Here is a 64,911-nt window from a genome sequence, read left to right as displayed (position 1 = left end):
AAATATTGAAATATGTATTTGATATTTAGGCTTGTGAGAATTGGGTTAATTTATTTAGCTTAGAATGCTTTTACGACACTGTTAAAATAAAAAGATACATTTTCAGTTATCAAAAATTTACTCTGCTTTGGGAGCCGGTTAAATTTTTATGTTCAGAGAATAAATATTTGACAGAACGAAAAATAAAAAAGAAAATTGAGAAAGTAATACAACTTACCGAGTATGTTTTAACTGAAAATTAGAAAATTTAATAAATTTCGTTTTTGATGGTAAAAAAAATTGATAGTAAACGGTACCCAAAAATAAAATTCAAAGCTCCGATAAGTTTAATCAATATCTGACAGGTTTGCTCAAATATCCACGAATCAGGTTATGGATATGCGCCTTATTTTTGCAAACATAAGTGAAAATTTGTGATGTGCTTGAAATTAGCTTATGTTTGCTTATGCTTATTATATTTTGGCCTTAACATCAATGAAAACTGGGGTGGAATCATATAATTTAATAGTTAAAAAACCTTCATTTGTTTTCATAGTTAAATTTAAAAACGCTTTTTTTCGAAATTTAAAGTGACACCCAATTAGTTGTCATTTTTTTATTACTTCGGGTTCGGGTTGGAAAAGCGATCAACTATCAATTAGTGCGTTAAAGGTTTGACTTTTAATACATCGTAATGTGAAGTCAATTTTACTTATGCTTATATGGCAAATAATTTTGTCAATTTTGTATGAGTGTCCTTGATAAATAAAAATATGAAGAAAAATAGTAGGTAACTCACATAATATCATCTAAATTTGTGCGGCAAACAAATTTAGCAATGAAATATGTTATGCAATACAGGAATAATTGCATTTTGAGACGAGTCCAGCAAACTCTTTTATTAATTTTATAAAACCTAAAAAACATACCAGTAAAAAAGTTACATATAACATCCCTGAACCAACAATTTCTTTACCCTTGTTATAAAATATCCATCCAATAACGGGACATGAATATGCATGTCTATGTCTGCTTCTATACGAAAACGTAGACGCGATAAGAGGAAAGGAGAAATCGATCTTTCTCTCTCATTTGTTCTCATGTGTATCTTTTGCATCTACGTTTTCGTGTAGAAGCAGAGGTAGACATGCATATTCATGTTCCGTTATTGGATGGATATTTTATAGTATGTATAATGGCGGGAATGATGAATACTACCAGCAAACCAGCCAGACCTGGTTTTTTGTTTGTGTCTACGAATCTCCTTATTTTTTTTACGATGACGACTGACACTTTGTGTAGTCATTAGGGTGTGCTTATCTCTATATTGTTTGCTTTGGAATTAATTAAAATCTAGTTATCGCATGTGCATTTTAGAAGATCCGTAAGGTTTAAATTGCCACAGCGACGGTATTTATAAGTTTACCATTTTTTTTAAGTTAAAAGAACACAATTAATTAAAATTTCTAAATTTTATTTTTCTATTACAACTACAACAGACAAATTTTACAACATTGTATTTTTCTATTGCAGTAGGGTTAGGGTATAGCAGAAGTGCAAAAGTGTAAAGAATTTTTAGTCTGTTTATTTGGTTGTTTTATTGTATAAGAAAATGTTATACTTTTGAAACGATACAAGACCATTTGCATCAATTAGAGAATACCCATATTGAAACATCACATTCGATGGCTGAGAATTATAAGGTTGTATATTATATAGAAACTGCTGCAAACATACAACCCTATATAATTCTCAGCCAGCGATTTGTGAAAGTTCGATTTTAATGCGCACCCTAATCAACTTCTTTATTTCAAGATGCTCAGCGAATATGTACACTGTCTGCGAAATTTTCGTTGTATTATAAAAGAAAAAAAGCATTTAAACAGGGTTGTTAGTTGAGGAACTGATTTCTAAAACCAGCTACCGATCCATTTAAAAAAATATTTTAGGTGCAATTTTGGGAATAGATTTATTTTTGATTTAGTTAAATGTTGAAAAACTTATGTTTACATAAAAGAGTAGAATTAAAATATTGTATTTTAACCCTTCTATGCACTAGTTTTTCTTTCACCCCGACAAACAAATTACTTAAAGGCTCAAATATACTAGGCATATTAGTATTAATAAAAGTTTTTCGGTCGCTGAAACTGAATCCGAAGTTCTTTTAACCCATCGAGTCAGGTTTTTGAGATAACCTCAAAAAATGTCATTTTAACAAAAAATTTTTTGATCTAGGGGTGTAATAGTATTAAATATATGTTTTTCGGGTCGCTGAAACTGAATCCGAAGTTCATTTTAACCCATCGAGTCAGGTTTTTGAGATAACCTCAAAAAATGTCATTTTAACAAAAAATTTTTTGATCTAGGGGTGTAATAGTATTAAATATATGTTTTTCGGGTCGCTGAAACTGAATCCGAAGTTCATTTTAACCCATCGAGTCAGGTTTTTGAGATAACCTCAAAAAATGTCATTTTAACAAAAAATTTTTTGATCTAGGGGTGTGATAGTATTAAATATATGTTTTTCGGGTCGCTAAAACTGAATCCGAAGTTCATTTTAACCCATCGAGTCAGGTTTTTGAGATAACCTCAAAAAATGTCATTGTGACAAAAAATTTTCTGATCTAGGGGTGTGATAGTATAAAATATATGTTTTTCGGGTCGCTAAAACTGAATCCGAAGTTCATTTTAACCCATCGAGTCAGGTTTTTGAGATAACCTCAAAAAATGTCATTTTGACAAAAAATTTTTTGATCTAGGGGTTTGATAGTATTAAATATATGTTTTTCGGGTCGCTGAAACTGAATCCGAAGTTCATTTTAACCCATCGAGTCAGGTTTTTGAGATAACCTCAAAAAATGTCATTTTGACAAAAAATTTTTTGATCTAGGGGTGTGATAGTATTAAATATATGTTTTTCGGGTCGCTGAAACTGAATCCGAAGTTCATTTTAACCCATCGAGTCAGGTTTTTGAGATAACCTCAAAAAATGTCATTTTGACAAAAAATTTTTTGATCTAGGGGTGTGATAGTATTAAATATATGTTTTTCGGGTCGCTGAAACTGAATCCGAAGTTCATTTTAACCCATCGAGTCAGGTTTTTGAGATAACCTCAAAAAATGTCATTATGACAAAAAATTTTTTGATCTAGGGGTGTGATAGTATTAAATATATATTTTCCGGTTCGCTGAAACTGAATCCGAAGTTCATTTGAGCCCATCGAGTCAGGTTTTTGAGATAGCCTCAAAAAAGTTTTTCGTTTCAGGTTGTCTGAACAATTTGAGGTTTTTTTGATGAGGCTTTTGCTTATTATAATATTTGGGCCTTATCATGTAATGATAATCATGTAATGTTAGTCAAGATATCTGTTTTTGTGTTTTATGCAAGAAAGTTAAATTTAAAAACGCTTTTTTGCAATGATTTGAATGACACCTAATTAGTTTTCGTTTTCATACAAAAATATGCAATTTTCATGAAAGTTTGCATGGTTAATTCGAGTTGGAAATTCGATCAACTTAGACTATTCGAAAAAAAAAACAAAATCGAAAAAAAAAACCAAAACAAGATTTGCCTTTTTTTTATATATCTGAATTTTGTAAGGGTTTCATTGATAAATAAAAACACAAAGAAAAATAGTAACTCGCATAATATCAACGAAATTTGTGTGGCAAACAAATTTAGCAATGAAATACCTTAAGCTATACAGAAATAATTACCTTTGGAGATGAATAAGCAAACTTTTTCATTTATTTTATAAAACCTGAAAAAAACTACCAATAAAAATGTTACATTTTACATCTCTGTTTCAACAATTTCATTACTCGTGCTTGCATAGAGCACATTCAACATCTCTGGATCCACAATTTCATTACTCGTGCATGTATAGACATGCATATGCATGTGCCGTTATTGGATGGATATTTTGTTGTAGGTACCTATTTACGGCGGGAATGATGAATACTACCAACAAACAAACGAAAGGTGTTTTTTTTTTTGTGTCTATCAATCTCTTTATGTACGATGACTGTATTATTTATTTATTATGCTGCGCCTTAGGAATTCGTAAAATTTGATTTCTTAATCATAATATTAAGATGGTGTTGACTCTTAATAGTTTTGGCGGGTAAAATAATTTTTTTTTCTATTAGTAAGCAGATAAACTTGCGTATGGAACTATGTACCAGATTTTCTGGTACTATATACCAGAATATACCAGGTTTTTTTTCCTGGTAAAAATGTACCAGAATTCTGGTAGAATACACCGGGAAATTTTTTGTACCCAAAATGTAGCTGAATTCTGGTAGAATATTAAGCTCTTCCCGCCAAATTACATATGGTTAGCGCCTCATGAAATAATGAAAAAAAAATAAGGATTTTTCTCAAAAACGAAATTATCGGAAGCGCCATGTAGTTTACGATAATTTGACAGGAAGGGCTTGATAGGTGTACCAGGCATATTTTTTTTTCTTTACTAAAATTTGCTCGTGAAATGTTTCAGAAGTCTGGATTTTATCTAAGAGCAAAATATATACTAGCCCATAAAATTCCTGGTTTTATTTACCAAAAAATAATTATTTTTTTACTCTCAGAATTTCTGGTACTAAGTACCAGAAGACTGGTTTTATCTACCAGGAAAAAATATACCAGACAAAAAAATTCCTGGTTTTATTTACCAGAAAAAAATAATTTTTTTACTCCCAGAATTTCTGGTACTAAGTACCAGAAGACTGGTTTTATCTACCAGGAAAAAATATACCAGACAAAAAAATTCCTGGTTTTATTTACCTACCAGAAAAAAAAATTTTTTTTACTCCCAGAATTTCTGGTACTAAGTACCAGAAGACTGGTTTTATCTACCAGGAAAAAATATACCAGACAAAAAAATTCCTGGTTTTATTTACCAGAAAATAATAATTTTTTTACTCCCAGAATTTCTGCTACTAAGTACCAGAAGACTGGTTTTATCTACCAGGAAAAAATATACCAGACAAAAAAATTCCTGGTTTTATTTACCAGAAAAAAATAATTTTTTTACTCCCAGAATTTCTGGTACTAAGTACCAGAAGACTGGTTTTATCTACCAGGAAAAAATATACCAGACAAAAAAATTCCTGGTTTTATTTACCTACCAGAAAAAAAAATTTTTTTACTCCCAGAATTTCTGGTACTAAGTACCAGAAGACTGGTTTTATCTACCAGAAGTCTGGTTTTATATATCAGGAAAAAATATACCAGAAAAAAAAATTTCCTGGTTTTATTTACCAGAAAAAAGATAATTTTTGATCTCCCAGTATTTCTGGTAATATGTTCCAGAAGACTGGTTTTATCTACCAGGAAAAAAATAGACCAGAAAAAAAAATCCTGGTTTTATTTACCAGAAAAAAGATAATTTTTGATCTCCCAGTATTTCTGGTAATATGTTCCAGAAGACTGGTTTTATCTACCAGGAAAAAAATAGACCAGAAAAAAAAAATCCTGGTTTTATTTACCAGAAAAAAGATAATTTTTGATCTCCCAGTATTTCTGGTAATATGTACCAGAAGACTGGTTTTATCTACCGGGAAAAAATATACCAGAAAATAAATTTCCTGGTTCTATTTACCAGATTCCAGATAATCTTCAGTTTACCAGGAAAAAAAATACATTCTACCAGGACGCTGGTAGCATTTACCAGGAAATTATCTGTCAAAAAAGGTACCAGGAAACCAGATTTCTGGTAAATAAAACCAGATTTCATTTTACCAGGAAATCTGGAGTTATTTACCACGAAATCTGGAGTATTTTACCATGTTTTTTCCTGGTTTTTTTCTACCAGGAAATCTGGTTAAAAAAAATTTCTCCTGGTTCTTGGTAGATTCTACCAGATTTCTGGTTTTTTGATTTTTACCAGGAAATCTGGAGCTATTTACCACGAAATCTGGACTATTGTACCAGTTTTTTGCCTGGTATTTTCTACCAGATTTTGCCTACCAGGAAAATTTTTTGAGTGTACTGATATCCTCTACATGTTCTTCTTCAGTTTCAGAAAAAACTATTACGTCATCGACGTAAACATAGCAAATTTTCCCAATATGTTCACGTAGAACATCATCTATGGCCCTTTGGAACATGCTGGGGCCATTTTTTAACCCGAACGGGAGGCGACAAAATTCATATTTCCCTCCATTAACGGAAAAGGCTGTCTTTTCCCGATCTCGCTCGGCTAATTCGATTTGATGAAACCCTGATTTTAAGTCCAAGGTTGTAAAAAATCGTGCCTTGCCTAAATTTGACAGAATTGTTGTGACATTTGGGATGGGATACTTATCATCTATGGTTCTCTGATTTAGCTTTCGAAAGTCTATTACTAGACGTTTCTTTTTATTTCCTATTTCGTCAGTGCCCTTTTTATCAACAACCCAAATAGGATTGTTGTAAGGTGACCTTGATGGTCTAATTATGCCATTCCGTAGAAGATCTTTTATTTCATTGTTAACAAAATCTGTTACACCCATAGGATAGGGGTAAAATTTGGAGTAAATAGGATCTTCACATTCAGTACGAATTGTGGCAACTATATTTGTGTTGTAAGGCAATGCCTCATTTGGATCTGCAAATGTTTTAATTCTATTATTAATCATTTTTTTAAAGTCGTTTTCTATAGATTTTGGCACATCTATATCCTCTACTCTTGTAAAGTTAACATTCTGACAACTATGAAAACTAATTTTTTCAGAACCAGAATCGAAAATGATTAAGCTTTCCTTTAAAGAAATTGTGGCATTGATTTGCGTTAGCAGATCGAAGCCAATTATCCCATCAAATTTTTCGAGGTGTGGTAGTATAAAGAAAGTACTTGTTACCCCGAAAATTTCAAAAAAACATTTGGATTCAACACTATTGAATCCATGTATGGACTTAACTAGGAACGGAGTATCTACTGGAACAACATTTTTTATTTGGCGTAGCGGCTTAATATAGTTTTTCGAAGCTCCAGTGTCAATTAAAAACTTCATTAATATCCCTCCTACTTTTCGCTGGATGAATGGAAGGAGGGATCTTCCCCTAAAAAATGGACGTAGTCAGAATTTGGTATTTCACTTTCAAATTCATTTGATTGTGATTCTGCCAAGGACTGATAGTCAAACTCTTCCCTCTGAGAAGGATTATCCTGCCAGATGTGATTTAACCTCTGACGTCTTTGTCCAGATTGTCTCTGAACACTATTTGGTCTTTTGAACACTTGGCTTTTGTTGTATGAATTGATACCACTTTTGTTTTGTTCAAAGCTTGTAGGCTGTCTAAATCGCGAAGATGTTGGGTCAACATCCATTTCCTCAACAGGCTCATTACTAATTTTATATTGATGATTATTATTATTATTATTTGAAAGAAATTGACTGTTCTTCGATCTATCTTGACTGAAATAAGGATTCTTTTTAGAGTTATTAGCCTGATTGTCAAAGTTATTACCGTAGTAATTTTTATTTTGATATTTATTCTGTGAGCGTTTTTCTTCAAAATTACGTGCAAAATTTGTTGCAAATAAGTACCTTTCGTTGTTCGACTCTATTTCTTGAGCCAATGCTAGTGCTTTGGGCAAGTCAGTTGGACGAGCCGAAAATAAAACGTCACTCAATGGTTTCCTCAAACCTGATATAAACACTCGCAGAGCGTCAGATCTATATTTTTCGTTGAAAGCAGTGGCTAATGCACTGTCATATGACATATTAGTTTTGTTTGTAAGGAGGGTAAGCTTTTTTTCAATCTCGTCATAATATTCTAGAACGGTAAAGTTCCCTTGCCGCAATGTACTGAGTTCTTGCTCAATTAAATAAATCGGACGAACATCGGCGTACGTAAAATCTAGCCTAGCTATAATAGCTTTAAAATTTAAAACTGTATTGAATGAAGCTAGAGCGGCATCGGCCGGACCTCTTATTTTGTTTCTAATTATCCCAACCGCTTGATAGTGCCTGGAACTACCATCGTATTTCTCAAATACTTTATAGGCGGCGTGTACGGCTTGACGCCAAGAAACATAAGTGCCCTGTTTTCCCTCGAATTCGGGCAACGATTTGACTATGTCTAGGGTTTCCTCACATTTAACACCCTCTCTAATTTCAATATCCTTAAAAACTTCTATTTTATTTTCACTATTATTACTAACACTTAAAAACTCAATAGTTTCATTAAGTTTTTTTTCGAACTCCTCCTTTTGTGTAGTTAAAGCACCACGAACGGCAGCCTCAATCACAATTTTTAATTCTGCCGCGTTCATTGCTTCTTTCTGTTCTTTAGTTACTATATGACCACTAATTCTTAAATATCCTAGTCTTTCTAAAGCTTCATCTAAGCTTTTACTAGAATCTCCCATGAAATTTCATAAGCACAAAATAACACTTGCTTACACTGTTATGTTAAGATAATAAATTAATTTGATGATGTAATACTTAATTTGATAAAATAATAATTTTTTCTTACATTTCCGAATTTATTTAATAAAATATGATGCAGCTTCAATAAAATATTTAATTATTTCCAAATAATCTTGGTTCAGCTTCTTGGTGGGTTCAGCTTCTTTATAAGTTGGGCGCCAGTTATAATAATACGTTTGTATTTGGTATATGATATTTTATTCGAATCTCTTTAAAGACTAAAGACTTACATTCTAACTTAATGCTATTCTACCCTGCTATTGCAATGATAATATTTTGCAGCGTGTGCAAGATATTTCATTGCCTACCTGTTGCTTGTAGCTGACGACGGTGTGAACGACTTCGTTTATAGAAGTCGTCGTGTCAGCATATCATGCTATGTGTCGACGATGATATTTACGACGTGATGACGACGACCGACGACATGTGCGATCGTCGCGTCCGGTGACGACCTAGGAGATCGTGTTCACTTGTATACGTACTTTTTTTTTTGGTGTGGTGAATAAAATCTAATTCTTCTATAATTTTTAAACTAAGCTTACGATAGCAAAAATAAAAGTTGGGCTATCCTGGGCTAACCTTGGGCAAACAAACCACAGTTTTAAACTAAGGATTTTTTCACAGGAAAAAAAATTTAAATTTTTTCGGTTTCTGATATGAAAAAAAGTTTTTTGTTGTATCTTTTGAAAAAACAGTGCAATCAAGAAAAAAAAAGTTGGGCTATCCTGGGCTAACGTTGGGCAATCGAACCACAGTGCAAAACAAACAATTTTTTCACAGAATAAAAAAAAGTTTTTTTTTGTGATTTTTGAGGTGAAAAAAATAATTCCGTTATAATTTTAAAACTAAGGGTGGGCTAACGAAAAAAAATCTTGGGCTATCCTGGGCTAACCTTGGGCAATCGAACCATATAGGTTTGAAAAAAAAATTTGCATTTGGGGGTGCCAACTTCACATAGCCCTTGACGTATAAGTTAAAAGATACATGCGTCCGCGATTTGTACTTATGTATGCATCAAAGAGATTTAACTGAAGCTTGTTATGAGCCATGTTCTCATTTACCCCTGTTTACATTTACCCACATTGACCCTAATTAATTTGTACTTTTTCTTCGTGAAAATTGAAATTCAACCAAATAGTGGAGTAACTAAAGCAAATTATTAGGGAACCCGGCCGAACACCTCTGATTTTAATGATCTTTTTTTTCAAACGTCGGTAATTAAAAATACTTTAAAGTCTGTAGTTTAAACATTGCTGATAATGCCGTATTGTTTTTAAAGTTGAAATTAATTTTTTTTTAACAAAACCATTTTTTTTGCTTAAATTTCATAAAATAAATAATACCAAAAGATTCTCTAGGTAATTTAAGGAAAAAATATATAAGTAACAGACAATTCTATCGTTTAATTGATAATTTTTTGAACACAACGGCAACACTTACAATATTAAAAAACACATTTTAAAAAAGCCAGATGCTCATTCCTATCTATAAATTTTAAATCCACAAAATTTAATGAATATTTTTTGAAAAAATGGTCCTTAAACTCTGAATTTTGAAAAAAAAATGTTACTAAAAAAATTTATATGACTTTTTTCAAACTTTTTCGTAATAAAATATGAATTTATTTTTAAAAATATTTTGGCCATAGATATGATTAGTTAAATTCTGAAGAAGAAAAGGTAATATATATGATAGTTTTGTAAAACAAAATTAAAAATTAATCCAATTTCACTGGATTTCCCTCTAAAAACTGAATGTATGCATTGAAGATTGAAATAATTGATTTTCTCAAAGACTTTGGCAAATAAGAACTTTAAACTTTTGCTATTTAACTTTCGACAGTAAGGGCTTTTGAATGAAGAAAAAATAACTTTATATTTAAGTGTTGAACTTAAAAAAAAATTTGTTAACTTTTTTTTCAAAACTTCTATAAAAAAAAGTTCTTCGAAAATGAAATACTTTTTAATTTTTTTCATAAATTGTAATACATATTGATATTTCTTTTATAATTTCAAATCATAATAAATGTGGCCTAAAAATTTGAAAAATAAATGCATTTTATGTTGCGAAAAAGTTTTAAAAAGGACATGTTAATTTTTTTTCAATAATTCTTGTTTTCAAAAATCTGTGTTTAATTACCATTTTTTCAAAAACCCTTCACTCATTTTACTTAATTTTAATTTTACAAATATTTATAAGCTTCTAGCTTTTAAAAAATGTGGTGTTGCCGTTGTGTTCAAATATTTTTTTTTTTTTTGTGTTTGAAGTCATTTTGTATGAAAATTGTATGAAACGATGGAAGATTGTCCTTCACTCCTATATAAATGTTTTCCTTCAATTGCCTTGACCCTAGACAATCTTTTGGCATTAGTAAATTTATGAAATTTTTTTTGTTCACAAAAATCTTCAATTGAATTTAAAAAATCAAAACGGCAACAGCGGCAGACTTTAAAGTATTTTTAATTACCGACTTTAAAAAAAAAAGATCATCAAAATCATAGCTGTTCGGCCGGGTTCCCTAATATAGACATTTTTTTAGCTTTAGTTACTCTACTAAAAGGGAGAAATTTTAGCTATCAAAATGTATTTTGGCCCATCTGCAAAATTATTTTATCAAGGCTTACACTATAAACGTCAAAATGGCATAGGTTGTAGTTTCAGTCCATCGATAGATAAAACAGTTAAAATAAGTTGGTATAAGCTCTGGAAAACATTTCCAATTAAATCCCGGTATACGTGTCCTTCAACAAACTCTATAATAAAAAAACTGACAAAAAATGGCAAAAGAAATAATTGAAGCCAACGAAATGTTATTTCTACATAAATTGCGGTCACTACGCATTAAACTCGAAATCGCGTACATTTTCACCAGCGAACGTTATAACTCCATTTTGTTCTTTTTTGCTTTCGTTTTTTGGTACAAAATGTGTGGACTCGTACACCATTGAAACACAAACATGTTCCAATATTGTCAAAACTAATTTCAACTACCCTCTTTTTGGACTTGGACCACTCACACCTAACGTCCACCCGCCACGGGGCTAAGCAACCCAACATGACCCGATAAGCCCAAACGTGTTACCCGTGTCGTGTTGTAATTTCTGTGTTGTGTGTTTTTATTTTTAATTTATTTCGGGACACTCCACGAAAACTAGGATCACAAAATGTCAGTTAATTCCGCAAAAGCTTACCTCTACTATCATGTCTATTGGGGTAGATTACCATTTTGGCTTGAGGGTGGCTTTTGTAAGTTTGTTTTTTTTTTTTTTATGTTGCACGTTACACTTTTTATGTCGTTTTTTGAGGACGCACACAAACAGATGATACGTATAAGCGAGAGAGGGTTGCATTCGTAATTGAATCACGTTTTGTATTAAATAAACTTTTCAAATTATCAAAAGTCTATTTAGTCGGACGGACATACATTCTCGTATACTATGGTCCTATATGGATGGATATCACAAACACTATGGGTTGTGTAGTGTTAGAGTAGTTACATTTTACAGTACAGTGGAATTTCACGCGTGAATTAACACTGAGAGTGGATAGTTTTATCCTTTTACAAGAATTTCGTTTGTCAGTTTTAGAATTTGCAATAAATGGTTGAAACAAAATTGCCAGGGTTGTTGGTTTTCAATACAAAATGCTGGAACTTTTGTTTTTTTTTTTTAAATTATATTTTTTTATTAGAGTTCTGAAGGTATGGTTTGATATATCTTTTTCTTCAGTATCAAAACCAGAGTAAGATTATGAAAAAGATGCAGAAATTAATATTTATTAAAGTATCAAAACATATAAACATTTACAATAGAATTAAATGGAAATATATTTTCCTTGCAGTGGTAACCATATTTAGCTAAATCATGTCGATTTCCGTTAGATATATCTGTTGATTATGGCACAAAACACAATTACGATTTATTCAAACGTTAGATTGGTGATCGAATTAAACCAATTTACCGCTTGCCATTGGAGTGCACATGGCATGGATATAATTATTGCTGCAAGGATATTTTTCAAAGAAATTCTTAGCCATTCGCGAATCGGTAGTTGGTAGGGAGGAGAAAGTGGAATTGATGTGGAAATATTTACATGAGGTATGTATAATCAAATACTGTATTAGATACAATTAAAAAACGTTTTTTGAAACTTAATTAAAATCAATTTAAAATGCACAATGAATTGGAATTAGTATGAACGAATGAACAATCAAAGTAAGAATTTGAATTAGATTGTGCATATTTTAATTTAGATGAGGTTATACCTATAAACTTTTTAAAAAAAAGTTTACAGTTAACTTGTCTGAAACAAAATTTAATGTAACCTACACCCAGGGTTTTAAAAAATCATTTATTTTTAATGCATTTGTTTTCCATTACATACAAATCAAAAAAATATTTGTTGCAAATAAAAAAATTTTTCAATAAAAAAAATAAGTTTTTGCAATTGAAAAAAATATTTATTTCAATAGGTAGGTAGTAAAAATATTTTGCATTTTTTTTGCAAAATAATTACGTCGAAAAATAAGAGATTGAAGGCCAAGAAGTGTACACCTTGTCCTATGAGTAAGGAAAGGAAAAAAGAAACAAAAATTGCAACACGTAAGAGCCGTTTTTATTTCAATATTCTTTCAATTACACAGCCACACAAAAAAAAAGTTCTGACCTGGGGTTGCGACTAGGTTTCTCATATAGTTTTTGGCTCGCTGAAACCGAATCCGAAGTCCGTTTTGCCCCATCACGTCAGGTTTTCGAGATAACGTCAAAAAATATTTCTGATCTGGATGTGCGAATATGTTAAGCATATAGTTTTTGAATCACTGAATCCAGATTCGAAGTCAATTTCACCCTATCACGTCAGGTTTCTGAGATATCCTCAAAAAAATGTCAAAACCAAAAAAAAACAACAACAAAAGTTCTTATCTTTTTTTTCGTGATATTTTTTAGGTTATCTCGAAAACCTGACGTGATGGGGCAAAACGGACTTCGGATTCGGTTTCAGCGACCAAAAAACTATATGAAAAACCTAGCCGCAGCCCCAGATCAGAACTTTTATTTTTTTATTGTGTGGATGTGTTATCAAAAAAAGTTGGCAGGTACGCCATTTCCAGGAAAATAATAATCAGCAACTTAAAACCAAATTAAGAAAAAAACAAACCTTTTCAAAAGAAAAAAAATTTGTAATTTTGTACCTACCTACCCAACTAACAATTTTGCTTCTATAAAGGTTTATAGATGCTACCGTTGCTTCTATAAAGCTTTATAGAGGCAAAATTGTTTGTAGGGTACAACGATCTTTTTTATATTATGGTTATTTGAACGTTTCTGTATAGTTTTTTTGAAATCGGCTTAGTTCTTTAGGAGAAGTTTAGAAAGAAAAACAAAACCGAGCATGGCAAGTTCCATTAATAACGGTTAAGAAAATATATTTTTTATATATGAAAATTTGGTCTCATTTGAAGCATTAAAAATATTGCTCGAAATCGTTTGTTTATCTTGCTTTAATATAAGACTATTCACATGGAAAGATTTTAAATTCACCTAACTTGAAAATCATGGAATTTTATTTCGCGTGAAATATTTTTAAAAACAATTTTTCAAGTGAATGCAATTCAATATTATGCACAAAAGTATTAAATATGGCATCAGTTCCACTTTTTTTTAGAATAAGAAAACTTTCTCAAGTTTTAATGTATTTATTCAATTAGGTACTTCTATCCCTTTAAAAGTAAAAACAATCCTAGAAAAACACACAACTTTGATTCACTCGCATACCGTTAATTCCAAGCAAATGGTTTTTTTCAATAAATTTTTACTTGTCCAAATTAAAATTCCCAATTCCTTATCTGCTACATAAATCTGAATTCTCGTACCGCAATCAGCGCCACCAAGTGGCTAGCTGCAATCAGAGCACCTTTTGGTTTAAATTGCTTTCTAACAAAGAAAATCGACCAAAAATCTTCTTCAAGAAAACCATGACTTAAAAATTAGAAGAATACTTACAAAAAACCCAAAAAGATTTGTAAAGGGATAGTAAAAAATACAAACACCCTAGAAACCTTGCATTCCTTTGGAAGCATTAAATTCCGATTAGACATTCTTCCCGTGCGTCACAACCCTCCCAAAAGTATAACACAGGAACACAACCGAAAATAAAAAATTCCAACATGGATGAATTTTGTAGTCGGAAGTCCTTTTGATGATGGCAAAAAGAAAACGAACCTTTAAAATCGCAAATCGCACGTTGCGAGTTAGTGTTATTGTTTTTCCAACGCAACACCCTCGTTGAATAAAATTCTATAAATCTTTGCTCGCCAAGGAAGCTCCTTGTTTTATTCTGGACACTTTGTGGTTTTTTCTTAAAAAAAAATAAAAAGTTTCCAGAAAATAGAAGTAGATACCGGCGAAGCAGCGTATAGTCTAGCAATGAAGCATCAAGTGGATGCTGCCTGTAATCCATTACCACATCCAAAGAAGGAGAAGATTTTTTAATTAGAAACGGGTGTTCAGAATTACAATTACATGGGAAGGACACATTATTTCGCCCACATCCATAACTCACAAAGCCCATCCCCATACCATTTGCTTCCCGATTTCCCTTTCTTTTTTTCTGGAGAGAGTGAGAAAGAGAAAGAAAATATAAAAGTTTTCTTCCAATGAATACAAAACGGATGCAGATAAAACAACCGAAATAAAAAAAGGAAATTACAAAGGACCAAGGATAATCCATGTGGCAAGGATAACTCATTTATTTTATTCCCTTCCTTATATTCTAAATGAGTGTAGAATGAATACAAAAAAATTTAAATTCAAAGTCCGAATGGAAAATAAAAAGGGAAAAAAGGATTTTGGTCTATATTTTCTTTATTTTTTTTTTTTTTTATTTTGTGTTGTTCTCATCCCGATTTGCATAAAAACGAAACTAAGAAAATAAAGGACTTTCACACAGATTCACTCTTTCAAAATAGTTTAACTCAGTAGAGAGGATGCGGTCGATGAATGTTCGTATATATTTCGGTGGGCAAGAGAGGGCGTGTGTCCTTGTTGAGGAGTGTCCGGGATCCAATTAATTTTTAGTATTTTAATTAGCAACCCAGAGTGTAATCCCACAAAGATATAAATAGAACAGAAAAAAAAATAGAGTTGGGGGTAAAAGAAGGAGCTTTCTTTGTGAATAGTTAATTCCAGCATGTTTCATCAATGGTCAATGGATTATCCTTTACTATATACTTATCTATCTACCATGGAAGGTATTTCGTTTTTTTTGGCTTTTTTTTCATTAGATCAACACAAAGGCAGGGAGTTTTGTATGATTTCATACAAAAGAAAAGGGAATTACTTTCCTTTTTAAGTACCCTGTTATTTTTGTAGATTTTAGGTATGGTTTTTGAACCTTTCAAAAATCACAGAAAAGAATTTTATTAAATAAGATGAATCAAGATTTTCTAAGGATAAACGACCTGATTTACTATATGGAGATAGGAAACGTTGGTTTACTGATAGTTTTTAAAGATTAATTTAACACAATTTGTTTACCTTACCCATAGGCGGATTTAGGGGGGGGGGGCACGGGGGCACGTGCCCCCCCCAGAACTTAAAGTTCATACTTAAAGGAAATCAAACTATAAGAGTTTTGAAAATATATGAATAATAACAGAAAGAACTTGAGTAAAATTCTTGTCTATTTCTGGCTGAAAATGCGAATTTTGTTGATTGTTTCATCCCTTTCCCATGAAAAGCTCCACCTCACAAATAAATAAACGATTTTTCGATTTAAAAAAAAGTGAATTTTCAAAGTGATTTTGGTGAAAAATTTTGATATGGACATCGAATGACATTGAATGATATAAAAAAAATAATTGTACCTATATGCAACTCTATTTTTTCATACAGAGGGGTTAAAAAATTTGCACTTTTTTCGTTGTTTTTTTTTCAACATTAGTGTTTTTAAAATAGCGGAACACGTCACAAAATTGCATAAACTATACATTATAGAACTGCAATATATGTAGAACAAACTTGCATTTCAGAAGTTTGCCCAAGTTTGCACCCCGAAAATAAAGACCCCTTGAAAAAAAAACTCCTCAAAAGCGACCCTTACTTATAGATTTTTATAAATATTATTTTATTGAGAAAATTTCTCCAGGGATACCTCTAAAAATATGTAAAAATAATAGTGTTCCAAATTTCAAAAGAATCGGTGCAGTAGTTTTGAAGTTATGAGGAGCACCGGCGTTGAAAACATTAGTTGTGGGGATAACGATTTAAAGTTTTGAACTCTGGACTAAAAGACTAAAACGTTCCTAAGGGTAGTATTAAAATACTTATAACTTGGTCAATTTGGCTCCAAGAGACCTACGATTTGAACACAATATTCTTGAGGTATAAAACAATTTAACCCCTTGTAGCCCCATGTGACATTTCTGTAACAAACCGAAAAAGATTGCATAAAAGCTCTACAAACTATTTTTTTTTCTTTTGAAGCTTCTAATATTATAATCTTTAAGTATTGCTTTATCGAAATAGTACTTCAAATTTCTAATAAATAGCACCAATAGTTTTTAATTGACAGTTAATGTTGAAAGTTGGGCTTTTTTTGAAAATAAGCAAATTTGTATAAAAACTACGAAATTCAGAAAAAAAATAGTTTTTGTTAGTAAACCCCACGGGGTTTTATTTTTGGATTTTAGGAAAGTGCCTAAAAATTAATATTAGATAGTTTTTTGCTTGAATTTTTGAATTTTTATATAAAAATAAATTATTTAAACTTTTTTTTACTCCCAAAATATCGAAATAACTAAGTAAATAATGACTTTATTGAATTTTTAAAAAATACGTGTTTTATTAAAGATAAAGGCCAATCGATTGACTTATTAATTTTTAAATTTACGACCTTGGGTTACAAAAGGTTAATGCAAATAAAAAAAAAAACTGGGTTTCCCGGCAAAAAAGTAGGATTCAGTTTTTTTGTTATTCTTAGGAACTTTAATATTTATTAGAATGAAGTCTTTAGTATTTGACTAAAAACTACTAGGTCATTAACTAATGGTATAATTATGTCCATAATATTGCAAAATTTTATACAAAATCAATTAAAAAACGTAAACATTTTTTTTTTCAAAATTTCATCTTTAAAACTTAATTTCTCAAAATCTATTTGGTGAAACAACTTAAGTCAAAAAATTAAACAAAGAATAGATTACTAACTTTAATATAGCACAGAATTGTACGTGCATTTTCTGATTTTTTATATTTTTTTTCTTCCGGCTAATCCAGGAGTAAGAGGGTTAGCACTTAAGTGGCTTTTACTGTAACAAGAAAATGAAAATTTTTCCTTCCGAATAACTTTTTGGTCATTTGGTACCTATTTGATGTGGGAAATGTGCCTAAATATTTTTGGCCAGGTTTTAGACCACTGTGGGTCGTTAAAATTTTCTGCTTGTTAGTCAGTTGTATGGTACTTCACTTTATTTCTAACTGTTATTGCTGTTTTTTTTTGCCAATCCGTCCCTTGTGCCCCCCCCCAGAAAAAAATCCTGGATCCACCCCTGACCTTACCTATAAAAAGAAATTTTTAAGAGGTTAAAGTTCATGCCTTCATAGAAAAAAAAAAAAAAAGAATTTTCCAGCTGCTAAAATTAAAACGCCATAAACAAAACCTTATAAATTTGAGTTCAAAATCGTTGAGTAGTGTTTCAATGGTGTTTTCTTTTTAAAATAATGAAAGGACTTCTCGTTGTAGGACGTGTTCTCGTCTCAAATCGGTTGATTTGAATTATTATAGCCCAGCAAATAAGTCAAAATATATCGCATTTTTCGCGGGACAACTTTTTTTTCATGAAATGTGTTCGGTTATATATGAGGCTATGAGAACAATTGTGGCACCACCCACTTTTTTCAAAAATGAGTTTTTTATAAAAATGGGTCTCTTAACACATCTATTTTAATACAAAAGAAAAATTATGCAGCTAGATACACTCAAAACTAGATGGCACTCAAAAAAGTGTTGTTTTAAAAACCCTGTATCTTAAATCTGTCGTAGCTTAAAACTGAATTTTGTGGCTTACGTCACTATTGTTCTCAAAGCCTCACAAAAGTCAATTAATAATTGAAAATCATACAATGTCAATCAACAGGTCTTTTTCCAATAACAAGACTGCGTATTTCTCCGTCAGAAAAGCATATGGTAATTTTATATGTAATATAAAATATAAATCATTTATTTTGATAGCAAAAAGAATTATTTCGCAATACAAAAATAAAATGTTCAATAAAGATTACGTATACGCCATAATGTACCCATGTTAACTTTATTTAGATCAAATTAAAGTAGGTAAAACGAAAACAAATAAAATTAACAACTGTTAATTATTTATTGACACTTGATTGTATTAAGACTATTGGTCCCTGTCACAATAACACTTATAGTTTGTCTAAGAATAAGAAGTATACAGGAATGGGTGTTTGAAGAAAATAGTGCGGCATTTTTTTTTTTTTTTTTTCATTTTTACAAAGTAGTGTTAGTTACACAAACACATATGCATTGAACCAGGGACGCAGTGCAGTAAGATGGTTGTTCGTAAGGAGCTTAGAGGATATAATATATGGAGTGCTTGTGCTGTTAGTTCCGTGAAGCTTTTATAGAGGGCTCTAGTTTCTTTAAGTTTTTCGATGAGTGCATGCCTCCATTTTATTTTCATTTGATGGATGTCATCAACAAGAGTGTTTATTTACAGCTGCGGAACCGGACTCGCACTGAAAAACGAAGGCAGCGACCCCTATCATGCATATGGCGTTACAATGTATTAGGTATAGGAACAAGCACTCCATATATTATATCCTCTAAGGTAAGGAGCAACGTTTTATGTACGTGAAAATTTATATTTGTTATGAAACACGTTATTTATGGTTTTTTTTTTAAATAAAAAGAATAAAATATTGGCATTTAAGCATTAACTACATTGGTTTAAAAGTATAAAAGTACTTAAGTGAAAATTTTCAAACATATTTCTGGATGGAAAACTTAAAAAAAGCTTAATTTTTTGATCTAAAAAACAATTTCTTTTTCACATTAAACTTGCGCTAGCGAGAAAAAAAAATAAAAAATGGAAAGAAGAATTTCACATAAGGGCGCTCGGCGGTTGCAGCCTTACCATCACCAAACAAAAATAAATACACCCCTGTTTGTTTTCAATTTGACAGCTGTGGATTGAAAAAATCCAAGAAAAAAGAACACTTTTATTTTAACAAATTTTATTATTTTTATGACTTAATTCTACCAGAAACCAATTCTAAATTATTCTACGATAATCTATTTATATACCTAAATAAATTCACTTTACATACAATATTATGTTGCAAATAAAGTGTATTCACATGTGAAAGGAAAGGGTCTCTGAATGGTTATAAAAATAGCTTTTGCACAATTTAACACAGCAATAAATTATTGTTTTTATTGTTTTATTTGTTTTTTATTAACTAAGACTTATTTTCTCACTTTTTAATACTATAAAAGTTTTTGTAATTGTGTTAAAGAATGATTTTAACGGGTTTTTGAATTTGAATTACACTTTGGTTTTAATTCTATCACACATGACAGTTTTTTTTTCCACGCTATCCTACATTATAAAAGTGATATAGACCCATTCCTGTACTTCTTATTCTTAGGAGTTTGTTAAAAAAAAAACTCATAAGTACCTGTAAACAAAATTCGTATTAATTTTCAAAGAAAAAAATGTTTCCTCTTCTTATCTGTAGATACAGATGAAAACAGCAGTGAATTTAAGAAAAAAAAAACACTTAAATCCAAACAAAATAGTCTTAATCTGTGAATTAGAGTGTTTTTTATCTGTACTTCATTATTTCATTAATAGACCAATTTGATAAGCCTTGTTCGTTTGCTCCTACAAATAGGGGTTCTGGGCTCTGTTGATAATAATAACTTTATAATGACAATTATTTATAATAACAATAAATAATGTTTTTGAATTCAAATATTGGCCATCTATATATCTGTAGTATAATCTAGAAGAAGAAACAAAACTACATTACCTACAATTGGCATGCCACCAAGCGGTGAGTAGAAAATTTAACAAAGTATACTTTTAAAATTTAAATTTGTGAATGTGTTTAGAATTATTGTTTCGAACTCTTGTAAACTTCTTTTGTTGTGTTTGAGTTTTGTACAACTGACAATCCTTTAATTAATATGTAAAAAAAACATTTGATACAACTTTGATTTTTATCTCCATTTATTCAAACTAAGCTCTCTAAGGGCTAGTTGTAAAAATATTTAATCCGTGGATCAGCAACTTTTATCTTCTGAAATCGGTAGCAAGGCTGAAGTTTAGCACTGTTTCAAGGTTTATATATGAGGCGCTCAGAACTAAAACGGCCTAACCCACATTTTCAAAAAAATCAAACTGAGTACCTACACAGATCGAACCGCAATAAAACAATTTACAATACATATAAAAATACATTCCCATTAAATTATATTAAATAGAATTAAAATTAGAGCCAAAAACTTTTGTCACTCTAGTGGACTTCATTTTGGCTTCGGCGACAAAATTGCCTAAATCATTTATAACAAATGTAGTTTCGGAATAAAAAAAATATCAGACCTTAGCCCAAAAGTATAGCCAACAATCCTAACTAAAAAAAAATTACAAGCTAAGAATTAAATAATAATTTTTTATAACTTTTACAAGCCAAGAAAAAAGAAACCCTAAAAGTATGATTTTCTTTAAACTCGTTTTTCTCAAAACGAAATTTTTGGGGTTAGGCCGTTTTGGCGCTGAGCGCCTCTATGTTAGGGTGTCCATTCGGGACCTTACTAAAAAGAGAACATTTTACTCTCGAACCTTTAAAAAAAGAGGACTTAGAAGAAAAAAAAGAGAACAAAAAGAACGTAACATAAGCAATACAAATATATATTTCCTAAACAGTTACTTAAGAGTAGTGGATCTAGGACATAGGATTATACTTATCAAACAGGATTCACGTTAAAAATTACCAAACATTTTTTTTTTTTCAAAGAAGAACGCCTCCATATTCTCAGTTAATGTAAATCTTTTTTATTGGATGTTTAACTTCTCTAGAGAAGTAAACTTTGGAATAACATCACAAGTCTCTTTTTGGAATATTTGGTTTTTAAAAAAAACTTAACATAAACCCAAACCTCGCCTCCACGCAATATCTATTCCTGAGTGCAGTCGAGGAGGGTACTAATTAGTATATATGTATTTATGCATAAATATATTCTAAGTTGAAATTTTAAAATATTAAGATCGAAAACGAAAAACAGAACATCTCTTTTAAATTTAAATGCGGTGAACACTTTACCTTTACTGTGAGTGGGCAGAGTTGAAACAAAATTTAAGGTGGGACACAGATAATCGTAACAATCTTGAAAAACTATGGACGGAAATGAAAAAGATACTTAAAAGAGGACTTTTGAAAATAGAGAACAAAAATTATATGAAAAAAGAGAGTGTAAAAAAGATCAGAGTTGAAAAAGAGAACATGTTCTCTTTAAAAGAGATGTTCTAGAAACCCTACTCTATGTAGAAATAGCCACATTCATGCTTGAACCGACCTTGACCCGCAGCTAATCCACCGAAATCGGTGGGTTAAATTCCTGAACCAAGGCTGATCCACGATTGTACAACTGGCACTAATAGCCTGTTTTCACTAGAGCCCAAATGAAATAATTTTGCAAATTATCTTATTTTGAATGTCAAATCGTATAGAAAAAAAAATTGAATTTGAAATTAAAACTGACCTAATTTGCAAAATTTTCATATGTGGGCTGTAGTGAAAACTAACGGCCATATTATTCACTAGTTTAAAAAATACATCTGGATGTAAACAATGTCAAATGTCAAAAATAAATCCAATTCCATAATATTCACTACTTAAATCCAATCTTAAATCCAATTTTTTAAATCCAATCTCGTTAAATCCAAACAAATTTAAACTGCTCTCTGGAGGTCTGTTTAACTTTATAAATCCAGATGTAAAATTAATTTTCACAGTGTTCAGTTGTTTTTTCACGTATTTTGTGAAGAAAAAATAAAGATAAATGCAAATTATACAAAATTTATTGAATAAACATATAATTTTTTTTGAGTGAATAATATGACCAAAAAATTAAATCCTTGGATTTATGAAATTCTGATTTAATGGATTGGATTTAAAATTAACTTAAATCCAAACTAAATCCAGAGTGAATAATATGGCCGTAAAAGTTTTTAGTATTCCGGGTTGCTAAATTATTTGCAATCGAAATATATTTGATTTTTTTTTCGGAAGCAGATATTTTCGGATCAAAGTCCCGAAACAAGTTTTGTTTTACAGATATGAGATCACAGTGAAAAAGCCCATTCAGCTTAAAAAATTACAAATTTATTTTTTTAAGATTTGCGAAAATTATCGCTTGCCTAAAAATTCGGAATTTTCAAAAATTTTCTTAAAATCCATCGAATGAGACATCAAAAGAAAGAACTCTTAAGACTCTATTCATAACTGGAAACCCAAAATTTGTAGGATTTCGGGTTGCTGAATTATTTGCAATCGAAATATATTTGATTTTTTTTTTTTCATTCGGAAGTAAATGTTTTCGGATCGAAGTCCTGAAACAAGTTTTGTTTAACAGATATGAGATCACAGTGAATAGGCCTGTGCGTTCAGCTAAGGGCCAATTTTTCAATAGTCAGATAAACCTCAGATAGAGCTGATTCCTGATTCCTTTTATATTGACATTTTTTATTCTCCTGATAGTCTAACTGACGATTGAAAAATCAGGGGTAAAAAAAATAAATTTTTTTTTGATTTTCAAAATTTATCCAGAAAAATAAAAATACTTAAGTGCCTTCTATAAAATGAACACGTCTAATCTACCACTTTCGTTTTTTTTTTGTTTTCATTTTATTCTAGTACAATTTCTATAAACTGTCACATTTTAAATAATCTATCTGTCTCACTTTCGCTTTTGTCCAAACTGACATATCAAATGTCACTTCGAACAAAACTCGTCTCGTTGTCTGGTTTTCGCGATTTGATTCTACCGAAAAGCACGTCGCCGTCGTCGTTATTCCACACCAAATTTCGGATTCATGACTCGTCTCACGTCTACCCATATTCGTCAACTACACGCATTGTTTTGTGTTTAATCTGGCAAATAAAAAAAAAAAATATCGATCGGAAAATTGTATTTACATTTTAGAAGTAAATTCGTCTCCTGTTCGAAACAAAACGCAACCGGAGAGTCATCCGAGTGTTGTATAACAAAAAAATTAGTTTGTTGCAGCAAAAAACACGTCTTTGCGAAAGATATAAATCGATTCTATTTATAAACATTGGTTTTTCTTTCGATCAATCAGTTGGAAACTAAAAAAAAATCTAATTCCAAAGTGCTTTCATAGAACAAAAGCAAAATGGGAACCTTTTATGAATCACGCACTGTTTTCGATTACAGCTGGAAACAAGTTGTGCAAGCTTATTGGAACAGATATCCAAATCCATCAAGGTTAGTGTCAATTTGAGATGGGTACAAAGTTCAGTTTTATTCCTTTTAAGTAAATTTCGTTTTGTTTTTGTTGTTTTTTATTGCAGTTCACATGTTTTAACAGAAGATACAGTATCTCGAGAAGTACGCGATGGCAAACTCTATTCAAGACGAATACTCTCAAAGACAAATCCAGTTCCTCGATGGGGTGAACGATTTGTCAATACAAATTCTGTTAAAATCATCGAAGACTCGGTGTTGGATTTGAAGAAGAGGTCACTCGTAACATTCTCAAGAAATATTGGATTTAAAAAAATTATGGTAAGTTAATTATTTGCAATAAGCAATGACGTGGGAATTAGCCATGAAACCTTACAAAATATAGAATTTGTACCTATTTTTATGTTTATTTATATACCATTTATGGGCAATGTGCGCAACCTTGATGGGGTCTATTTATAAGTAGGAAGTGTATTTTTCTTTTACGATGTAGCAGTTTTTTGAAAATAACCACTTTGTATAGTTTGATATACCTATTTTCTTATCAAACTTGCTATGTTTCTTGTTTATCTAGAATTAAGTGACTTACTGAGGTTAAGGTTACTACAAAAAAGCAGCAAAATAAGTCTGATAATTTAAACATCATTGATCTAATTTTAGAATTCTTACGAGAAACCGGTAAACTTCATCATATAAATAATTAATAGTTGCTTAGCATCAACAATTAAAGTGCATTAGCTATCAGATCCTAAATTATGTATTTCGTTAAAAATTCTGCTGTTTTTCGTTGGTTGATAGATAATATTCTTCAGTTGTACGCTTGTGAATTCTTCCTCAGCTCGCTGTTCATTGAGTTTTGATCCCACGGCTCCCGGTGCTTCCACACCGCGCAGTAGGCCCTTAGGCGCCTCGAAAATCAGCACATTTTGTTTGTGTCTTGGAATGACAGCCGTATTTGCAAACCATCTTTGATATAAATTTGTCTTATCATTTTATAAACTTCTTTGAAATAAAAATTGTATTATTAGTCAAAGTTCAAAAAGCACGATTTTGACTAGGCTTCGATGTTAAAAAAATTATTCAACCTGCTGATATTTGGATGGAACTTTATGACAAATTTAGTTTAACGACGTTTTTTATTTATGTTCCGTAACCCATTTGGACCCAAATACATATATTGTAATTTACCTTTGGTCAATAATTTCTACTCAACAAAATAAATGACGCGTACCACGATGAGAGTCACAACGAGTAATGGTCTGTGACTAATTCTTTTAGACAAAATGCAAAGTCTTAATTTTATAGCAAATTATCTCATTTCGAATTTCAAATCGTATACATATGTATATGATATTAAACATCCGCATCTGCAGATGTTGGGCGAGTTCATAAATGCAAAACTGCAGCAGTTCTGCAAAATAGAATTTTGCCACCTCCCAAAGAAACAGGGCTATTATCAATTCTTTTTTGCAGCACTGCTGCAGTCCTGCATTTATGAACTTTAAAAATTTTAAAAACGCGCAACCGCATTCGCATTTGCAACATCGCTAGTTTATACGACATGTTTTTAGAAAGCTGTTGTGACTATTAACTGCATTTGCCTACACGTTTTGCTATTTTTAACGATGGGTCAAAAGATTCCACCGGCAACAAAAGTGGGCTAATTGCATTATTGAAACTTATAATTTCAAACGTTTAATTCACACACTACTACCTCTAGAATAAAATCATTTTCTTAAACATTTGATCAGAGTAGTGAATTCTATTAAGGCAAAACTTTGCAAAGTCGACTATTTGAACTGTATGGGAGGAAATGGAATCACTCTTCTACTTCTTTACCACCTCCTTGGCTTTTAAAATTATATTTTTTCGCTAATCCTATTGATCACTTAAATATCGTTAATGAGAGCCTCCAAGGAAGATAGGAAAATATTTAAAAGTGCAAAAACAAAAACAGGATTCTTGGAAAACTTCGATTATGGGCAAATTAGTTTTAACGTAAGTTCCCACTCTCTCAGAACGACCCCGCAATTTCATACAGTTCTTCATAGAACTGAAAATGAACCGATTACTAGAATGTTAAAGAATCTTAGTAAAAATTGTAATATTTTTGATAACAGCAAGATCACACAAAAAAAACTTCTATATGGTATTTTATAGCTTTTTTGGACCTAAATATTAGTAAATAGTAAAAGAGAAACTGAAACTGGACTTTTTTTTTTACTGATTTAACAAGTGCTTAAGCATCCTTTTTCGTTTTATTTTTAGTTTTTTTTTTCTACGCTTTTTTAATTTTTTAATATTTTCTTTATTAAATACTTTATTTTTATTTTTTTCTTTATAGTGGAATGCTTTCGCATGCTCCTATTTTTTTTCTACACTTTTTTTAATATTTTAACTTTTTCTTTATTTAATACTTTATTTTTTTCTTTATAGTGGAATGCTTTTGCATTATAGATATTTACTTTTTACATTTTTGTAACTAGTTGTAATAAGCAGCCCCGCTCTTATCTTATTTATACAGCTAGCTATACTTAAAACTAGATGGCACTCAAAAAAAACTTTGTTTCTTAAATCTCTCGTAGCACAAAACTGAATTTTATGGTTTACGCCACTATTGTTCTCATAGCCTCAGTTTTTTGCAATTAATAAAAACAATTTAATCCATTTTTAAAACTTTTCCCGACGTTTTGTTGGATGTTTGCCAACTTAAGACAGAACTGACCATAAATCTTTTTATCTTCTTGGAAATTCATCGTTCTCTTATTCATGTTTTTTTTTTTTTTCTTGTCAAGTATTCTTACGGCATTAAAATCAGCGGTGTGTCCATGCTCTGTCATATGCAGTGAGAGTCCAGTTGATGCTCTATTTTTTAGCTAGTGTGCGTTTTGTTGTGCCAAGATCGCACTCTTCATTGTAAAGAAATCGCACAGGTATTAACTTTTTTTGATAAATATAAAACTACATAGGTATAAACATTTTTTTCAAAACTATCTATTACACTGGTTTACAAAGGTTTTGTTGCTGAAACAAAAATATACTTTTCTGAAGGTTTTCGAAGTGCTGAACTCGAATCCGATATTACCGTTAGAAAATGCAATAAAACGTTTTTTTTTTTAATTTTTCGGACCTTATTCTTTTGTATAAGGAAAATTGTGAGCATATTTAGTTACGGTTTCTATAAGAACTGTTTTCCATCTTTCGATACCTGTTTAAATCTTTTCAATATCTTTTGTATTGCCTGAGATATCTTATAATGAAGTTAGTAGGTTTAGCTTCATATATCATAAAGGAGATAATGACGTTTTTAAATTTATAAAAATACCAAACAACTGAGGATATCTCGGGCAGTTAAAAAAATATCGGAAAGACTTAAACAGATTTAAAAAGGTGGAAAATAATTCTTATAAAATTTGTTACTAAATATGCTCAAACATTTTTACTTATATAAATGAATAAGGTCCGAAGTACTGCATTTTCTAACGGTAATATTTCAAAAACGGGAGCTGATGAATTTTTTTTGACTTCGGATTCGAGTTCAGCACACCGAAAACCTTCAGAAAAGTATATTTTTGTTCCGGCAACAAAAAAAAAGTTTAATTTTGTTAACCAGTGTTATCAAATTTTTTCTTAAAATTCCTTTTAATACAAGAAATCAAATGGCAGATTTCGTTTTGTGACCAAAAGTATTTATATGTACATATATGTTTAAGTACCTAGTTTTAAAAACAAACTTTATATTTTTTATATTTCTAATTAAAATTTCTTAAAAAAATTAAATTATAATTATTCCATAATTTGATTCATAAAAAAACTTTTATCATAAGAGCAAGTACGTACGACCCAATCGTGTATTATATTTCTTTTTAAAATACACACACATTTCCTTCCTCCTTTATTTTATCGTTAAAATCAATGTGCAAAACTTTTGTTTATCCGATATACCCCTATGTCAGTTTAGTGTTGACTTGCTTTGTTCAAAATGTCCATTGGTCGTAATACTATCGATCCGTTTATCAGACGATTATAATGCATCACAATTTTAATTGAGATTATATTTAGCTTTTCAAAAAGAAGAAGTGAACTTGACACTACAATAAAACTTTACATCAGAATAAGGGTATCACTGTGTTTGTTTTTATTAGAAGATATAATAACAGTTTATGATGTATACTAATTTTGTGAAAGCTTATTTTTCTAAGTTTTTTATGATTTCAATACAACAAATAGTGTAATGGACAAAAGATTTACTTTTAAGCAAATTCATTTAGCATCGTGATTAATGATAGTTCCATAGAACCGTTTTGTTTTTAATGTCTCATAAAGTACTAAGCATACTTCTAGAAATGTGTCGAGCTTTTTATACTTTCAACCGTTCTCTTGATTTTTTTTTTATTTTAAACTTCTTATGCCAATTATCTGTGATTTTCTTACTAATACATCCGCCTCCCGCTATGAAAAAAATCTTATGCCGACAGAATGTCTCTTCATCGGCATCTATTTATATTTTTTACTCACAAAAATCCTCGAATAAGGTGAAAGTATCTTGTATAGTTCGAGAAACTTTACCAATGCGTTTTCGTTTCCTTCGATTTCGTTGGCCCTTGAACTAAATTTGTATCTAAAAATATCTCCGATAGCGTAATATCTAATTTAATGAATTTCTTTTTTCTATTTCAGCGTGTGGACGAACGCGTTGAATATCTCGAGCAAAAAGATGGTACCACAATTGCTATCCGCACTGCATTCATCAGTTCGCAAGTGTTTGGTTTCTCGCGGGCAATACGTGCGTTTGGAGTTGAACGTTTCAAATCAAACTGCAACAAGGCATCGCTTGGGTTCAATCATGTCCTTCGAAATATGTTTCCCTCTGCTCATAATCATGCCATAGAAGCAGCAAAAGTCAAGGAAATTGCTCCAGCAAATCAGACATCAATTTCAGTAGCACAGCAGGCATCCAGTAAAGCAGATAAACTCAAACGGGCCAGCAGAGCTAGCTATGAATTTGTTAAGGGTCAAGCAAGCAAACTGGCTCAGATGTTCTCTGTGAAAAACTGAGGTCCAGTGGAAGATTAAAAGATAATAATCATACAAAGGCACGTCATTAAATTGACTAGCTTTTATACCTTTATTATAATTTAGTCAGTACTCACTAAAAAAACTAAACAAAAAACCAAACGATTTTTATCAAGGCTCGAAGAGAACAGCAATCAAAAGCAGCAAAAGTGTGTGTATTTTTTAAATCAACAGCAAAAAGAAAATCAACAGCTTTTGTAAAAGGAACGAAACTGCCAAGAAAGACAAATACGTCATCGGCTCTAATAACTAAAAGCGACAGTAGTTTGTCACCAAACAATCTTCTCCCTTTCCTTAGCTTAGAGTTTAAATAATTCCATTCCAGAGAAATAATTAAAAATAGATTTACGAATAATTGAGTAAAAGTTGAATTTAAAAAAACATTTACAAAAATTGTTTCTTCAGAAATCAGTTAAATACAGATTTTTATCTTTAAAATTAATATTCTATAACTATTATAATGCAAATGTGGCGCTGGTCAAAAATACAGACATGTACTGTTATGTAATATATATTTAATTAGGTTACAAACAAATTCTTTGTTAAAATTTATTTTATTGTTTTCTAAAATATAAGAAACTAAATGCGATGCGAAATGAAATTGCATACAATGCGATACAAAAAAATGTGTTTTTTTTTATAACTAAATTTATGAAAAGCGAGGTAATCAAATTTGGCAAACAAAAGCACAAACCGACGAACATGACGAAAACCACTATTTTGAAGTTCGATGTAAATACCTTATGTTGGTTTTGATTAAAATCTGGATTTTTCCTACACGAAATCCATAGCTTGCCCCATCGAGCAATTATTTATTTATTTATTTATTATTAAAAAATAATTTACTCCAAAATTCACAACTGGGAAAAAGTGAAACGCATTTTTGGATGAAATGGAAAAAGAAGTTGATTTTCATCCATGATGAAACAAACGCTTACACCGAATATGATTCCACTTGAATTTCGTAACTGGTACCTTATGAGGTAGATAACAAAGTCACTTAAATTTAATCCGTACGGATTGAAAACGGTTGTTCAGATTTCCATTTTGTTGGAGAATATTCAGCCCTATTGTGGGTTTCACGTGAACAAGATTCCGCCCGGAAAAATTTAATTTCACTTTTCCGCTATTGTGAGTTCCGGGTGAAAAGTTTTTCACGTTCGGACATCTTCCTTTACTCTCAACTTTTTTTTCAGGTAGTTTGCAAAAGACCAGAAACTAGTTTATCGGATAATGTAAATTCCCTTCGGGCGAAACTCATGATAGCTTTTAAAATTCCGGGCGGAAAACTTTCAACGTGAAACTCACAATAGGGCTGATTGTTTTCCGGTAGCAAATTGCTACCCGAATTGAAAACGGCAAAAATTTGTCGGATTGTAGATCCGTTTGTTTTTCGAAACACCTATGAATGCGAAAAATATGTTCGAATTCGAAAACGAGAGAAAATAGAATTCGAATGGAAACAGCCGTGTAAGCTTTTTTTGAATTGAATTAACTGTATATTTTATAAAATCTTCAAGTCTATATCAAAATTCTTAAACACATAGGCGTTTTCAACTCCATACACTTATCAACACACATAGGCTTCAATAAACACTGGTTCATAATTGTTCAAACTTGCCCTATTATTGCTCTGAAAACCAATGTTTTGTTGAATTCAAATTGCTTAAAATTGTTCTTCAAATGTAAAAAAAAAACTCTTTAAATGAAATTCAGCTCAAAAAAATTATGCAGTTAAATTTATTTTATAAAGATGCATTTTTAGAAAAAAAAAAATTCAAAATCGTAAGAATCGTTTTTTAAAAAGTAATTTTTTATAAATAATTTTTTGAAAAAAAAGAAATTAAAAACTAATTTGGTACCTATGCCATTTTGTAGAAACTTTTAATCAACACGGAAAACCAAAATTCCAAAAAAATTCAATGTCACGTTTTCTAAAATTTGATTTTTAAAAATTTTGTTTTTGATTTATATTTGGGCCATATAAATGTTTTTGCATACGAAAATTCGTTAAAATTGAACTAGTAATTTGGAAGATAATTTGAAATTAAAAAACGGTTCTATGGAATTAAAAAAAAAAACTTTTTTCAATAAAAGATAGAGCTTATTTAAAAACTAATGCTTAATTCTTTTAATAAAAATCGTAGGAGCCGTTTTTCGCATTCTCTAACAACGTAATATCATGGAAAATTGTCATCTCAACTTTTTTTTTACGAATGCATAACTTGACTATAGTACCTACATCCTACATATATCGCAAGTAAAAATGGAAATATTGGGGAAACCGGCCGATTTTGATGATATTTTTTTTCAAACGTCGTTAATTAAAAATATGTACTTTAATATCTACCGACTAAAAATTTCTGCTGTTGCCTTACCTATTGTTTCATAAAATTAAAATTTTTTAAACAAAAACAATTTTTTTTTTAATTTCATAAATTAAATTATATCAAAAGGTAGCAGGTAGCCATAGCACAGATGAATAGGTAGTTTACTGCAGAGCCGGCATCGTGGTTTCGAGCCCAAGGGTCGACTCAGAAGTTTTTCCAAATCGACAGCCTAACCAAACCCCACTGTGCGATATTTTTGATTATTAAAGGAAAAAAAATACATAATGGAAGTGAGGGACAGTTTTCCATTGTTAAAACGGTAGAAGTGATTTATAGAGATGGATACAATAATGAGAAGATAAAGTGAAAGTGAATCGGATGTGTGATTCGATATTCGAATGCGAGATTCACTTCACTAACTATTCCCCGAGTTTTAGAAAATCCCAATCTAAAATACTTGTGCGTTCCTAACTCGATTTTGGATATGATATTCGTTGAAAAAACATTACTAACCAAAAATAAAGTGAAACAGTTTTTTGAAAATATATATTTGTATATTAAAAATAAAAGTTTGTACTTAAACTTAAAATCTATTTCATAGCAACAATACAAAAATGTCTGGGAGATATAACTGGATCAAACAGAGGAATAACATAACTACTATCGAAGCCTTTTTCTCTTAAAAACAAGAGTCGATCTAAAATAATTAGGGTCTCTAAAACAGGAGCAAATCCCATTCGTAGAAGATAAAACAAATCAAGGAATTTTGATTGTTCAGCATACTTTTTCTCCACTCGTTCAATATCTTCTTCGCTAATTGTTTCAAGTTCTAAATTCGTTTTTTTACTACACAATCCAATGTATTCTTTAAAGTTATTGAATTTTTTAATCTTCCCCACTTGCACGGTATCTTTAAGACTTGGATCTCGTTCTACAATCAACACCTCCAATAAAGCTCTATAAAATAATGATTTATTTGGAAGCTCTTTGGCATCCTGAGTCCTATGAATAGATTGTGCTGCCAACATTCTTGCATTTCTTCCCATTTTTATCCGCTGACTTCTAAGAAAGTCACTCATTGGAAATCCAATGTCTAATTGCTGATCTGATTCTTTGTTGCCAAATAATTCATCGGTTGAGAATTCCTCTTTCAGTAAATGGTAGCAACAACCGATGTTACAGAGTACTCGAAAGTCTTTTTGGGCAGAAAAGACTTGAAGACATGTTGAAGCAAGATTTCCACAAGTATGTAATCCTGTGAGGCAGAGCGATGGACTTGAATCTATCGGTAGATTGAAATGTTCCCTTATAAGAGATTTGAAAGGTAGTTCTGTGGTAATGAATTTATTTGTTGTTTTATAGTTTTCTGGTTTCGGATCGGGAGCTGTTGTGGGCTTTTGCTTTTTGCCACGTCTTGGAGGAGTAATGCCTTGGCTAAGAAGCTCTGCTCGTTCAGTCAAACCATTCCAAGCACGCTGCAAGTAAATAAATTGAGAAATTGGTAAAAAGTCATTTGAAAAAATTAGAACTCACTTGAAGCTTTTTGTTTCTTTCGACAGCGTTTTCTGTGTTTGTTTCCTTAAAATCAATGCCAAGAACCTTATGCTCATATTGCAATGCTAGACGAGATGAGAGATAACCTTTGCCATCTCCAGCATCGACGATGTAAATGTCATTCTCTTTTTTGACTTTTTGATGGGCTATTAGATCGTTAACTAGGTCTGCTGTAATTTCCACCTGAAGAAAACAATTCAAAAGTTAAAATATCAAAGTCGTGAATTTAGAAATTCTTTTATTTTATGAACAATATTTATAATATTTCAGATTTAAATTATACAAATGTTATGGCTTCGACTTTTGAAAATATTCTTATGGACACGGTAAATTCACACATTAAAACAAAATCAGTGCGTCAAGATGAATATGAATGGTTTAACAATAGTCTGAGGGAGTTAAAGTATCATAACTCAATTGATCAGAAATCAATGTGTTCTCAATTTGTTCTCAAGCAGAAACAATCAAGAAACGGAAATAATCAAAGTTGTGAACTTTTAATGATATAACGTATAGTGAACAATCCATAAATTCAATAAATACTTCATGAATAGTACACATCAAATTAGTGATTCGATCCCATCTGTTGCTTTTGTTAATCAGGTTGATGGAAATCCTACCTCTTTTAGTTATGGAAAAATAGAGTTTTCTGATCTTAAAAAAGTGTTTAATAGCATTACAAATAAACGTGATCCCAACCATCTAGTTGTTAACATTTTCATAGACATGATTGATATCATAGGATACCTATCCCTTGGTGAAAATAATCAATCAACCGTTTCGCTCATGGAAAGTGTCCCAAATTTCCCCTATTCCAAAAGTTAAGAATTTAATCAAATTTGAAGACTAATGAATGCACTCCTTTTGTATGAGAAGGTTTTTGAAAAAGTTGTTCACTTACAATTGGAATAATAATTTTGAATTACATAAGTTAGTAATTGAAAGCCAATCGGGGCTTAGAAATCAGCATTCTTGTAAATGTGTAATTAATATGGCTAAATTAGCTTTTAACGATCATTTAAACCATATACAGTCGACTCCCTCTAACTTTCACGCGAAACAAAAATTCCTTTGAGTTAGAGGAAAATTCGACTATGCCCGTCGTACACCTAGCGTTCAACGCATTCAACGCAAATTTAAAACCTTTAATTCTAATTGATGGTGCTTTCAATTATATTCAAACAAAGAGTTTTAGACAGTTAGAGATCGCTACTAAACGAATTAATTAAAAAGTATACGTATAGTGGCGTCGTTTTTTTTTATAATTAATTTGTTAAATTCGCGTTGAGTGCGTTGAACGCTATGTGTACGAATGAATTATACCCCTTTAAATTTAGTACTCTAAAATGAGCCCTTAATCGTTATTTATTTTTTACTAAGTATATCGGGGTTTTCAATAATTCCAATAAACTAACAAAAAATGAAACACAAAGATCTCGAAAACGTAACAGCTTAAACAGCTTATATGAATCTTGAGTTCTTCTAATCCCATCGCCAAGATTGAGGTGTTCAGATTTAGGAAAAAATTACAGAGCTTTAGTTCTTATACTTAGAATTCAAAATAGTGTCAATTCAGCTTATCCATATTAATAGAAAAACTAACGTTATTTAACCCACAGAAGACCATAAAAAGCTCAATGTTGAATTACCTTTTGCAGACTATTATAAATACGCGCAGGTAGCTTCACTTATGCTTAGGAATATAGTAATATCCATTTTTAGGATCAAAGTGGATGGCGACGGTTTATGGAATCACATCTGTGTGGATCATGTTACAAACAAATGTTTCTCTGTTAAACACCGCCGCGCCGTTATACATTTTGTTATCTATGTTAATATTTTTATCTGTAGAAGTAATTTAGATATACCTAAGACATAGCTTTAATGTAGTTTACGATTTCCTATTAATAAACAGTTCAGTTTAAGACACGACAAAGAGCAGTCGTTTTTATTTGATTGAAAATGTGAGTGTATTTTCTTCACTCAACATTAAAGTTTTCAAACTTTTGAATTCGATATGAGGCCGCATATAGCCATAAAACTGCTTAACTTATTTTTTGGTTATATCGTCACTAACAAAACTTGCTCAGTATAATAAGAAAAAAATTTCTTTGTTTCTCACTTTTGACTAGTACAATTGTGAACTTCGATGTTAGATTGCTCCTACAATATTATGGTTATAACAACAATTAAGGTCTCATTGTACAGACAATTTATTTTTTTTCTTGAAAAATTACCCAAACAAATTAAAAGTTCGACAGATATTTGAAAAAATGTCATTTTGCCCTCATCTCATGAGACAAACCCGAACTTTGACCAACAATAAAATTGAATTTAATTAACTTGCAGTATTCGTTTGTATATCATTTTTAGACAATTTTATTGTGAATAAGTTTGTTTTTGGTCATTTTGGGTTGGAATTCGACTTAGAGGGAGTCGACAGTAATTAAAAAAGCTAATAGAATCCTAGGATTCATAAAGAGATTCGGTCGCGACCGTTATCATTCCCATCGGTTCTAAATCGGTTAAAGTACAGTTTTAGTCGCTCAAGTATAAGACTACGCCAACCATTGAGCTAAAAATTCCCCTCAATCAATTGATTACAATAAGTATTATTAACGTTAGTCTTTAACGAATTGAAATAAATATATAAATTAATTGATGTTGAAGTTGGGTAAATGACAAAAAAGAAAAATGGAATTTTTTAACTTTGTCAGCTTATAAATTGTAGGTGGTTTAACCGAACCACATGTTTTATACATTGTTGAAAAGGTCTAAATGTCTTCTATCTTTTCAAATTTTTAGACTTAACAAATGTGCGAATTGCGTTAAAATGTTGGTTAAAATATGACGTTTGGTTAAAATTTGACACTAGCATGGTGAATAAAATGGGTTAAAATTTACCCAGCTGCGGAGTAGGGTAAAATTTGACACTAGTGGTTAAAATTTGACGTTTCTCAAGATAGAAAGATCAAGATAGATTTGAATTTTTTTTTGTTATAATGCGTTGATATTTTAAGAAATGTTAAAAGTATTAATACAAAGTACTTCCTCAAATTATAATCCTCTTGAAAAATTGAAAATCTACTAATTGTTTGTTTCTTTTTTATTTTTTATATTTCTATTTTGTTGGCAGCTGGTGAACTACGAATTAGTGTTAGAAGACTGAATTAATAAATTTTTTTTTGATCATAATGAAATGGGAATTTATCGATAAAATAAAAAAAAGTATGTGAAATTGAGAATTTCTTACATTTCATACTAGAATATTTAACTTGATATATTTTCAACTGGGTTTTGTTAAAAAAAATAGTTAATTGAATATAAGAAAAACTATTTTTGGGGGTAATTTTGTTTCATCTTGAGGGAATTTTATTCAAAGTAGTACCAAGAAAAAAGTCCAATTTAATACATTTTAACCCAATTCGCACAGCAAAAAAATAAATTTGATCCCTTTTTTAACCAAACGTCAAATTTTAATCGTGGTAGAAATTTTAACCAACATTTTAACGCAATTCGCACACGGCCTAAGTGGTTTTTGAAATGACCGATTTAATTTGTATTATCTGTTATTTTCATAATTTAACTTTTATATTTTTTGTTAAAATTAAATTATTTAAATAAACGAACAAACTAAACAAAACAAATTAATATTTCTTTCGCGATGAGTCTTGAACTCAGAAACTCACCTCATGCCTCTTCTTTTCGCTCATAAACTCTTTTAGAGTCAGTGAACTCTCAATTTCCTGTTTTCCTAGAATACCATGTAAGTCTTCAACTGTTGTCAAGATGTGTTTCATGTTTTCCAAACGCAGTTTCTTGGATTCTTCAAAGAAATTCCACACATCTTCGAACTTGTTCGATTCAATGGATTTCCAAAAAACCATATTTATACATTCATCGATATCGTTGACATCTTTAACATTTGTTTGTATGTTTTTCGGGATAAATGTCTGCCAATGATTGTCAGTTAGATAGTTGACCATGTGACAATTGACAAAATCCCAATGTGGTCCTAAATATTTCAGTATTGCCTGCAAACTCGATCGTAATTCTTTAGTTGACATGGTTTTTGCTTTCAAAATGATAAATCCTTTTGTTCCACTGATGTTTCTTCAGTGGGCAATCTTAGCATAGCTTTTAGCTTCTTGTATTGAGTGCGAATTTGTTGGATTTCGCCAACAATGTCAGCTTCTGGGTCGTTTGCCCGGGGGAATTTCTCAATTGCAGATTTGACCAGTTCTAATGTTTTTCGTATACGTTCGGAATGTGGCAGTTGTAAGTGGGCTATTACTGTTCCGTAATATGATCCAAGTTCTTCACCCAAACTAACTCCTTGAGCATAACCTATTTTATAACCTTCTAAGTTACCTTCTTTTACACCGTCTTCGAAGCCTTCTTGGTAGCTTTTTTTTGATAGTTTCTCTTCAATTAAAGCGATATCGTCAAAGATATCGTTGATGTCGCGTTCTTCAAGTGTTGTCATTGCATGGAAGTGGGTGAAATGTGATAATTGGGTGGGAGATGAATTGACTTTGCCACGTGAGTTTTTGTCTGTATTTTATAAGGGAAGAATAATGATGAATTTATTCTTAAGAGATAATATATATGTTATACTTTTAATTATGAAATTGATTTAATTAAAAGACCGTGATAAAAATAAATAAATAAATACAAAATTAATTTTAAATTTCTCCCTCGATTTTGGATTTTTTGATGACAAATGTGTAGTCGATATTGTGATTGTCATTTGAAACAGGGGTGTTATAATTTTTTTGAGTATAATTTTTGTACTAGATTAGAATTTCAGGAAAAAACAAATTAAAGCTGAGTACGCACTTGAAACAGCACGAAATTATGTAGCCCCGTTCCATGGCATAAAACGACAACCCAACTAGCACAACAGCTTCTATAAATTGAAATCTCGCAGGATCTACTTTCTATACAGCTTGTATTGAGCTTGCTTCTGAATTTAACTGCTTATAGAAGTTCTGACTTGTTTAAAAACTTCTAATAAGTTGTTTAAATACTGTTAAAGAAACTTAAACGAAAAAAACTTGTTTTTCGGATAAGCCTGTTTAATGAATTTATAGAAGCTTTACAGAAATTACCAAGTTTTGTATTTGATTTTTGGTTTTGATATTAAATAATCTAGCTCGTACACTTTTTGGTTTTGACATTGAATAATTTAGCTCGGACATTTTTTTGCTATTTGAACTGATGAAGTTTTTGATTTCATTAATGAATATACTAGGATGGCCGAGTGGGTAGAGTGATGGACTACCACCAAGCAGATACGAAGTTCGATTCCTGGGTGTGGTAAAAAAATTATATACTTTTAAAATTATTATTAATAGATATAATAAAAACTAATGGAATGTTATATATAATATCAGACCAAAAGATAAAATTCATGATTTAAAACCAGTTAAAAAAGAATTCTTGTTTGTTTTTGTAGTTGTTTTTTTTTTTTTAATTTCGATAAGACATGTATTAAAGAGCTATACAAGCTCTTCCGAAGTTATCTGTCAAACCTCAAAGCTTCTGTAGAGCTTCGGTAAAGCTTCGTTTAAGATCCTTATAGAGGGTCAAACTTGTATAACGTTCTCCTTTTTCCATGCCCAACAACCTTACTAAAGTTTAAAAGAAGCTGAAATGTAGCTTTTGTAATACCTTAACCGAAGCTGAAATGTTAGTTGGGAAGGTATGATCATTAGAGCCGCCATCTTACAAAATGGGGTAATAAGGTTTTGACGTTTGGCATTTGGCAAAGTCAAAAGCAACAACAATTTCCAAGACAAATTTGTTTACAACAACAATTTCAATGGGCTGGGCTGTCAAAACCTTAAGTAGCCATAAGTTTTGACCGTTCTCGTTACTGAGTTTTTTCTAATGATCATACCTTCTCTTTTTATACCATGGCCCCGTTCAAAGAGCTGAACAGAATGCGTCGCTCGGCAACTAAAATGACAGCTATCAGAAATGTGAAATTTGTATGGAAGTCGCCTATCGGCAACAGAATGCAATCGCTCGTCGGTCAGCGATTCGCGATTCGAGTTTGACGTTTATGTTTTTTCAATATCTACATCTTGTTTACTGTTTCTTATTTTTTTATTCTTCTCAGTGGAATTTTGTGTTAAAAATGAAAAATGGAACAAAAATCATAATAAATAAGTACGGAATTTTTTTAAATGTAATTTGACAGCCCGTCGCGTGAAGAATTTAGAGAGCGATTTTTTTACAGCAGCTGTCATTTTAATCGCCGAACGACAAATTCTGTTCAGCTCTTAAAGTCTAGTATACGCAGCTGAAGCGAAACGAGATATTTCATACAAAAAAGCACGACGCAATCTTGAACGAAATTTTTTTTTTGTTTCAAAACTTATTTTTTGATAATTTTTCTTGAATTTTTTTTATTTGAACTTTTTTTTTTACATTTTGGTTTTGACACAATATTAGATGGTATTTTTTTATTAACTTTTTCGTTCTAGACTATGGACTGCGTATTAGCCTTTATTTAGCCTAAAGCGAAACGAAAAATATTTAAGTCTCCAAAGTCAACAGCGAACATGTTAACGAAAAAATACCATCGAGTATTATGTCAAAGTCAAAATAATAAAAATACAAATCAAAAAATTGAAAAAACATCAGAAAATATTTTATCAAAAACGGCTCTAACAATTTTGACTAAAAAAATACATGCTGCTTGGCAGCTTATGAAAAAATTTAAATATTTTTTGGGCCGTTATTAACAGTAGGTACTTGCCATAGAACCGTTTTCTTAATGTCTGAGTTACTACTAAGTGACGCGAGCAATTTCAATGAACATTTTTGTATAAAAACCCTTAAGTAACTCAAATATTAAAATTAAGAAAACAAGTTCCAAATTTTATTTTGAAACAACAAGTTTTTTGAAAACGGATGAATGAATTTTATTGAAACTTTATTTTTATGTGTTCATTAATATTTTAGTTTTAATGGTATAGCAAACTTTATTTTGGAAAATTTGTATTTAAAAAATGCAGCTCTAACGATTTTCAAAAAAAAAAAAAAAATCCTAAAACTTCTTGGTTAACCAAGAATTAAAATGGGATACTTCGTTTAGAAGTCAAAACAATTAAAGTAGATTTTTTTGTAACTGAAAAACCTGTTTTTATATTAAAAGCCTTTTATTGTAATTTTTTTTTACAAAAATTCTTTTTATGAATTTTAAAGAGTTTTAATATTCTTAGCAACTTTTTACATTAGAGCGTGCGAGTCAATCGTGAATAATATAAAAAAATAAAATACGGGAATATTAAAAGTGCTATTAAATCATTTATTTCAATTAGAAATCATTTCAAGAAATATTTTTTGAATTTAAAATTTGGCAACTGATTGACAACTGTCAATCTTGTTAAATACGAAGTTGAGCTTTTTTGTTTTTTCTTGTTCTGACAGTATTTACAAACTTGTGCTGCTCTGATCTTTTCTGTCCTAGATTTTTTTCATTAAACAGACCTAGTGTTTGGTAGATATCGATATAGTTTCCATTATCAATTGTGTCGATAGTTTTAAGAAAAAACTATCGATAATATCGGTATAGTCCAGTAATTTTAGGTTTTATCTGCGGAAAAATTCCTACTGGGCTGAATTTTGGTATACAGCTTAATGACGGCTTTGTTATGAAGATGTGAAAAATCGACATTGATATCGTGTCCGCGTTAAGAGTTATAGGGGTCAAAAGGTCACAAAAACTGGTTTTTCACGATTTTCAGCAAAACGGTAAGTCTTATCAAAAAATTTTCAATGCAAGAATTGTAGACCAGATTATTATATATAAAAAGTGTCATGACACTTTTTTTCCTAAGACCCACCGTTTCTTAGGTATAACGATTCAAAAAGTTGAAGTTTAGTTGTAATCGTCATAATCCTATTCCTGAAAAAAAAAAACTCCTAACTGAAAAGTTCCTGAAATTTCATTATTTTTTTAGCTTGAATTTCGTTCCTCAACTGTTAAGAATATGGGGAAACCAAAAAAAAATGGAAATTTTCGCCATTTTTCCGATTGGGGCCCTTCTCCCGAAACCATTTCCCTGGGAATTTTTGTTTAGAATATGTCTGAAAATATACAGGGTGTGCAATAGAGAATGGACAACCCTAAAACGGCTTATAGCTACACTTATGATTGTTCTAAAAACAGATAGAAAAAAGTTCTATCGCAACCAGTTCATAAAATATGGACTTTTTTTTGTTCAGTGTATTTTAAATTTTATCATCTTATGTTTTCGTTCACTACAACCACGAATGAATGAATTTTATTTATTTCTTTTTTTTATAATTTTCTACAATAATTGGATGAGTACATAAACACTTTAAAAATTTCATAGCTATTGCACATTTTCGTAAAAAAAATTTTGAAATCTGTTTTTTGATGCAAAATGTAAAAAAAGTATTTTATGAAAAATTTTAAACACCTGTGATATAAAATAAATCTATAGAAACCTAGGTGGCCATCTTTCTTAAAAATATTCTCCTTATACCAGAATATTTTTAAGAAAGTTGGCCACCTAGGTTTCTATAGATTTATTTTATATCACAGGTGTTTAAAATTTTTCATAAAATACTTTTTTTGCATTTTGCATCAAAAAACAGATTTCAAAATTTTTTTTACGAAAATGTGCAATAGCTATGAAATTTTTAAAGTGTTTATGTATTCATCCAATTATTGTAGAAAATTATAAAAAAAAGAAATAAATAAAATTCATTCATTCGTGGTTGTAGTGAACGAAAACATAAGATGATAATATTTAAAATACAATGAACGAAAAAAAGTCCATATTTTATGAACTGGTTGCGATAGAACTTTTTTCTGTCTGTTTTTAGAACAATCATAAGTGTAGCTATAAGCCGTTTTAGGGTTGTCCATTCTCTATTGCACACCCTGTATATTTTAAGACATATTCTAAACAAAAATTCCCAGGGAAATGGTTTCGGGAGAAGGGCCCCAATCGGAAAAATGGCGAAAATTTCCATTTTTTTTTGGTTTCCCCATATTCTTAACAGTTGAGGAACGAAATTCAAGCTAAAAAAATAATGAAATTTCAGGAACTTTTCAGTTAGGAGTTTTTTTTTTAGGAATAGGATTATGACGATTACAACTAAACTTCAACTTTTTGAATCGTTATACCTAAGAAACGGTGGGTCTTAGAAAAAAAGTGTCAGGACACTTTTTATATATAATAATCTGGTCTACAATTCTTGCTTTGAAAATTTTTTGATAAGATACCGTTTTGCTGAAAATCGTGAAAAACCAGTTTTTGTGACCTTTTGACCCCTATAACTCTTAACGCGGACACGATATCAATGTCGATTTTTCACATCTTCATAACAAAGCCGTCATTAAGCTGTATACCAAAATTCAGCCCAGTAGGAATTTTTCCGCAGATTGGGCTTAAAAATGACTAAAATGACTGGGCTATACTATGTATTTTAATTTTATGTTGTTTAGTATTTATTATTGGAACTAATATACTATTTTTCTTATGTTTTACTAAACAATTTCCTAAAAATACTCCATCTTCTATTTCTTTTCCTAAACAAATCATTGCTTCTTCATTTTGTATTGGTAGTTCAATTACCTTTTTTGTTCTGGGAGGAATTTGTATTTCGTTTTTCAAAGTTAACTTAATATTTTCTTCATTTATGTCACTATTTTTTATTGATTCTAGCGGTAATTTATGTTTTCCTATTCTAGTCTGAAGAAATGTGTTTACTAATATTAGTCTATTTATAATGATATATAATAAAGTTATAACCTTTGTCTGGATAGGTGTACTTATTAATATAAGTGTATGCAAAATTGTATATGATAATGTTATTATTAAATTATATATTTCTTCTAATTTTGTTTTTCCTAACCTTTGAGGTTGTATTAATTGAGCTAAATTTTCATCTTCTATTTCTTCTTCTTCTACTTGTGTTATAATTTCATTTGTTTGTCGATGAAAACCATTTATTGTTTCTTTGTCTGCTGTTTGCAGTGTATTTTTATTAATTTTTTTATCTAAATTTTGGTCTGTATGTGCAGTACCTTTGTTTCTACTATCTGTTATATCTATATTTCTAAAAAGTTTGAATTCTTCTTCTGTTTTTTCGAAGTTATTCTTATTTCTTGAAGGTTTCTTATTCCTCTTTTTTTGTCTGAAATTATGCTTTTTAAGCTTATCAGGGAGTTGACTCCTTAGAGGTTCCTTAAGCTTATCAGTCACAACTTGTTTTTGCCCAATATCTTTTTGTTCCACTTTGCGAGGTGGATCTTTAGACTTGGATAATTGCAAATTAGTTATGTTCAAAGAATTAGAATTTTCTGGAAATAATCTTTCTGAATCATTGTCTAGGCCGGTCGCATTTTCGCGCCGCAAATTACATTCATCTTTGGGGTTATCTCCATAATTTCGTGAGGTTTTTTCTTGATTACCTTCTACCTTTTGGTTACGAATTTTCGGCCGAGACTGGTTTGTTTTATTTGAGTTATTCACATGCGAGTGACCCCTTGAAAAACAGCTTCCATTATGTGGAATAGCCAATCCATTCTCTTCGAATACATCGGATTCTAGCAATGGGATACTGTATACCTCATCTACCTGTCCTCCTGTAGTACTTTTGTATATTTTTGAAAATGTTAATAATTTATTTGGACCATCTACGTTACAGTATTTTCCCAGAAAATTATATCCTAAAATTCCATCACCTGGGATGGTTAGGTCATTTTCTATAACTTGAAACTCACAGGTTGGCAATGTTGGTATTTCAATTGTTCCTTTGCATTCTCCTAGCGTATAGCAGAAACCACAAGGTGTGTTGATGGTTAACTTCTTTTTATTGTTTATAAAAGCTTTATTACTTAATGCCCCTTTTTTAAGAAGACTTACCTCTGAACCAGTGTCTACTAATAGACGTAGTTTGTTGGTTCTACCAATTCCTATCCCAATTTCTACGGATGGAAGTTTTACTTTTTTATATGTATTAAAATTTTCTGAGTCCTTAATAGGTTCAGATTTTCTTGTTTTTAATGTTTTTATTTCAGCATGCCCTAGATTTTTCTTATTTTTAATTAGAGTCGACCCTGGGAGCTTTTGGTCGACTAATGGGCGTTTCCCGACTGGGTATTTTCCCACTTATTTCTGAAAGAGCATTCACTGATAGTGTGGTTGTTTCTCCCACAAAAATCACAGAATGTGTCCATGTGGAATACCCTTTTTTCATTATTATTTCCTACCCTGAATGGGTTGGGTCTGTTTTGATCCGGAGGTTGATATACCTGAGATCTGTTGTTATAATTATCTTGAGGGTTGTTTCTCTGAGGTTGATATACTTGAGTTCTATTACACGGTGTAACACTCAAAAAATACGCGGGCGGAGACCTATCAGGTTTTGTAGAGCTAGTCGCACTGAATACGAAACGGTATTTGAAAATCCCCTAACACCCCCAAAATCTGGAGTTACGGGCAAAAAACGGTTTTTTGGACCTTCACCCATTGAAAAAATTCTAGCTTCGACAATTTTTTACCCATTTTCGATTTTTTTACAGTTTCTGATAGAAGATAAATATACCTTTTTAACAATGTATAAAACATGTAACTCGGTTAAACCACTTAGAATTTATAAGATGTCAAAGTTCAAAAATTCAATTTTTTTTGTCATTTGCCCAACTTCGGCATCAATTTAAAGTATATGTTTTCAAAACAACATGCTATTTAAAAAATATATTCTAAAACTATATCTATTTCCCAATCGATCGAGGTATTTTTTATGAAAATCACTTCAAAATTAGCTTAGAAAAAAAAATTTTTCGATTTCAACCCAGATACAGAAATTCGAACTTTTAGGTATAGAACAAAAATGTTGTTTCGGCACGTAGTAAGATAAGTTGGGCGCCAGGATTTGATTAAAGGTTTTTGTAGAGGAGCTCAATACAAACATTTTTTTCTTTGGGAGGGGGGTCTATCTCCCCCCGTTTAGGTGGGAGGGGCATTTTTCTAAAAAAAATTATCAAAATAAAAAAAAATTATTAAAAAACAACGGCAACACTTACAGTAATAAATGATACCATTTCCAAAAGGCAAAATTCTGCATTTGGTTCTAATTTCTAAATCAATATAATATTACCAATAGTTTTTGAAATAATCGATTTCAAAGTTAAAAATAGGCGAAAAAAAATTTGTAAAAACTCATTTTATACTATTTTTGTCCAGACTGTGAATTTTAGTAAATAAATTACTTAAACAGAAAACTGCCTCAATTAATTCCTTATCGAACAGTGAAAACTATATGTTTCTATGTCTTCTAGTTTTTGAGAAAATTGAAAAATTATTTTATCAGATTTTTCTTTTTTCAAAATATTTTTTGTTTTTATTTGTTTTTATTTTTCAATTTTCTCAAAAACTAGAAGACATAGAAACATATAGTTTTCACTGTTCGATAAGGAATTAATTGAGGCAGTTTTCTGTTTAAGTAATTTATTTACTAAAATTCACAGTCTGGGCAAAAATAGTATAAAATGAGTTTTTACAAATTTTTTTTCGCCTATTTTTAACTTTGAAATCGATTATTTCAAACACTATTGGTAATATTATATTGATTTAGAAATTAGAACCAAATGCACAATTTTGCCTTTTGGAAATGGTATCATTTATTACTGTAAGTGTTGCCGTTGTTTTTTAATAATTTTTTTTTATTTTGATAATTTTTTTTAGAAAAATGCCCCTCCCACCTAAACGGGGGGAGATAGACCCCCCTCCCAAAGAAAAAAAATGTTTGTATTGAGCTCCTCTACAAAAACCTTTAATCAAATCCTGGCGCCCAACTTATCTTACTACGTGCCGAAACAACATTTTTGTTCTATACCTAAAAGTTCGAATTTCTGTATCTGGGTTGAAATCGAAAAATTTTTTTTTCTAAGCTAATTTTGAAGTGATTTTCATAAAAAATACCTCGATCGATTGGGAAATAGATATAGTTTTAGAATATATTTTTTAAATAGCATGTTGTTTTGAAAACATATACTTTAAATTGATGCCGAAGTTGGGCAAATGACAAAAAAAATTGAATTTTTGAACTTTGACATCTTATAAATTCTAAGTGGTTTAACCGAGTTACATGTTTTATACATTGTTAAAAAGGTATATTTATCTTCTATCAGAAACTGTAAAAAAATCGAAAATGGGTAAAAAATTGTCGAAGCTAGAATTTTTTCAATGGGTGAAGGTCCAAAAAACCGTTTTTTGCCCGTAACTCCAGATTTTGGGGGTGTTAGGGGATTTTCAAATACCGTTTCGTATTCAGTGCGACTAGCTCTACAAAACCTGATAGGTCTCCGCCCGCGTATATTTTAAAACCTCATTTTTGTAACACCGTGTTATTATAAGAAGTTTGAGGGGTGTTTCTCTGAGCTTGATATGCCGGCGATCTATTACTATAATTATTTTGAGCTTGATGTGTATTAGGTTTGTTGTTATAATTACTTTGAGGAATATTTCTAGTCTGAGAAAGGTTATTTCTATTATAGTTATTTTGGAAATTATTGTTTCCGAAAGCATTTTGAAAATGATTCCTATTAAATGATTGTTGATTTCCCCGGTATGAGTTAAAGTTTTTATTACATGTTTCTGCTTTGTGGCCGTAATTTTTACATAATGGGCAAAGTGGTGGATTAAGTCGTTTCAAGCATTCACTATAAGTATGACCTTTAACATCACAGAAACTGCAAATTATTCCAGCATATCTGTTGATAGTTTCGGGTTGGGGTACTTGTGTGTTAGTGGTTGTAGTGTGATTACACGATATTTGCGAGAGTGGTATTGTTTCTACTCTCTGAACGTGTTTTTCCATGGTAAACGCGGTTCTAATTAATTCTTCTAAAGATTGATTTCTTAAAGTAAACAAGTATTGGCCTAATTGCTTGTTTGAGATCCCAGAAGCAAGGGCTGATTTAGCAAAATCTTCTAATTGATTTTTTACAATATCAGATTGATCACCATACTTAATGTCTGCTGCCTCTCGACATTGTATTAACGAATGTCGAAGCCTACTTACAAAAGTATTCAAAGTCTCGAATGGACTTTGGCGACTGGTGATTAAACTATTTACCAGATCATTATAATCTTCAATTGGTAAATATGCCCTGTTTAGGATTTCTTCAAACTCTTTGAATGTAGAGGGCTTTGAAGTTGATATAAGGTCAAGGGCACCCTCTCGTAACCGAGTAGTCAGTATTTCTATGAATAGTTTTTCATCTATTTTAGGTATGTGATTTTGAATGGGACGTAAGCATGTCCAAAAAATTTGTAACTTCTGTGCTATCCTTGGGTCATTCCCTCCCGAAAATTCAGGAACGCCGTGTGATAGCTTGAGAAGTTTTTCAAAGCCTAACGACATTTTTTATCGTTTATGTTGGTTTGCTTATAACAAGAGTGAATTTATTTGATTCTGAATTTTATTAGGATAAAATTTCATTTTTTTTTTTTTTATTTTATTATTTTATTTTTAAATATTGAAATCAGGAAGTAAATTAAAAGTTTGAAGTGACTTGACTTCAAATAAAAGCTTGTCAGTGGAAACGAAATTGCAGTTAAAATCCTTCTTTTGTAGGTTCGTAGGATGGCATGCTGAAGCTGGAGGATGCTTCAGTTTCTAAGGCAATTGTTTATTCTCCAAACGCCATACCATCCTACCGGCTGCGCCATAAATGTTACGTAATCTTTCATACGTAACGAATATTACTGAGAACGGTTTGCCGTAAAGGCAGGGGATGTGAACCCGACAAATGGGTTCCTCTCCCTTTAAAGTTATTTGCCTATCGTTTCCCTATCGTTTCCCTATTGTCCAGCTATTAGGCACACTGGAGGCCAGTTATTTAGAGGCAACAAAGGCCCACTTTCTGAAAACAAGAAAATAAAAGATTAATTATTTGTTTGTACAATATTCTTACGTTTATTTGGGTTGAATTAAAGTTTACAAAGTGATCCTCTGGAAATCGCCTAAGTTCCTGACTTCTATGCTTCTGACTTCTATGCTTCTGAGCTTCTGAACTTCTGAACTTCTGCACTCTCTCTTAATTATTTTTAGACTATTTATACAACTTTCTTTTAATATTATTCACTAATACTTATAAAACTAAAGTATACAATGTAAAGTATAAAGCATTACCCAATTACGAAACTAGGATTGCTTACATCGCAATCTTGGGTAATACTTTAATACTTTATTTATTATTTGTTAAATTGAAATACAAAGAATTACCCAATTACAAAATTAATATTGCATACATTGCAATTTTGGGCAATTCTTTGCTTATTATTTATTAACCTATATTTTAAATTATACCTACTTAATTTCTTTTTACCTTACTTTGCGTCATCCTCAATTTCTTGGTGACGCAATATGAGCCATCAACACTTAATAACCAATATGACCCATCAGCAGTTTTCTTTCGCTTATTTTAATTGTGACGATCCAGTATGTTTTGTCACCGGATCGTCGACCTGCCGTCGCTTCAACTTATTATTGAAGTTGAATCATTGGCCAGGTGTTTACAATTATTATTGGCCCAATTAATTTGAGTATTCGTTTGTTTTGTTTACACAGCGAATTACTCTTGGTGCCCTTGAATTAAATTCAATTATTGTGGAGGGTTATGGTTAGTGTGAGACATAATAGATTAATGTCTAACACAACAGTGCGTAGTTTTGATTTTATGGGATTTTGAATTTTGCAAAGTTTGACCCCAAAAAGACTAATATTAACGGAGTTATAGCCATTTTTGTGAAAAAATACGATATTTTTTTAAGGTGCATGTTTTTATGCCCAAATTGTATCTAATTCGAAGGGGAATGAATAGCAGAGTTCAAAAATGTATTTTTTATAAGTTTTAGGTGCGTAGTTTTGATTTTATGTGATTTTGAATTTTGCAAAGTTTGACCCCAAAAAGACTAATATTAACGGAGTTATAGCCATTTTTGTGAAAAAATACGATATTTTTTTAAGGTGCATGTTTTTATGCCTTAATTGTATCTAATTCGAAGGGGAATGAATAGCAGAGTACAAAAATGTATTTTTTATAAGTTTTGGGTGCGTAGTTTTGATTTTATGGGATTTTGAATTTTGCAAAGTTTGACCCCAAAAAGACTAATATTAACGGAGTTATAGCCTTTTTGTGAAAAAATACGATATTTTTTTAAGGTGCATGTTTTTATGCCCAAATTGTATCTAATTCGAAGGGGAATGAATTGCAGAGTACAAAAATGTATTTTTTATAAGTTTTGGGTGCGTAGTTTTGATTTTATGGGATTTTGAATTTTGCAAAGTTTGACCCCAAAAAGACTAATATTAACGGAGTTATAGCCATTTTTGTGAAAAAATACGATATTTTTTTAAGGTGCATGTTTTTATGCCCAAATTGTATCTAATTCGAAGGGGAATGAATAGCAGAGTACAAAAATGTATTTTTTATAAGTTTTACGTGCGTAGTTTTGATTTTATGGGATTTTGAATTTTGCAAAGTTTGACCCCAAAAACACAAATATTAACGGAGTTATAGCCATTTTTGTGAAAAAATACGATATTTTTTTAAGGTGCATGTTTTTATGCCTAAATTGTATCTAATTCGAAGGGGAATGAATAGCAGAGTACAAAAATGTATTTTTTATAAGTTTTGGGTGCGTAGTTTTGATTTTATGGGATTTTGAATTTTGCAAAGTTTGACCCCAAAAAGACTAATATTAACGGAGTTATAGCCATTTTTGTGAAAAAATACGATATTTTTTTAAGGTGCATGTTTTTATGCCCAAATTGTATCTAATTCGAAGGGGAATGAATAGCAGAGTACAAAAATGTATTTTTTATAAGTTTTGGGTGCGTAGTTTTGATTTTATGGGATTTTGAATTTTGCAAAGTTTGACCCCAAAAAGAATAATATTAACGGAGTTATAGCCATTTTTGTGAAAAAATACGATATTTTTTTAAGGTGCATGTTTTTATGCCCAAATTGTATCTAATTCGAAGGGGAATGAATAGCAGAGTACAAAAATGTATTTTTTATAAGTTTTGGGTGCGTAGTTTTGATTTTATGGGATTTTGAATTTTGCAAAGTTTGACCCCAAAAAGACTAATATTAACGGAGTTATAGCCATTTTTGTGAAAAAATACGATATTTTTTTAAGGTGCATGTTTTTATGCCCAAATTGTATCTAATTCGAAGGGGAATGAATAGCAGAGTACAAAAATGTATTTTTTATAAGTTTTGGGTGCGTAGTTTTGATTTTATGGGATTTTGAATTTTGCAAAGTTTGACCCCAAAAAGACTAATATTAACGGAGTTATAGCCATTTTTGTGAAAAAATACGATATTTTTTTAAGGTGCATGTTTTTATGCCCAAATTGTATCTAATTCGAAGGGGAATGAATAGCAGAGTACAAAAATGTATTTTTTATAAGTTTTGCGTGCGTAGTTTTGATTTTATGGGATTTTGAATTTTGCAAAGTTTGACCCCAAAAAGACTAATATTAACGGAGTTATAGCCATTTTTGTGAAAAAATACGATATTTTTTTAAGGTGCATGTTTTTATGCCCAAATTGTATCTAATTCGAAGGGGAATGAATAGCAGAGTTCAAAAATGTATTTTTTATAAGTTTTAGGTGCGTAGTTTTGATTTTATGGGATTTTGAATTTTGCAAAGTTTGACCCCAAAAAGACTAATATTAACGGAGTTATAGCCATTTTTGTGAAAAAATACGATATTTTTTTAAGGTGCATGTTTTTATGCCCAAATTCGAAGGGGAATGAATAGCAGAGTACAAAAATGTATTTTTTATAAGTTTTGGGTGCGTAGTTTTGATTTTATGGGATTTTGAATTTTGCAAAGTTTGACCCCAAAAAGACTAATATTAACGGAGTTATAGCCATTTTTGTGAAAAAATACGATATTTTTTTAAGGTGCATGTTTTTATGCCTAAATTGTATCTAATTCGAAGGGGAATGAATAGCAGAGTACAAAAATGTATTTTTTATAAGTTTTAGGTGCGTAGTTTTGATTTTATGGGATTTTAAATTTTGCAAAGTTTGACCCCAAAAAGACTAATATTAACGGAGTTATAGCCATTTTTGTGAAAAAATACGATATTTTTTTAAGGTGCATGTTTTTATGCCTTAATTGTATCTAATTCGAAGGGGAATGAATTGCAGAGTACAAAAATGTATTTTTTATAAGTTTTGGGTGCGTAGTTTTGATTTTATGGGATTTTGAATTTTGCAAAGTTTGACCCCAAAAAGACTAATATTAACGGAGTTATAGCCTTTTTGTGAAAAAATACGATATTTTTTTAAGGTGCATGTTTTTATGCCCAAATTGTATCTAATTCGAAGGGGAATGAATTGCAGAGTACAAAAATGTATTTTTTATAAGTTTTGGGTGCGTAGTTTTGATTTTATGGGATTTTGAATTTTGCAAAGTTTGACCCCAAAAAGACTAATATTAACGGAGTTATAGCCATTTTTGTGAAAAAATACGATATTTTTTTAAGGTGCATGTTTTTATGCCCAAATTGTATCTAATTCGAAGGGGAATGAATAGCAGAGTACAAAAATGTATTTTTTATAAGTTTTACGTGCGTAGTTTTGATTTTATGGGATTTTGAATTTTGCAAAGTTTGACCCCAAAAACACAAATATTAACGGAGTTATAGCCATTTTTGTGAAAAAATACGATATTTTTTTAAGGTGCATGTTTTTATGCCTAAATTGTATCTAATTCGAAGGGGAATGAATAGCAGAGTACAAAAATGTATTTTTTATAAGTTTTGGGTGCGTAGTTTTGATTTTATGGGATTTTGAATTTTGCAAAGTTTGACCCCAAAAAGACTAATATTAACGGAGTTATAGCCATTTTTGTGAAAAAATACGATATTTTTTTAAGGTGCATGTTTTTATGCCCAAATTGTATCTAATTCGAAGGGGAATGAATAGCAGAGTACAAAAATGTATTTTTTATAAGTTTTGGGTGCGTAGTTTTGATTTTATGGGATTTTGAATTTTGCAAAGTTTGACCCCAAAAAGAATAATATTAACGGAGTTATAGCCATTTTTGTGAAAAAATACGATATTTTTTTAAGGTGCATGTTTTTATGCCCAAATTGTATCTAATTCGAAGGGGAATGAATAGCAGAGTACAAAAATGTATTTTTTATAAGTTTTGGGTGCGTAGTTTTGATTTTATGGGATTTTGAATTTTGCAAAGTTTGACCCCAAAAAGACTAATATTAACGGAGTTATAGCCATTTTTGTGAAAAAATACGATATTTTTTTAAGGTGCATGTTTTTATGCCCAAATTGTATCTAATTCGAAGGGGAATGAATAGCAGAGTACAAAAATGTATTTTTTATAAGTTTTGCGTGCGTAGTTTTGATTTTATGGGATTTTGAATTTTGCAAAGTTTGACCCCAAAAAGACTAATATTAACGGAGTTATAGCCATTTTTGTGAAAAAATACGATATTTTTTTAAGGTGCATGTTTTTATGCCCAAATTGTATCTAATTCGAAGGGGAATGAATAGCAGAGTTCAAAAATGTATTTTTTATAAGTTTTAGGTGCGTAGTTTTGATTTTATGGGATTTTGAATTTTGCAAAGTTTGACCCCAAAAAGACTAATATTAACGGAGTTATAGCCATTTTTGTGAAAAAATACGATATTTTTTTAAGGTGCATGTTTTTATGCCCAAATTCGAAGGGGAATGAATAGCAGAGTACAAAAATGTATTTTTTATAAGTTTTGGGTGCGTAGTTTTGATTTTATGGGATTTTGAATTTTGCAAAGTTTGACCCCAAAAAGACTAATATTAACGGAGTTATAGCCATTTTTGTGAAAAAATACGATATTTTTTTAAGGTGCATGTTTTTATGCCTAAATTGTATCTAATTCGAAGGGGAATGAATAGCAGAGTACAAAAATGTATTTTTTATAAGTTTTAGGTGCGTAGTTTTGATTTTATGGGATTTTAAATTTTGCAAAGTTTGACCCCAAAAAGACTAATATTAACGGAGTTATAGCCATTTTTGTGAAAAAATACGATATTTTTTTAAGGTGCATGTTTTTATGCCCAAATTGTATCTAATTCGAAGGGGAATGAATAGCAGAGTACAAAAATGTATTTTTTATAAGTTTTGGGTGCGTAGTTTTGATTTTATGGGATTTTGAATTTTGCAAAGTTTGACCCCAAAAAGACTAATATTAACGGAGTTATAGCCATTTTTGTGAAAAAATACGATATTTTTTTAAGGTGCATGTTTTTATGCCCAAATTCGAAGGGGAATGAATAGCAGAGTACAAAAATGTATTTTTTATAAGTTTTGGTGCGTAGTTTTGATTTTATGGGATTTTGAATTTTGCAAAGTTTGACCCCAAAAAGACTAATATTAACGGAGTTATAGCCATTTTTGTGAAAAAATACGATATTTTTTTAAGGTGCATGTTTTTATGCCTAAATTGTATCTAATTCGAAGGGGAATGAATAGCAGAGTACAAAAATGTATTTTTTATAAGTTTTAGGTGCGTAGTTTTGATTTTATGGGATTTTAAATTTTGCAAAGTTTGACCCCAAAAAGACTAATATTAACGGAGTTATAGCCATTTTTGTGAAAAAATACGATATTTTTTTAAGGTGCATGTTTTTATGCCCAAATTGTATCTAATTCGAAGGGGAATGAATAGCAGAGTACAAAAATGTATTTTTTATAAGTTTTGGGTGCGTAGTTTTGATTTTATGGGATTTTGAATTTTGCAAAGTTTGACCCCAAAAAGACTAATATTAACGGAGTTATAGCCATTTTTGTGAAAAAATACGATATTTTTTTAAGGTGCATGTTTTTATGCCCAAATTGTATCTAATTCGAAGGGGAATGAATAGCAGAGTTCAAAAATGTATTTGAACGGAGTTATAGCCATTTTTGTGAAAAAATACGATATTTTTTTAAGGTGCATGTTTTTATGCCTAAATTGTATCTAATTCGAAGGGGAATGAATAGCAGAGTACAAAAATGTATTTTTTATAAGTTTTGGGTGCGTAGTTTTGATTTTATGGGATTTTGAATTTTGCAAAGTTTGACCCCAAAAAGACTAATATTAACGGAGTTATAGCCTTTTTGTGAAAAAATACGATATTTTTTTAAGGTGCATGTTTTTATGCCCAAATTGTATCTAATTCGAAGGGGAATGAATTGCAGAGTACAAAAATGTATTTTTTATAAGTTTTGGGTGCGTAGTTTTGATTTTATGGGATTTTGAATTTTGCAAAGTTTGACCCCAAAAAGACTAATATTAACGGAGTTATAGCCATTTTTGTGAAAAAATACGATATTTTTTTAAGGTGCATGTTTTTATGCCCAAATTGTATCTAATTCGAAGGGGAATGAATAGCAGAGTTCAAAAATGTATTTTTTATAAGTTTTAGGTGCGTAGTTTTGATTTTATGGGATTTTGAATTTTGCAAAGTTTGACCCCAAAAAGACTAATATTAACGGAGTTATAGCCATTTTTGTGAAAAAATACGATATTTTTTTAAGGTGCATGTTTTTATGCCCAAATTGTATCTAATTCGAAGGGGAATGAATAGCAGAGTACAAAAATGTATTTTTTATAAGTTTTGGGTGCGTAGTTTTGATTTTATGGGATTTTGAATTTTGCAAAGTTTGACCCCAAAAAGACTAATATTAACGGAGTTATAGCCATTTTTGTGAAAAAATACGATATTTTTTTAAGGTGCATGTTTTTATGCCCAAATTGTATCTAATTCGAAGGGGAATGAATTGCAGAGTATAAAAATGTATTTTTTATAAGTTTTGGGTGCGTAGTTTTGATTTTATGGGATTTTGAATTTTGCAAAGTTTGACCCCAAAAAGACTAATATTAACGGAGTTATAGCCATTTTTGTGAAAAAATACGATATTTTTTTAAGGTGCATGTTTTTATGCCCAAATTGTATCTAATTCGAAGGGGAATGAATAGCAGAGTACAAAAATGTATTTTTTATAAGTTTTGGGTGCGTAGTTTTGATTTTATGGGATTTTGAATTTTGCAAAGTTTGACCCCAAAAAGACTAATATTAACGGAGTTATAGCCATTTTTGTGAAAAAATACGATATTTTTTTAAGGTGCATGTTTTTATGCCTAAATTGTATCTAATTCGAAGGGGAATGAATAGCAGAGTACAAAAATGTATTTTTTATAAGTTTTGGGTGCGTAGTTTTGATTTTATGGGATTTTGAATTTTGCAAAGTTTGACCCCAAAAAGACTAATATTAACGGAGTTATAGCCATTTTTGTGAAAAAATACGATATTTTTTTAAGGTGCATGTTTTTATGCCCAAATTGTATCTAATTCGAAGGGGAATGAATAGCAGAGTACAAAAATGTATTTTTTATAAGTTTTGGGTGCGTAGTTTTGATTTTATGGGATTTTGAATTTTGCAAAGTTTGACCCCAAAAAGACTAATATTAACGGAGTTATAGCCATTTTTGTGAAAAAATACGATATTTTTTTAAGGTGCATGTTTTTATGCCTAAATTGTATCTAATTCGAAGGGGAATGAATAGCAGAGTACAAAAATGTATTTTTTATAAGTTTTGGGTGCGTAGTTTTGATTTTATGGGATTTTGAATTTTGCAAAGTTTGACCCCAAAAAGACTAATATTAACGGAGTTATAGCCATTTTTGTGAAAAAATACGATATTTTTTTAAGGTGCATGTTTTTATGCCTAAATTGTATCTAATTCGAAGGGGAATGAATAGCAGAGTACAAAAATGTATTTTTTATAAGTTTTGGGTGCGTAGTTTTGATTTTATGGGATTTTGAATTTTGCAAAGTTTGACCCCAAAAAGACTAATATTAACGGAGTTATAGCCATTTTTGTGAAAAAATACGATATTTTTTTAAGGTGCATGTTTTTATGCCCAAATTGTATCTAATTCGAAGGGGAATGAATAGCAGAGTACAAAAATGTATTTTTTATAAGTTTTGGGTGCGTAGTTTTGATTTTATGGGATTTTGAATTTTGCAAAGTTTGACCCCAAAAAGACTAATATTAACGGAGTTATAGCCATTTTTGTGAAAAAATACGATATTTTTTTAAGGTGCATGTTTTTATGCCCAAATTGTATCTAATTCGAAGGGGAATGAATAGCAGAGTACAAAAATGTATTTTTTATAAGTTTTGGGTGCGTAGTTTTGATTTTATGGGATTTTGAATTTTGCAAAGTTTGACCCCAAAAAGACTAATATTAACGGAGTTATAGCCATTTTTGTGAAAAAATACGATATTTTTTTAAGGTGCATGTTTTTATGCCTAAATTGTATCTAATTCGAAGGGGAATGAATAGCAGAGTACAAAAATGTATTTTTTATAAGTTTTGGGTGCGTAGTTTTGATTTTATGGGATTTTGAATTTTGCAAAGTTTGACCCCAAAAAGACTAATATTAACGGAGTTATAGCCATTTTTGTGAAAAAATACGATATTTTTTTAAGGTGCATGTTTTTATGCCCAAATTGTATCTAATTCGAAGGGGAATGAATAGCAGAGTTCAAAAATGTATTTTTTATAAGTTTTAGGTGCGTAGTTTTGATTTTATGGGATTTTGAATTTTGCAAAGTTTGACCCCAAAAAGACTAATATTAACGGAGTTATAGCCATTTTTGTGAAAAAATACGATATTTTTTTAAGGTGCATGTTTTTATGCCCAAATTGTATCTAATTCGAAGGGGAATGAATAGCAGAGTACAAAAATGTATTTTTTATAAGTTTTGGGTGCGTAGTTTTGATTTTATGGGATTTTGAATTTTGCAAAGTTTGACCCCAAAAAGACTAATATTAACGGAGTTATAGCCATTTTTGTGAAAAAATACGATATTTTTTTAAGGTGCATGTTTTTATGCCCAAATTGTATCTAATTCGAAGGGGAATGAATTGCAGAGTATAAAAATGTATTTTTTATAAGTTTTGGGTGCGTAGTTTTGATTTTATGGGATTTTGAATTTTGCAAAGTTTGACCCCAAAAAGACTAATATTAACGGAGTTATAGCCATTTTTGTGAAAAAATACGATATTTTTTTAAGGTGCATGTTTTTATGCCCAAATTGTATCTAATTCGAAGGGGAATGAATAGCAGAGTACAAAAATGTATTTTTTATAAGTTTTGGGTGCGTAGTTTTGATTTTATGGGATTTTGAATTTTGCAAAGTTTGACCCCAAAAAGACTAATATTAACGGAGTTATAGCCATTTTTGTGAAAAAATACGATATTTTTTTAAGGTGCATGTTTTTATGCCTAAATTGTATCTAATTCGAAGGGGAATGAATAGCAGAGTACAAAAATGTATTTTTTATAAGTTTTGGGTGCGTAGTTTTGATTTTATGGGATTTTGAATTTTGCAAAGTTTGACCCCAAAAAGACTAATATTAACGGAGTTATAGCCATTTTTGTGAAAAAATACGATATTTTTTTAAGGTGCATGTTTTTATGCCCAAATTGTATCTAATTCGAAGGGGAATGAATAGCAGAGTACAAAAATGTATTTTTTATAAGTTTTGGGTGCGTAGTTTTGATTTTATGGGATTTTGAATTTTGCAAAGTTTGACCCCAAAAAGACTAATATTAACGGAGTTATAGCCATTTTTGTGAAAAAATACGATATTTTTTTAAGGTGCATGTTTTTATGCCTAAATTGTATCTAATTCGAAGGGGAATGAATAGCAGAGTACAAAAATGTATTTTTTATAAGTTTTGGGTGCGTAGTTTTGATTTTATGGGATTTTGAATTTTGCAAAGTTTGACCCCAAAAAGACTAATATTAACGGAGTTATAGCCATTTTTGTGAAAAAATACGATATTTTTTTAAGGTGCATGTTTTTATGCCTAAATTGTATCTAATTCGAAGGGGAATGAATAGCAGAGTACAAAAATGTATTTTTTATAAGTTTTGGGTGCGTAGTTTTGATTTTATGGGATTTTGAATTTTGCAAAGTTTGACCCCAAAAAGACTAATATTAACGGAGTTATAGCCATTTTTGTGAAAAAATACGATATTTTTTTAAGGTGCATGTTTTTATGCCCAAATTGTATCTAATTCGAAGGGGAATGAATAGCAGAGTACAAAAATGTATTTTTTATAAGTTTTGGGTGCGTAGTTTTGATTTTATGGGATTTTGAATTTTGCAAAGTTTGACCCCAAAAAGACTAATATTAACGGAGTTATAGCCATTTTTGTGAAAAAATACGATATTTTTTTAAGGTGCATGTTTTTATGCCCAAATTGTATCTAATTCGAAGGGGAATGAATAGCAGAGTACAAAAATGTATTTTTTATAAGTTTTGGGTGCGTAGTTTTGATTTTATGGGATTTTGAATTTTGCAAAGTTTGACCCCAAAAAGACTAATATTAACGGAGTTATAGCCATTTTTGTGAAAAAATACGATATTTTTTTAAGGTGCATGTTTTATGCCCAAATTGTATCTAATTCGAAGGGGAATGAATAGCAGAGTACAAAAATGTATTTTTTATAAGTTTTGGGTGCGTAGTTTTGATTTTATGGGATTTTGAATTTTGCAAATTTTGACCCCAAAAAGACTAATATTAACGGAGTTATAGCCATTTTTGTGAAAAAATACGATATTTTTTTAAGGTGCATGTTTTTATGCCTAAATTGTATCTAATTCGAAGGGGAATGAATAGCAGAGTACAAAAATGTATTTTTTATAAGTTTTGGGTGCGTAGTTTTGATTTTATGGGATTTTGAATTTTGCAAAGTTTGACCCCAAAAAGACTAATATTAACGGAGTTATAGCCATTTTTGTGAAAAAAATACGATATTTTTTAAGGTGCATGTTTTTATGCCTATAAATTGTATCTAATTCGAAGGGGAATGAATAGCAGAGTACAAAAATGTATTTTTTATAAGTTTTGGGTGCGTAGTTTTGATTTTATGGGATTTTGAATTTTGCAAAGTTTGACCCCAAAAAGACTAATATTAACGGAGTTATAGCCAATTTTTTGAAAAAATACGATATTTTTTTAAGGTGCATGTTTTTATGCCCAAATTGTATCTAATTCGAAGGGGAATGAATAGCAGAGTACAAAAATGTATTTTTTATAAGTTTTGGGTGCGTAGTTTTGATTTTATGGGATTTTGAATTTTGCAAAGTTTGACCCCAAAAAGACTAATATTAACGGAGTTATAGCCATTTTTGTGAAAAAATACGATATTTTTTTAAGGTGCATGTTTTATGCCCAAATTGTATCTAATTCGAAGGGGAATGAATAGCAGAGTACAAAAATGTATTTTTTATAAGTTTTGGTTGCGTAGTTTTGATTTTATGGGATTTTGAATTTTGCAAATTTTGACCCCAAAAAGACTAATATTAACGGAGTTATAGCCATTTTTGTGAAAAAATACGATATTTTTTTAAGGTGCATGTTTTTATGCCTAAATTGTATCTAATTCGAAGGGGAATGAATAGCAGAGTACAAAAATGTATTTTTTATAAGTTTTGGGTGCGTAGTTTTGATTTTATGGGATTTTGAATTTTGCAAAGTTTGACCCCAAAAAGACTAATATTAACGGAGTTATAGCCATTTTTGTGAAAAAATACGATATGTTTTTATGCCCAAATTGTATCTAATTCGAAGGGGAATGAATAGCAGAGTACAAAAATGTATTTTTTATAAGTTTTGGGTGCGTAGTTTTGATTTTATGGGATTTTGAATTTTGCAAAGTTTGACCCCAAAAAGACTAATATTAACGGAGTTATAGCCATTTTTGTGAAAAAATACGATATTTTTTTAAGGTGCATGTTTTTATGCCCAAATTGTATCTAATTCGAAGGGGAATGAATAGCAGAGTACAAAAATGTATTTTTTATAAGTTTTGGGTGCGTAGTTTTGATTTTATGGGATTTTGAATTTTGCAAAGTTTGACCCCAAAAAGACTAATATTAACGGAGTTATAGCCATTTTTGTGAAAAAATACGATATTTTTTTAAGGTGCATGTTTTTATGCCTAAATTGTATCTAATTCGAAGGGGAATGAATAGCAGAGTACAAAAATGTATTTTTTATAAGTTTTGGGTGCGTAGTTTTGATTTTATGGGATTTTGAATTTTGCAAAGTTTGACCCCAAAAAGACTAATATTAACGGAGTTATAGCCATTTTTGTGAAAAAATACGATATTTTTTTAAGGTGCATGTTTTTATGCCCAAATTGTATCTAATTCGAAGGGGAATGAATAGCAGAGTACAAAAATGTATTTTTTATAAGTTTTGGGTGCGTAGTTTTGATTTTATGGGATTTTGAATTTTGCAAAGTTTGACCCCAAAAAGACTAATATTAACGGAGTTATAGCCATTTTTGTGAAAAAAATACGATATTTTTTAAGGTGCATGTTTTTATGCCTATAAATTGTATCTAATTCGAAGGGGAATGAATAGCTGAGTACAAAAATGTATTTTTTATAAGTTTTGGGTGCGTAGTTTTGATTTTATGGGATTTTGAATTTTGCAAAGTTTGACTCAAAAAGACTAATATTAACGGAGTTATAGCCAATTTTTTGAAAAAATACGATATTTTTTTAAGGTGCATGTTTTTATGCCCAAATTGTATCTAATTCGAAGGGGAATGAATAGCAGAGTACAAAAATGTATTTTTTATAAGTTTTGGGTGCGTAGTTTTGATGTTATGGGATTTTGAATTTTGCAAAGTTTGACCCCAAAAAGACTAATATTAACGGAGTTATAGCCATTTTTGTGAAAAAATACGATATTTTTTTAAGGTGCATGTTTTTATGCCTAAATTGTATCTAATTCGAAGGGGAATGAATAGCAGAGTACAAAAATGTATTTTTTATAAGTTTTGGGTGCGTAGTTTTGATTTTATGGGATTTTGAATTTTGCAAAGTTTGACCCCAAAAAGACTAATATTAACGGAGTTATAGCCATTTTTGTGAAAAAATACGATATTTTTTTAAGGTGCATGTTTTTATGCCCAAATTGTATCTAATTCGAAGGGGAATGAATAGCAGAGTACAAAAATGTATTTTTTATAAGTTTTGGGTGCGTAGTTTTGATTTTATGGGATTTTGAATTTTGCAAAGTTTGACCCCAAAAAGACTAATATTAACGGAGTTATAGCCATTTTTGTGAAAAAAATACGATATTTTTTTAAGGTGCATGTTTTTATGCCTATAAATTGTATCTAATTCGAAGGGGAATGAATAGCTGAGTACAAAAATGTATTTTTTATAAGTTTTGGGTGCGTAGTTTTGATTTTATGGGATTTTGAATTTTGCAAAGTTTGACTCAAAAAGACTAATATTAACGGAGTTATAGCCAATTTTTTGAAAAAATACGATATTTTTTTAAGGTGCATGTTTTTATGCCCAAATTGTATCTAATTCGAAGGGGAATGAATAGCAGAGTACAAAAATGTATTTTTTATAAGTTTTGGGTGCGTAGTTTTGATTTTATGGGATTTTGAATTTTGCAAAGTTTGACCCCAAAAAGACTAATATTAACGGAGTTATAGCCATTTTTGTGAAAAAATACGATATTTTTTTAAGGTGCATGTTTTTATGCCCAAATTGTATCTAATTCGAAGGGGAATGAATAGCAGAGTACAAAAATGTATTTTTTATAAGTTTTGGGTGCGTAGTTTTGATTTTATGGGATTTTGAATTTTGCAAAGTTTGACCCCAAAAAGACAAATATTAACGGAGTTATAGCCATTTTTGTGAAAAAATACGATATTTTTTTAAGGTGCATGTTTTTATGCCCAAATTGTATCTAATTCGAAGGGGAATGAATAGCAGAGTACAAAAATGTATTTTTTATAAGTTTTGGGTGCGTAGTTTTGATTTTATGGGATTTTGAATTTTGCAAATTTTGACCCCAAAAAGACTAATATTAACGGAGTGCATGTTTTTATGCCCAAATTGTATCTAATTCGAAGGGGAATGAATAGCAGAGTACAAAAATGTATTTTTTATAAGTTTTGGGTGCGTAGTTTTGATTTTATGGGATTTTGAATTTTGCAAATTTTGACCCCAAAAAGACTAATATTAACGGAGTGCATGTTTTTATGCCCAAATTGTATCTAATTCGAAGGGGAATGAATAGCAGAGTACAAAAATGTATTTTTTATAAGTTTTGGGTGCGTAGTTTTGATTTTATGGGATTTTGAATTTTGCAAAGTTTGACCCCAAAAAGACTAATATTAACGGAGTTATAGCCATTTTTGTGAAAAAATACGATATTTTTTTAAGGTGCATGTTTTTATGCCCAAATTGTATCTAATTCGAAGGGGAATGAATAGCAGAGTACAAAAATGTATTTTTTATAAGTTTTGGGTGCGTAGTTTTGATTTTATGGGATTTTGAATTTTGCAAAGTTTGACCCCAAAAAGACAAATATTAACGGAGTTATAGCCATTTTTGTGAAAAAATACGATATTTTTTTAAGGTGCATGTTTTTATGCCCAAATTGTATCTAATTCGAAGGGGAATGAATAGCAGAGTACAAAAATGTATTTTTTATAAGTTTTGGGTGCGTAGTTTTGATTTTATGGGATTTTGAATTTTGCAAAGTTTGACCCCAAAAAGACTAATATTAACGGAGTTATAGCCATTTTTGTGAAAAAATACGATATTTTTTTAAGGTGCATGTTTTTATGCCTAAATTGTATCTAATTCGAAGGGGAATGAATAGCAGAGTACAAAAATGTATTTTTTATAAGTTTTGGGTGCGTAGTTTTGATTTTATGGGATTTTGAATTTTGCAAAGTTTGACCCCAAAAAGACTAATATTAACGGAGTTATAGCCATTTTTGTGAAAAAATACGATATTTTTTTAAGGTGCATGTTTTTATGCCTAAATTGTATCTTATTCGAAGGGGAATGAATAGCAGAGTACAAAAATGTATTTTTTATAAGTTTTGGGTGCGTAGTTTTGATTTTATGGGATTTTGAATTTTGCAAAGTTTGACCCCAAAAAGACTAATATTAACGGAGTTATAGCCATTTTTCTGAAAAAATACGATATTTTTTTAAGGTGCATGTTTTTATGCCTAAATTGTATCTAATTCGAAGGGGAATGAATAGCAGAGTACAAAAATGTATTTTTTATAAGTTATGGGTGCGTAGTTTTGATTTTATGGGATTTTGAATTTTGCAAAGTTTGACCCCAAAAAGACTAATATTAACGGAGTTATAGCCATTTTTGTGAAAAAATACGATATTTTTTTAAGGTGCATGTTTTTATGCCCAAATTGTATCTAATTCGAAGGGGAATGAATAGCAGAGTACAAAAATGTATTTTTTATAAGTTTTGGGTGCGTAGTTTTGATTTTATGGGATTTTGAATTTTGCAAAGTTTGACCCCAAAAAGACTAATATTAACGGAGTTATAGCCATTTTTGTGAAAAAATACGATATTTTTTTAAGGTGCATGTTTTTATGCCTAAATTGTATCTAATTCGAAGGGGAATGAATAGCAGAGTACAAAAATGTATTTTTTATAAGTTTTGGGTGCGTAGTTTTGATTTTATGGGATTTTGAATTTTGCAAAGTTTGACCCCAAAAAGACTAATATTAACGGAGTTATAGCCATTTTTGTGAAAAAATACGATATTTTTTTAAGGTGCATGTTTTTATGCCTAAATTGTATCTAATTCGAAGGGGAATGAATAGCAGAGTACAAAAATGTATTTTTTATAAGTTTTGGGTGCGTAGTTTTGATTTTATGGGATTTTGAATTTTGCAAAGTTTGACCCCAAAAAGACTAATATTAACGGAGTTATAGCCATTTTTGTGAAAAAATACGATATTTTTTTAAGGTGCATGTTTTTATGCCTAACTTGTATCTAATTCGAAGGGGAATGAATAGCAGAGTACAAAAATGTATTTTTTATAAGTTTTGGGTGCGTAGTTTTGATTTTATGGGATTTTGAATTTTGCAAAGTTTGACCCCAAAAAGACTAATATTAACGGAGTTATAGCCATTTTTGTGAAAAAATACGATATTTTTTTAAGGTGCATGTTTTTATGCCTAAATTGTATCTAATTCGAAGGGGAATGAATAGCAGAGTACAAAAATGTATTTTTTATAAGTTATGGGTGCGTAGTTTTGATTTTATGGGATTTTGAATTTTGCAAAGTTTGACCCCAAAAAGACTAATATTAACGGAGTTATAGCCATTTTTGTGAAAAAATACGATATTTTTTTAAGGTGCATGTTTTTATGCCCAAATTGTATCTAATTCGAAGGGGAATGAATAGCAGAGTACAAAAATGTATTTTTTATAAGTTTTGGGTGCGTAGTTTTGATTTTATGGGATTTTGAATTTTGCAAAGTTTGACCCCAAAAAGACTAATATTAACGGAGTTATAGCCATTTTTGTGAAAAAATACGATATTTTTTTAAGGTGCATGTTTTTATGCCCAAATTGTATCTAATTCGAAGGGGAATGAATAGCAGAGTACAAAAATGTATTTTTTATAAGTTTTGGGTGCGTAGTTTTGATTTTATGGGATTTTGAATTTTGCAAAGTTTGACCCCAAAAAGACTAATATTAACGGAGTTATAGCCATTTTTGTGAAAAAATACGATATTTTTTTAAGGTGCATGTTTTTATGCCTAAATTGTATCTAATTCGAAGGGGAATGAATAGCAGAGTACAAAAATGTATTTTTTATAAGTTATGGGTGCGTAGTTTTGATTTTATGGGATTTTGAATTTTGCAAAGTTTGACCCCAAAAAGACTAATATTAACGGAGTTATAGCCATTTTTGTGAAAAAATACGATATTTTTTTAAGGTGCATGTTTTTATGCCCAAATTGTATCTAATTCGAAGGGGAATGAATAGCAGAGTACAAAAATGTATTTTTTATAAGTTTTGGGTGCGTAGTTTTGATTTTATGGGATTTTGAATTTTGCAAAGTTTGACCCCAAAAAGACTAATATTAACGGA

At 30.5% G+C, this 64,911-nt stretch overlaps 3 protein-coding genes across 3 annotated transcripts; 1 reads left to right on the top strand and 2 right to left on the bottom strand.

Annotated features, from left to right (window-relative positions):
• The first annotated feature begins 23,422 nt into the window (after nt 1-23,422).
• Nucleotides 23,423-29,569, top strand: LOC129919097 (protein preli-like). The gene is made up of 3 exons (XM_055999931.1): nt 23,423-23,925; nt 24,012-24,225; nt 28,585-29,569. Exons 1-3 carry the CDS (start codon nt 23,834-23,836, stop codon nt 28,960-28,962), a joined length of 684 nt encoding a protein of 227 aa, XP_055855906.1. The 5' UTR covers nt 23,423-23,833; the 3' UTR covers nt 28,963-29,569.
• A 2,328-nt stretch (nt 29,570-31,897) lies between these two features.
• LOC129919723 (probable methyltransferase-like protein 25) lies at nt 31,898-36,931 on the bottom strand. Its single transcript, XM_056000702.1, has 3 exons — nt 36,554-36,931; nt 32,844-33,047; nt 31,898-32,785 (listed from the first exon to the last, which is right to left on the bottom strand). The coding sequence occupies exons 1-3, from the start codon at nt 36,929-36,931 to the stop codon at nt 31,901-31,903; spliced, it is 1,467 nt and encodes a 488-aa protein (XP_055856677.1). The 3' UTR covers nt 31,898-31,900.
• An 11-nt stretch (nt 36,932-36,942) lies between these two features.
• On the bottom strand, nt 36,943-37,603 carry LOC129918336 (protein LTO1 homolog). The gene is made up of 2 exons (XM_055998811.1): nt 37,482-37,603; nt 36,943-37,418 (listed from the first exon to the last, which is right to left on the bottom strand). The coding sequence occupies exon 2, from the start codon at nt 37,348-37,350 to the stop codon at nt 36,943-36,945; it is 408 nt and encodes a 135-aa protein (XP_055854786.1). The 5' UTR covers nt 37,351-37,418; nt 37,482-37,603.
• Nucleotides 37,604-64,911: the final 27,308 nt, after the last annotated feature.

This window comes from Episyrphus balteatus, chromosome 4 (assembly GCF_945859705.1).
Source record: "Episyrphus balteatus chromosome 4, idEpiBalt1.1, whole genome shotgun sequence".
Taxonomy (NCBI): Eukaryota; Metazoa; Arthropoda; class Insecta; order Diptera; family Syrphidae; genus Episyrphus; species Episyrphus balteatus.
This window is presented reverse-complemented; position numbering and strand designations above follow the sequence as displayed.

Bases quoted from the DNA above. Each gene is read 5' to 3' on its own strand.
- LOC129919097 (XM_055999931.1), top strand. From the start codon at position 23,834: ATGGGAACCTTTTATGAATCACGCACTGTTTTCGATTACAGCTGGAAA. The intron at 23,926-24,011 runs GTTAGTGTCAAT...TTTTTATTGCAG, and splicing joins AGATATCCAAATCCATCAAG to TTCACATGTTTTAACAGAAG. The intron at 24,226-28,584 runs GTAAGTTAATTA...TTTCTATTTCAG, and splicing joins TTGGATTTAAAAAAATTATG to CGTGTGGACGAACGCGTTGA.
- LOC129919723 (XM_056000702.1), bottom strand. From the start codon at position 36,931: ATGTCAACTAAAGAATTACGATCGAGTTTGCAGGCAATACTGAAATAT. The intron at 33,048-36,553 runs GTGAGTTTCTGA...TGTTTTCTTCAG, and splicing joins GCGAAAAGAAGAGGCATGAG to GTGGAAATTACAGCAGACCT. The intron at 32,786-32,843 runs GTGAGTTCTAAT...ATTTACTTGCAG, and splicing joins AAAGAAACAAAAAGCTTCAA to CGTGCTTGGAATGGTTTGAC.
- LOC129918336 (XM_055998811.1), bottom strand. From the start codon at position 37,350: ATGACAACACTTGAAGAACGCGACATCAACGATATCTTTGACGATATC.